The sequence below is a fragment of the Salmo salar genome, chromosome ssa29 (genome assembly GCF_905237065.1).
Source record: "Salmo salar chromosome ssa29, Ssal_v3.1, whole genome shotgun sequence".
NCBI lineage: Eukaryota > Metazoa > Chordata > Actinopteri > Salmoniformes > Salmonidae > Salmo > Salmo salar.
In genome coordinates this window covers 20,305,795-20,366,742 of record NC_059470.1, presented here as the reverse complement: position 1 = coordinate 20,366,742, position 60,948 = coordinate 20,305,795, and the positions used below count along the sequence as shown (strand labels likewise).

The 60,948-nt window shown below is 43.7% G+C and overlaps 1 protein-coding gene across 1 annotated transcript; it reads right to left on the bottom strand.

Annotated features, from left to right (window-relative positions):
* Window positions 1-3,981: 3,981 nt before the first annotated feature.
* LOC123731527 (anti-sigma-I factor RsgI2-like) lies at window positions 3,982-34,494 on the bottom strand. The gene is made up of 2 exons (XM_045710560.1): window positions 34,295-34,494; window positions 3,982-4,519 (listed from the first exon to the last, which is right to left on the bottom strand). Exons 1-2 carry the CDS (start codon window positions 34,492-34,494, stop codon window positions 3,982-3,984), a joined length of 738 nt encoding a protein of 245 aa, XP_045566516.1.
* Window positions 34,495-60,948: the final 26,454 nt, after the last annotated feature.

Genomic DNA, 60,948 nt, shown 5'->3' with positions numbered 1-60,948 from the left:
CTCATTCTCACAGCTACTGTTCTGTTCCGACTACTATCCATTCTCGCTCACTCTCGCATTCTTTTGTTCTCTTGTTCTCTCTCTCACTTTCTCTCTCTCTTTTCTGTGTCACCTAGTCCGCTCCGTTAGTGGTCAAGTACTGTTCTGCATGCTGAAACAATATTTCCTACTACTTCAACAGAGCACCGTCGCAGGCTGCATGTCTTGTATTGTTGTGTAGACAGCGAGTCTGTTCTGACATACTGTAGGTAATGCAGTCCAGAAGAGGCTTGTCAAGCGGGGCTTTCTCTGGAATCACCTGATCTGTGATCTGTTCAAGTTTGATCACAATCATATGCAAAGGTTGGACCATCATCGTACCTGACCAACTCCAATAGGGACGAGGTCAAAATAGTTTTAAGGATAAATACAATGACATGTTCAAAATGTCAGGTTGCACAGAGGACTGAGGAAGACCTATAGCTATGTTTAACTCACCAAATCACTGCTTACAGTGAGAAATATTCCCCGAATAAATTACCAATCTTGACATCCTAAAAGGCTTTGTGGATCCGTCATATGCAAACATTCCGCGGAACAATGCCCCGGTACACGATGACACTGCAAGGGTCAAACCATTCCGGATTGTGTAACACTATCACTCCCAATGGCTCTCCTAACTGGATTTGCTGCAATGTGATCTGGGAGCAGGTATTCAGGAGGGTGTTTGGCTTTGAATGGTTGGTTCGGCCCATCCCGAGCAGGAGAGGACACTGGGATATGGGGTGGGGGAGGGGTGCTTATTCTCCTCCTCGGTGTTCAATGGACCACAGGAATGCCAGGATGGATAAACAACGCTGCTAGCTACGAAACAACTGCTGTACAACTGAAATCAACACTCAGCGTCCCCGACAAAAGAGAAGTCAATCCAACAGAGAGAGAGAGAGAGAGAGAGAGAGAGAGAGAGAGAGAAAACAAACATTCCACAGGGTGCCTTGCGTAGCCCAAAGGGGTTTCTATGTAGTGTCACAGCAATGTTAAATGTGGACTATGGTGTGTAATGAGTTAATGTAATAACACATTGACACCTTTCTTTTCATTATTTAACAAGGACAATTCATAACTCCTACAAATATCAAGTGTGGGTCAGTGTCAGCACACGGGAGAGAAAGTAACCCAGCCAGCCATATAAATGCAGTTTTAAGATCCATTTCTTGTGAGAGGATATTAATGGTGAAGATTTATTTATCGTATCTAATAGGATCTTTACCTTATGGAACGCCATTTCACTGGCTTCGTCTTTCATTTAACGCTGGCAGTGTTGAAGCTTGATGCTTCTAGTGACAGCAGCCATAATGTAATGGTTTATTATTCTATTATACAGCCATCCCTTTTGGCGAGATCTTTCTTAGACAGGAAGGATCTCTGTCAGATTGTGCAGAAAACATTGGTGGTTATATGTCGTGCTGTGCTACAGAGCAGGACCGATGTCACTTCTTTTCTTACTTACCTTAAGATACACTGGGGTGAAACATCCAGTAGGCCTCAAAGGAACCAACCGCTGCCAGGGTGCCTTCTGTAGTCATTGCTCGGTTCTAGCCATTGTAAGGTTCTTTCACATCACGTATATCCCAAGTGTTCCTGCTGTCCCTGGAGCAAATGGGTGAGCAGTGTAATTTGTGTGGATAATGAACTTGTTGCATGCATAGAGAATTAAGTAGGGATAACACTGCATGGGAAAAGGCCATGGTGTTCTGATCCGAAATCATCTCTGAAATATTGTGTTCCCTTCTCTGCTTAGAAAATACACAATTCAATGAGACGCCTAGCTGCTCGGCAAGAGCTTTGCATGTAGACTTACATGAGGGCTTTTCTCCTTCCACTCCTCTCCCCAGATAGCATTACCATACCTCAGTGCATCCGCAACATCCACTGACAATACTTGTGTACTTCTAATAATTGGTGCACGGCTTTGCGGGATATTAAGCGGGGCTTAGGCGTGTGAGACGAAGCGATTTGAACCCGCGTTGGTTGTTAGAAGGCGTACGTTCCTAGTAAACCTAATTGATGTGTTTATTTATGACAAGGATGCATAGCAATTCCTTCAAAAACTGAGATTTGCCACCATAATGCGGCTTCGGATCGGAGGGGGGTTTAGGGGAAATATAGAGCCTCTGCCGAGCTCCACCAAACCTTCCAAGAATGTTGATAAGCAGATCCCCGAAAATGAAATCTCCCAGCCTCCTCGGCTGGATCTGCCCCTAATCGTTTTATTTACAGTTGCAATAAAAGATGATTCTCTTTAATGGTTCGGTGTGAAATAATAGGCAGCCGTGGAACAATCGGAACGAGGCCTAAGCGCATTCCAATTTTCGCATTAAGCTAATCGAGGGAAAAGGAAGGAAATAAAGACATCAGTTGGATGAAATGAGCGTAATTGGAGAATAATGTAGTTAGTTTGCTCTAATCTTCTGCATAATATTAAAATGTTCTCAATGCGCCCCAGCTGCAAGCAATCACCCGCTCCAAGGGGGAAGTAGAGTGGGGTGAAGGAACGAGGAAGCTAGAGAGGGACTCCGACACATGGAGCTCCAGACTGCATCCAGTCGCACTGCAGCCTTGCAGCCTCACACCCCGCTGACGAAGGTCTAATTTGTACACTGGGTTATTGATGCCAGCCCTGGTTATGGTGGGGAGACCTAGTAACAGCGGGACCCAGACGTGTCAGTGTGGGGGGCTTCAATGGTTCATTTCACTGCATGGTGTTCAGGCCTGCTTCACTCACTCAGGTTTGGAATGAGGCTAAAGTCAGGATTCTCTCAAGTCAGGATTCTCTATCCCGATGTGTACCCTTCCTGACATAAAGGGGAAGTTGTCTTTGCAGACAATTTTCAAAGATTGCTCTCCACTGTAGGTATCTTGGTTGTTTGTGGTGTGTGTTAAGGTGGAGCAGCCTTGAGTTTGTAGATTAAGAGCTAATTTTATAAGGGTATTTTTTCAGCGTTTGTCTTTAACAAATGGCCGTGCCCTCAACTGCCTGCCACACAAAGGAAAATGAAGGCTAAATTAAGTTTTGAGCATCCGTCATCCAATTATCCCGGTTAAAGTTGCAGCCAGAGCAGCCAGAGCAGCCACCAGTAGCCTCATAGTGGAATTAAGACAAGGTTATTTGTTCCCCCCTTGGCTTTGACTCGCCTGTGATTTCAAGGCGAAACTCGCTCTGAGGCAGTTTTTTAGTGATGTTATTGTGCAGGAAATTGACATTAGTCAGTGGAACCAATAATGTAGAACCGTCATGGATTGCCTTTGCTCGGCATCGAAACACAACAATGAATTAATCAAATTAAAATGCCTTGTTATGCGATTTTGTTTTAATTTCCACAACCGAGCCCCTATTTAGTGGTTGACAAAACCAGAAAAAGACAAGTCACAGTTTAGGGGCTCAGTAACAGTGTTATATTAGTGAAGAATTATCAATCCTTTAAGCTAATTTGGATAACTTGGGGACCATAAAGTAAGCTATGAGAATGTAGTGTGTTAAGCTCCCACCCCCTCCACAGTCCTTAACAACCACTTTGTTTCCTGTGTTGATCGCCTGCCATTTAAGACACATTAAATCCAGAAAATTAATATAAATCTACAAAAGCTATTACAGATTTCCGGCCGTGTCAGACATGCTTTAAAATCCAGCTATCAGACCTTCAACTAAGGGCCCAGAACTAACGCCACCGCAGTAGCTGCAGTGTTGCTTCTGCTACTGTTGTTGTGTTTCTTAGTGACGGTTTCTCCGCGTGGCCGGGCCTGTGTATGTTGACTTGACTTGGTGGCGGCGGTGTCAACCGGAAGCTACTGTGCCTTTAACTGGAGAGGCTCCTCTCCCTCCGCAGAGGAGCCAGGCAGTTTTGGCAAGTGCCATATGCCCTGACTAAACCTAGCGGAGGCCCCAGAGCATGGGGAGCTGTTTTGTCATTAGCCCCTCGCGCGGCGGAGGTGGAAACTCATTTAGCCCCATGCTGGACCTTCATTATGATAGACTTGTATCAGATGGCATCTCTGGCTGGGCGCTGGCTCCTGGCTAACGGGGGGAAAGCTGTGGCTCTCTGGACCCTCTTCCAGCCCCAGCGTGTGTACCCCAGCACTGGGCCAGCTACAGCTGCTCTTCGCTCCTCGCTCCACTGGCAGATGCTGCTGCAGCATGCTGGATGAAAAGACCACCATGGTGGCCGGGGTAGGGCTGGGGCTGGAGGTGGAGCTGGGGCTAGAGGTGGGGCTGGGGCTGAGGCCGGGGCTGGGGCTAGAGGTGGACCTGGGGCTGAGGCTGAGGCCGGGGCTGGAGGTGGAGCTGGGGCTGGAGGTGGGGCTGGGGCTAGAGGTGGGGCTGGGACTGAGGCCGGGGCTGGGGCTAGAGGTGGAGCTGAGGCCGGGGCTGGGGCTAGAGGTGGAGCTGGGGCTGAGGCCGGGGCTGAGGCCGGGGCTGGAGGTGGAGCTGGGGCTGGAGGTGGGGCTGGGGCTCGAGGTGGGGCTGGGGCTGAGGCCGGGGCTGGGGCTGGAGGTGGAGCTGGGGCTGGGGCTGGAGGTGGAGCTGCATGCTCCTACTGCAGGGTGACTCTGGTAGGCCAGACCTACCACATCGCTCCCACCCTCCTTCCTCTTTTTAATCCACCCCTCCACCACCACCTCTCCTACTGACAACACACACACAGACAGACACACACACACACACACACACACACACACACACACTCCCATATACACACGAACGGAAAACAGAAATGTCCGAGATTCAAATGTTCCAAAGCAAATGGCTGAAACAAATGTCTCCCTGTTTGCTGACAGTCGTTTTACCTCGGGTCTGTAATAAAAACTCAATGAACCAAGGGAGTCAATATATTCCAATAACAAAGGCAGGGGACTTGTCATTTCTCAGCTCTTAGGCTTTTATGAAAACATGCCTTTCTCCTCGAGATTGAGGGGAAGGGGCAAAAAGTTAGTAAAAAAAAAAGACAAATCCGACAAAATGCACACACTCTCGGGAAAAAAAGTAGAGAAGAGAGTCCGACTGTAACAAACCAAATATGTACTGTAATAGAATTCTCTGTCTCCGAACCAATAAGGAAGAAATAACAACAGCCAAAGCCAACGTCGGGGAGAGTACAGTAGTAATCTAAAAGAACAACACAGCCATCTCTTGATGCTTTCCCCTGCTGTAAGATCCCTGAATCTGATATAAATATGGCCTTAACCGGTGTGATGTATTATTAATCCTTTAAAACACGATATAGAGCCAGGAAACTGTTGAAGGAGAGGAGCGTCCTAGCACCCCAGGAGGCTGCCTCAACACCATTATCAGCTTCTGCTATTGGATTTCTGACTTTTAACTGGGTTAGCCTACTTTAGTGTGAATACAAATTCAATTGCCACCACAGCTGTTTTATTTGCCATGTATGCGTGCCTCTCTCTCTCTCTCTCTCTCTCTCTCTCTCTCTCACTCTCTCAATAGACTACTGCACATAACCACATAGAAACAATTTCCCTCCGTGGAGTACACACAAACCATAAAATTAAAATGAAGTGCCATTACACGTACGCAAAAGGCGATGGGGGGATTTAAATTCTCCCACTGCTGAGAAATAATCCCTGTACTTTCTTTTTCTTTCTCTCCCTCTTTCCCTCTCCCTTTACTAGCTCCACCGTTTAATGTTGATATTTTTACACGGCCTACTTCCTGTAGAGGGGCCATTTGTAATGGAGATGACCTCACCTTTAGCTCTAGCCTGTCTTTCAGGGCCTGTGTGCCTGGCTCAATGGGGTAATGGCTTTCTTGGACGAGAGGTAGAAGAGGAGAGGAGAGCAGAGGAGAGGGGCTCCTCCTAAACAAAGCCATATGAGGGACTCAGAAAGCCTTTCAGGACTTCATTAGCCCAACTGGGAGAAGGGAAGGTTAAGGGCCCCGGCAAGCTGGTACTGTTTAGCTGCTTAATGTCAACAGGAACGCTCAGGCAGCTGAAGAGCACACACGCACGGATGCATGCACACACGCACGGATGCATGCACACACACTCACACATACCCATCCCACTCAGCCCCACGCCCCTGTCGGTTTCCCCCCTCCATCCTTGGACTGGAGAGGCCACACGGGGACACTCCCACTCTCCATTCAGCCTCATCATAGCACAGCCGTGGGCATCACACACATACCGACTGGGACACCTCACACACACACACACACACACACACACACACACACACACACACACACACACCCCCTCCAAATACAGTATGCATGGTTTAAACAGAAGGTATTGTGAGGAGAGGAGAGACAATGCTCTCTCCTGCTGAGTCTCTCTGCCAGACAGGTCTGATCCAGGATTGTCTGTCGTTCACATGAGATCATCCTCATTTGGGGTCTGTCCTCTTAGAGCGACAAAGGCTGTGGTGAAATATGGCATGGGATGATATCATTCATGCTGTCGTGGGTTATAACTCACCCAATTGATGTTACCACATATTCATACTTCTCGTTGTGGAGGTGTAGATATGCAATTTCTACAGGATTATTAGTGTTTGGCTACAATACAATCAGGTACACAACTTTGGTTCTAGAAGTGGGGGGGACATAATTATTATTATGCATTTTTTTATCCAATAGGATAAACACTCCAAACAGCCTACCCGACCGCTCGGAGGCGTCCGCATGGTCCTAAAGCACACCGTTGCCTCGTTTTGTATCACAATCCAATGATAAAACTGGGGGGGACAAAAATGTCATGACATGCCCCCCGTCCCCCCCCATCCCAAGTGAAAGTTGCGCCTCTGAATACAATACAACATTCATCTAATCCAAATGTTGGGGTGCGTGCGTGTATGTCTCTGCATTTACATATCTACTGTATGTCACTGTGTACATGTCTATGTGTATGTTGATGGTCAGCTCCACTGAAACCCGGATCTTATCCAAAATCCCCCCCCCCCACCAAAAAAAAGAACATACATTTGCAGTCAAGCACAATAACTTCCTGGAGTAGCTATCATGTCAGATATAGCCGACAGAGAGTCAACTGATACCAAGGAAGCTATTTCATTAGGGGCTGACATTTCAACTATACAGAGACTGGCAGTAGCTACACTCCCACTTGAAATGCCCTATCAAATATCATCTCCATAACATCAGTGTGTGATTCTGTTTTACTCCACTCTGACCCCTTAGGCCTGCTGGTGGTGTGTATTTACCACATACACACACACACACACACACACACACACACACACACACACACACACACACACACACACACACACACACGGACACACACACAGACGGATGGACGGACAGACAGACACAGACGGACAGACTGACCACATGTCGAAGAAGTGCTGTTGCAGAGCATCACCTGTCTCTTCCACAGAGAACTGATCCTACTCTCTCTCTCTCTCTCCGTTTGTATTGTGTTGCAACCCGACCCCCCGTCACCACTCTGGCTCTACTCCCCTGGAACAGAGGAGCATTGGTACAGGCCATACGTGCGGCTGCTCGGCCCTGAAAGAGACACAATAGAAAAGGCGATTGAAATCAGGCTCGGGCCACGTGTATCTGAGATGTTGGGGGGTGTCGGTGGAAGATGGGGGTTAATTTCAAAGCTGATGAATATCAAATGAACAAGAGAAAGGTCGGTAACCTAAAGCCGGCGTCTTTTCTCTCTCCCTCTCCTCTCTCTCTTTCTCTATCTCGCTTTTCTCTCCTCTCCCTCCTCTCTTTCTCTTTTCTCTCTTTCTCTTTTCTCTCTTCTCTATCTCACTCTCTTTCTCTCTCTATCTCTCTTTCCCTCCTCTCCCTCTCGCTCTTTCTCTTTTCTCTCTCTCGCTCTGTCTCTTTTCTGTCCACTTTCTCTCTGTCTCTCTGTCTCTCCTCTATATTTCTCTCTCTCTCTCTGTCTCTTTTCTCTCCTCTATATTTCTCTCTTTCTCTGTCTCTTTTTTCTCCTCTCTCTGTCTCTTTTCTCTCCTCTCTTTCTGTCTCGTTCTCTCCTCTATATTTCTCTCTCTCTCTGTCTCTTTTCTGTCCACTCTCTCTGTATCTCTTTCTCTCCTCTATATTTCTCTCTCTCTCTGTCTCTTTTCTCTCCTCTCTTTCTCTGCTCTTTCTCTTCTCTATATTTCTCTCTCTGTGTCTCTTTTCTGTCCACTCTCTCTCTCTCTCTTTCTCTCCTCTATATTTCTCTCTCTTTCTCTCTCTCCCTCTCTCTCCACTCTCTGTCTCTCTTTCTCTGTTTTTGTGGTGTAAGGTTGGGTTTTTTGTTATCCTTTGAGTGTGAATAGAGTGTGATGGGTGATGGTGAGGCATGAGGAGGAGAGGACTGTGTTGAAGCGCCACCTAGTGTCACGGAGCTGAATGTCACCTGGAACACCGAGGGAGGAGAGAAAGGTGAAAACAAAGGCCTTGACCAGCTCAGTGTTAAGGCCTTTGTTTTTTACTCTACCTGGAGAGAATATCCATGCTATGAAATATTGCTCTATCACTTCTAAATATAGATTTATAAACAAATACAAACTGTTTATGTTAGTAATTAGAGGTACAATGACGTCTTGTGTCAGAACAAGTTTTAGCAGGAACAGTTGTCATGCTGTAGGAAGTGCGTTTCTATTCGTCTTAAGAAAAAGTGTTCCAGTGTTGCTGGAAACATTTTGATAGTGCTCAAATTAAAGTTGTATAAATATCTTCTTGGCTGCCATTATGTGTAGAGTTACAGGTAAAAGAGCTCAGCTTGGTCTGCAGTCATGTGGTAGTCCCCAGCCACCAGCAGCCACCAGTGACAATAGCCTTGGATAATTACTACACGTCAATGAGTAAAGTTTTCAGAATCGTTCAATGTGCCCTTGAATCCAGCACTGTCAACACGGATTCATCGTTGACATTTGCTCCGAGTTATACCCATCGCCATCAAGCCTCGGCTACCAGGAGACTGACAGTGACATGACGCTGTCACAAAGCATAACGGTAATATCCACTGAGCCCCCCCCTGTCACTCTGACCCCTGGCCTCAGGGCTGCTCCCTAGCCCATTTAGGTTTATCACAACAATGAAAATTAGCATTATACAGACGCCTATGCACATCGCCCCTTCTAGGGTATTTGCCCGGGCTGGAGTGACAGTGTCACCTTCTTATCTAAGATGATGTTGTATAGACAGAGACATTTAGCTAAGAGATAGCATGGGGATTTGGGACTACTGTCTGTGGCGCTTTGTCACTTTAGATGAATTGTGGAAGGGATTATTATCATGATCATTTTTATATTATGTTTCCTTTCATGTGGCCAGCGCCCTGTCGCTTGATGTGTTTGTGGATTACGTTTACCGATAGGCCTCGTGATAGTCAATGATTCAACTGCATTTTTCCTGTTATGAATCAAAACCATTTTGGATAATACTGTCCCTTTTCCCTTTATCCTGGGTGTTATGTGCTTACAAATGTTCTGTGTAACTACATGAATTAAGTCTATAGAGACCCATGAATCTTAGTTGGCAGAACTTAAATATGGAATGTTCATGGATGTGTACATTCCTTAATAATGTGCTTTAATGCAATTGGCCCCAATAAAACTCAGGAATGTGTTCAAATGTGTGCTGCATGTTTCAAGTAGGTAATTGTGACTTGAGTTCATCTCCAAACAATGTTTTGACAATTCCATGTTAGCTCAAGAATCTATGTTAGCTTCTGTTGTTGACTGCACAGTCAAAATGAAAAGTCTCTGTCTGTTTCAAAACAGCCACAGGTAGAATATGGAGGACAGTAAAAACACATATTACATAAAGATCAGTGAAGGTAGCGCTAGGGAGAAAATGGAGGATGGACATCTGCAGAACTTTTCTCCAATTATAAAACGTATTTAAAACAACATCCTTGTAAATAAAACTGTACTAAATATATTTGTATTTTTTTGGCACAGCCTTTTTAAAAGGGTTCCATATCTCTTCACTGTACTTCCTGTTGTCAAGCTGCCCCATTGGTCGACTAACCCAATCCCAGAATGCTTAGTGGCATGGCTGGCCTGCTGGAGGCAACGAGAAATGTAACCTAACGTGACACCACTAAAAACATGCAATGATGTTTCTGTTTGTCTGAGTGTGTACAAGAGTGTGTATTTGTGCGTGTGTGTGGGTATCCGTTTGTACGTATGTATGTGTGTACATGTGTATGCATGCAGGCCGTCTTTGTGTGTATTTGTGTGTGTGTGTCAGTACGTGTGTCTGTCTATGTGGCTGCACATGCATGTGTATGTCTGGGTGTGTTTTGCATTGCACTAGTAAACATTTAGCCTTGCCAGAGGAGTCTTCCAGAAGAGCAGGTTTCAGGAGCAGGGGCTTGTGAAGAGTTCTCGTTGCTGACTGGAGCTGGGACAGATGTTCACCGCTCGCCTGCTCACACACTCAGTGAGCAGCATCGGCCCTAGACACACACGCACGTATGCACACATGCATGTACGCATGCATGCGCACAGTTGAGGAATGCCAAACATGTTCTGAGTGGCAGGAGTGATGCAGGCAATGATAAGTGTGATTCATTGGGAGCGTGGTTCACAGTTTGTGTAAATCTACAGAGAGGCTAACCTCGTTATGCAACTGTCTTCTATGGGCATCGCATGTCACTACTCAAACTATTTGTCTAGGTTCTAAGAAAACCTCTGATAGCGTTTGACTGAAACCATGCCTTCCGTTTCATAAGTGGGTTTTGTTGGTTTGTCATTGTGGAAAAATAGGCTTTCGGAATTGACTTTGACAGTAGCGCTTTTGAATGCTGTTGTTTTTCCTAATCCCTTGTACTGGTCATGAGGGAAAATGTACTGTTTCATAGGATGCAGACACCCATATCAACAATTAGTCCAAAACTGATTACACATCTGCTTTGTGTTTAGAGCAACATGGAGGAGAGAAACATGGAGGAGAGAGACATGGAGGAAAGAGACATGGAGGAGAGAGACATGGAGGAGAGAAACATGGAGGAGAGAGACATGGAGGAGAGAGGCATGGAGGAGAGAAGCATGGAGGAGAGAAACATGGAGGAGAGAGACATGGAGGAGAGAGACATGGAGAAGAGAAACATGGAGGAGAGAGACATGGAGGAGAGAGACTTTTAGGAGAGAGACATGGAGGAGAGAAACATGGAGGAGAGAGACATGGAGGAGAGAAACATGGAGGAGAGAAACATGGAGGAGAGAGACATGGAGGAGAGAAACATGGAGGAGAGAGACATGGAGAAAAGAGACATGGAGGAGAGAGACATGGAGGAGAGAAACATGGAGGAGAGAGACATGGAGGAGAGAGGCATGGAGGAGAGAAGCATGGAGGAGAGAAACATGGAGGAGAGAGACATGGAGGAGAGAGATGGAGGAGAGAGACTATTAGGAGAGAGACTATTAGGAGAGAGACATGGAGGAGAGAAACATGGAGGAGAGAAACATGGAGGAGAGAGACATGGAGGAGAGAGACATGGAGGAGAGAAACATGAAGGAGAGAAACATGGAGGAGAGAGACTTTTAGGAGAGAGACATGGAGGAGAGAAACATGGAGGAGAGAGACATGGAGGAGAGAAACATGGAGGAGAGAGACATGGAGATGAGAAACATGGAGGAGAGAAACATGGAGGAGAGAAACATGGAGGAGGGAGACATGGAGGAGAGAAACATGGAGGAGAGAGACATGGAGGAGAGAGACATGGAGGAGAGAAACATGGAGGAGAGAAACATGGAGGAGAGAGACATGGAGGAGAGAGACATGGAGGAGAGTGTCAAAACAAAATATTATCACTTATCTATTTTCTTCCTTTAAAATGTTCAGTATCAAATTCTCTAGGAAGAAAGAAGTTTTGCTCGAGAAAGAAGGGCAACTCAATTCTCTCAATCCCGATTAATCCCAAATGTGTAAATGTAATGTCCTAATTGGAGAGCAGAAAAAACGTCTCATGAAGGGTTCATTTACTTGAAGTGCTTGGCAGCTTGAAAGAATCCTACTTCAGTTTAAAGAGAATCCCTCTCGGTGGACTGGACTTTCTCTCTCTCTCTCTCTCTCTCTCTCTCTCTCTCTCTCTCTCTCTCTCTCTCCTACTGATAGTAATTGCTGTCTGTTTCCAATGCACATGTCAATTTAATTTGCTGTGAACGTAATTATAGTAGATTGAGATAAAAAGGGACTGACTTACCCCATAACATTGTATGTACTAATACAATCCATTTTAGTGGTTTCACATTGATTTGGGCATCAACTCAAGGGGTATCCCAGAGAAACGAAATTCTCTATTCAAACGTGTATAAATACAAAATAGGACACATACATTGTGTGAGTAGTGAACATGTATCCTGTGAGAGTGTGTGTGTGTGTGTGTGTGCGTGTGTGTGTGCCTGAGTGCGTGTGTGCGTGTACGTGCATGCGTGCTTTTTGACATTAGCATTGAGTACGTTCCAATGTGGTAACGAGCAAACCATTCTGGCCTCCCAATGCCCCCTGGGAGTCACCGATATCTTGTAATCAAAGAAATAAATATGGATGGAGAGTCATTGAGTCGGCGGCCACTTTGTTCACCCAGAGGATTCTTTTCTTTTTCTTCTTCTTCTTTCACTTGTTCGTTCTGTTTGTTTCTGTGCGGTGTGGATTTGTTTTTTGTTTCCCCCCCCTCAAAGCTCGAGTCTTTTATTTGACTTGCGGTAAAAACACATCCTGGTGAAATTACATCCGCATGGTTATACACTGGCTGCTCAGAGGAGCTGGCATGGAGCGGCATGTTAGAGTGACACAACAGCGATGTCAACAACAACATCACCTCGGCCTCCAATACAAATCTCTGATGACAAAATAATAGACACTTTGGAATGTGTTCGAGTAAAATCCCTTATCCGCGGTCATTTCAAATGCGTCAGCAGTAACTATTCCTATCACTGTGGAAGTATTGAAGATAGTGGTTGGAATGATGTTAATCATCCCGATGACTGACACCACACCGTAGCCTACCTACCATTGACATTTCTCTTTTATTCCTGTGAAGACATTTTAGCCTACAGGAAAGAGGCCGCTGTATGTTCACGTCTTCTGAAAGCAAGGATTAGTGAGTTGAAAGGTTAGGCCGTAAGTCAATGTTTGCTTTGCAGCTTACCTCCATGATTGAGGTTTGTAATTATCGAACATTACCTCTAACCTCCCTTTCACTGAATGCTTATCTTTTTTCTAGCCCCTTTTGAGAAGAAAATAAACCTCGACCGCAACTTTCTTTTCATAAGTGGACGGACCGTGTTTTCACTCATAATGAAATATGCCTTGGTTAATTTCATTATGTGGTAAATTTGGTTGTTAAATATTTAACTGTGCTAGAGCATCGTGCGCCCTCAGCCCTTCTGTGTTTATTTGTGTTGGGGTGACAAAATAACTGTCCTTAAAACCACCACGTACAGGTCAGAATGGGATGCAGTACATTAAGAAGAGAAGGAGTGGGGTTGTGGTTCTTTACAGTGTGGCATAATAGAAATGTGAGTGGATTTGCCTTATGACAGTGCAGCAGTGAGTCTAACCCTTCTCTGAGCCCCTGTGAGACCATCATCCTTGAAAAAACAGACACAGTGAAAATTGAATCTATTCTATTGTTATGTTTTGCCATTCAATTGGGCCTTACTTTTCCATAACAGTAATCCACAATAAATTGGGGTATTTTTTCCTAATATTTGCTAAAGTCTCAGACGGAATCCGTCGCCGCCCATCTGGAACCAATAGAAGTGGATGGTTGGAGCCCAGGAGCCCAGACCAGGACACACAGTCAGTGGGTTGATGGAAACCAGTCACAGAACTCTTTTCCCAGAGAGTTTGTTTATTGCACTTTGTTTTCACATGATCAAGGGATACAGCGTATCCTCCATTGGGATTGTTTAAAGATGGCTGACTGTCGTTCTTTTACTTTGTGTCTTCGTATTTCCTCCGTTGTTGCTATATGGTTTATATATTTGTGTCACGAAGATGTGTTCAGATGTTAGAGTATGGTTTTCTGTATATACATTGTCTGGTTAGCGTATGGTATGCTGTATATACATTGTCTGGTTAGCATATGGTATGCTGTATATACATTGTCTGGTTAGCGTATGGTATGCTGTATATACATTGTCTGGTTAGCGTATGGTATGCTGTATATACATTGTCTGGTTAGCATATGGTATGCTGTATATACATTGTCTGGTTAGCGTATGGTATGCTGTATATTCATTGTCTGGTTAGCATATGGTATGCTGTATATACATTGTCTGGTTAGCGTATGGTATGCTGTATATACATTGACTGGTTAGCGTATGGTATGCTGTATCTACATTGTCTGGTTAGCGTATGGTATGATGTATGTATATTGTCTGGTTAGCATATGGTATGATGAATGTATATTGTCTGGTCAGCGTATGGTATGATGTATATACATTGTCTGATTAGTGTATGGTATGATATTTGTATATTGTCTGGTTAGCGTATGGTATGATGTATGTACATTGTCTGGTTAGCGTATGGTATGCTGTATGTACATTGTCTGGTTAGCGTATGGTATGCTGTATGTACATTGTCTGGTTAGTGTATGGTTTGCTGTATCTACATTGTCTGGTTAGTGTATGGTATGCTGTATATACACTACCATTTAAAAGTTTTGGGTCACTTAGAAATGTCCTTGTTTTTGAAAGAAAAGCACATTTTGTCCATTTTGTCCATTAAAATAACATCCAATTGATCAGAAATACAGTGTAGACATTGTTAATGTTGTAAATGATTATTGTAGCTGGAAACGGCAGATGTTTATGGAATATCCGCATAGGCGTACAGAGGCCCATTATCAGCAACCATCACTCCTGTGTTCCAATGGCACGTTGTGTTAGCTAATCACAGTTTGGCATTTTAAAAGGCTAATTGATCATTAGAAAACCTTTTTGCAATTATGTTAGCACAGCCGAAAACTGTTCTGATTAAAGAAGCAATAAAACTGGCCTTCTTTAGACTAGTTGGGTATCTGGAGCATCAGCATTTGTGGGTTCGATTACAGGCTCAAAATGGCCAGAAAAAAAGAACTTTCTTCTGAAACTCGTCAGTCTTTACTTGTTCTGAGAAATGAAGGCTATTCCATGCGAGAAATTGCAAATAAACTGAAGATCTCGTACAACACTGTGTACTACTCTCTTCACAGAACTGCGCAAACTGGCGCTAACCAGAATATAAAGAGGAGTGGGAGGCCCCGGTGCACAACTGAGCAAGAGGACAAGTACATTAGAGTGTCTAGTTTGAGAAACAGATGCCTCACAAGTCCTCAACTGGCAGCTTCATAAAATAGTACCCACAAAACACAAGTCTTAACGTCAACAGTGATGAGGCAACCCTGGGATGCTGGCATCCTAGGCAGAGTTGCAAAGAAAAAGCCTTATCTCAAACTGGCCAATAAAAAGAAAAGATTAAGATAGGCAAAAGAACACAGACACTGGACAGAAGAACTTTCCATAGAAGGCCAGCAGGCCAGAGTCGCCTCTTCACTATTAACGTTGAGACTGGTGTTTACACTGTATTTCTGATCAATTTTATGTCATTTTAATGGACAAAAAATGTGCTTTTCTTTCAAAAACAAGGACATTTCTAAGTGACCCCAAACTTTTGAACGGTAGTGTACACTGTCTGGTTAGTGTATGGTATTCTGTATATACATTGTCTGGTTAGCATATGGTATGCTGTATATACATTTCTGGTTAGCGTATGGTATGCTGTATATACATTTTCTCGTATGGAAAGCCTTTTTCGTTATAATATCATACTGGCAGACAACGATTGACCAGCAAGTATGCGCTATCCAAGAGTAGCTTTTGTATAATGAATATATTTGCAGGGTTTACAGGTTATAATGTATTCTCAATATATATATATATCTGTCGTAGCACAACATAATACTCTCCCAGCATTATGATGTATGACCTTCTTACAAATAACACATGCTCAGTCATTACTCCTAAATCCTAAACTGTTTATGAGTGGATAAAAACATATCTCAATAGGTAATTACAATATAGTACCTACCATTGTTTACATATATAACACATACATTGCCTACCTACTCACATTCATTTGTAATTCATCCTTGAGTCCTCACCTCTGCGTACTGTATGTTTCATTTCCCTTCCATTGAACATACCTCATTAAATCTCACTTTTCCATACCCCTTGTCCCAGTAAATAAAGTTGTTGTTGTGGGAGCCATGCTCTGCTCACTGCAGTTTCAGAGGTAATTGAAAATGTGATAAGTCACAAGTGCAATTTAACTTGCATCCTACCCATGTTAGTGTCTCTGTCTGTAACAGGTCAGAAGGAAATTAATTTTTTTAAAAGGGCACCCATGAAATTGCACTCAAAATAGATGGAGTGTAAAAGCAATATTTAAATGCATTTGTGCTCATATTTCTCACTCACTTGACATGACAAAAAAAAATGCATTTCCATTCATTTTTAAAATAAGATTGAGTACGTTGCGGCAATATGGAAGAGTCTATTGCCCATTGGAGTTGCACTGGTGAGGAAAATCAGCAATTCATCATCACTTTCTTTGTTGTTTTGGTTTTGATGTAGGAAATGTATTCAGCTGTTCAAGGGCTAAAATTACATGGTTGTTTATCAGCAATAAAGGGAAAGTAAGCATGCTTTTTAATTATAATTTAAAATGGAGTACTACACTATATGTTATCAGGTAGGGATATAATTATGCTCCTGCATCTCAAATGCTCATGTAAAGATTCAACCGAATGCTCTTGTGCTTCCTTAGTTCATGAAATAATCCAAGTTCCTTGGCCAACTTTTGGCTGACTTGTGCATATCTATAGCGCCACTATGGGACCGGTGTGTAAAGCTACTGCAGTCTGCAGCAGGCCTAGCTCGCCAACGTCCCCGACCAACTGTCACCCCTGCACCACAGAGAGAGTCCTGCGTTCGCTCTGTGTGGGAAGACGCTCTCCTTTGAGGGGGCAGCTGCCTTCGATTCGGTCCGAGGCCTGTGACCCACTTAACCCACCATTTCACCCTCCATCTCAGATGCTGAGAAGTCCCCCTCTGCCACCCTCTCTGCTGTTCTCAGCCATTCAAGATTGATGGTGTGGCCCTAAACCTGCTGGCAAACTGCTTCTTTGAGGCCCTTCTGACAGAGCATGGAAGGTTGGGAGCCAATCGCCAGAGCTGAAAGTGGGTTTGCTTAAAACCACGGCGGGCCCACTGAGACCATCCGTATGATGTGGACGTGTACTAGATATCGTGTAGCTGGATGTGGGGAGAGGAGAGAGAGGCTTTTGCCTCGTATTTCAGTCTTTCAGAGCTGCTGCTGTTCCTGATGAACTCTCTGCCTGGAGGGGATCGGGCACATTCTCCAGGCCCAGAAGTCTTTGAGAAGAAGGGGTTTGGTGAGAGGTTCAAGAGAAGTTGTGTTTCAACACGAACTGTTCTTTGTGCTTATCAGCAAACCTGTCATACAGCATTTGATGTTTTCTATGGATAATGGCCTCGGGCGGCCTGTTTGCTAAGTTAGGATGCTCATAACTTCTTTATTGCCGATGATCATCCATTTAAGAGATTCAGGACAATCCTACACTAAAACGTCACTATTCTAAACTATGGGTAATTCGGAATAGTTCTGAAATCAGACAGAGGGAGAGGTTAACCTCTCAAGTCTGGGAATGAATGGCAGTGTACGAACGCAGTGGAATTCATCACTATAATTACTCCTGGGAAAAGTTTGGGGAGAAAGGAATTTTCCAAATCACTGCTTCCCGGCATAATTGATACAGCCCTCATGATTAAGATGATGAAACTCACCTCTAAGGTCCGAGGACAGCTCCTAATTAGATATATGTAATATCCCTATGGCTTCAATTAGCGTTAGACCAGAAGGTTAGGAATCATCTAGAATTCATGTTGATGGTGAACTTGAAGGTTGTACCGACCGACTGGTCATTTAACCTGTATTGAAAAGTAGTTGTCATCAATTGTCTGTGGTAAGAGCTAACTAAATGGGCCTACACTCGGAATTGCTTTCCCTCTGCTTCAAGCAAGGAGCCAGCTCCCTTTAACAGTATATGTGAGACAACACACTTGATTGTTACAGTAACTCACATAATTCAAACAAGCATTTCAACACGGCAGAATACATTTCCCTGTCAAGGTTTTGATATCAAATGTCAAAAACACTACTACAGTAGGTGTGCTTGTATACGTTTGAAAACAAACTAAATACCCCATTGCTTTTAGACGGGTAATGTCACATCAGAACTCAACAAGTGTGTGGTGACGTAATGGTGGATCGGAGGATGTCAGTGAGTGAGTGCTGCTGGAGGATGATGTACGTATTTTGGTGATTGATGTTCCTCGAGGCGGCAGACTTAATGATGCTTCCTGGGATGGCAGGCTCTCTTCCGACATGTAAGGACTCCACCATTATGTGATGAAGGCCCTCCGAAGGGATCAAGTGGCAAGGTGTGTTAACAGCACACGGGAGGCATGGAAACCTCCACAATATGATGCTTCCTGGAAGAAAGAAGAGCGGAGCCCGAGGTGTGATGATGAACATGAGCTCTGCAAACACCGCTGTGCCTCCCTGCTCTTAAAAACACCCCCGTAATGACACCTGCATGAGACTAAAATGGTGTGCCTGCATGGCGTGCGCGTGTGTGTGTTTGACAGAGAGAGAGAAAAAAAGACAGAGAGAAGAAAGATATATACTGTATTTATACTGAGATAGAGATAGATAGAACAAGATACAGGGAGTAAAAGAGAGGTAGAGTAAAAGAGAAAGGTAGAATAAAAGAGAGGTAGAATAAAAGAGAGGTAGAGTAAAAGAGAAAGGTAGAATTAAAAACAATCCATAGAAAGACAGAGAGTAGAGGAGAATAACTGAAGCAGCTTTCTGATTCTCAGTCTTCTCTGCCTCCTCATCACTCCTGACCTTTGAGGCGGTGCCGAGTTGGCCCTGTGTCAGTGGTGGATGCCGTGGCTGGGGCCTGGGCTGGGGCCGAGCAGTAGGCCTGGAGCCTGAAGCCCAACCAAGCCCAAGCCCAGCACGACCACTCCTGGCCTGGCCTGATCAGCCTGTTCACTCCCTGTGTCCTCCGTGCTCCTGCAGCAGCTGCGCTCTTTTGGCTCCAGCCGCTAGGTGTACGTCTCTCCCTCCCTCCCTCCCTCCTTCCTTCCATCTCTCCCTCCCTCCCTCTCTCCTAGGCTTCGCCAGGCACAGGGGTTGTAATAGTGCCCAGCAATTACTGAGTTGGCATGTGTTGTGTTGTTTACTCACAGTCATATTCCTACTGGACTTTATTAAAACACCATCTGGTGTCAGTTCGGAAATGGTAAAGCAGGAAGGGGAAGAAAAGGAGGAGGAAAGAAGGGTGGGCTGGCTACAGGATGGCAGGAGTGGTAGGCTCGTCTCAGGGCTTCTCTTGGAGAGAGAGAGAGAGAGAGAGAGAGAGACAGACAGACAGACAGACAGACAGACAGACAGACAGACAGACAGACAGACAGACAGACAGACAGACAGACAGACAGACAGACAGACAGACAGACAGACAGACAGACAGACAGACAGACAGACAGACAGACAGACAGACAGACAGACAGACAGACAGACAGACAGAGAGGGCCATCGTGTGTCTCAGAAAGAAAGAAAGAAAGAAAGAAAGAAAGAAAGAAAGAAAGAAAGAAAGAAAGAGAGAGAGAGAGAGAGCGGGCCATCATGTGTGTCTAATGTCGGGAGGACAGCATCTAATGAGATTTCCGTGCTGCACAGTGGCACGATGATCGGCAGCCAGATCACCCGCCAAATATGGATGGCACCCGTTTCAATAATGTGCTCCACTCTATTCCTGGCTCAAGTGGAAGATGATGAGATGAAGGCCTGTCATTAGTTGTTGATGTCGCAGGAGGAAAATATACAACAGTGTCAATGTGATCTTATTATAATCTCCCTGGTCCATTCCATTAGCTGTGTAAGTACAGTGAACAGTTGGTCGTGGTCAGAGCTTGGGCCTTGACCAGGACCACATGGTGAACCTCTTTCATTACTGTCCACACAGTCCTGCCGCGTGGTCCAGGTGCTGAGTGGCATGCTGGGTAATCAAAGTGCGGGCCGACCCATGTAATGACATTCTGATGGTTATTGCATTAGCCCTAATTTGTTAAGGGAGATGTCATTTAGGATGAAAGTCTGGATTGATTGGGTAGTTGCTGAAGGGGGAGGATTGGACTAGCTGCAAAGTGGATGAATTTAGACAGAGGCTTGGACCAGAGTGCTGGCAGTCAGTATGTGTGTGTGTGTGTGTTTTTGTTTGTTTTACTATCCTTGTAGGTACCAGAAGTTCTCATAATGATAGTAAAACAAGGAAAATTCTGACATTTGGGGAAAAAGGCTATTTTAGGGTTAGGTTTATGATTAAGGTTAGGGTAAGGGCTAGGGAAAAGATTTTGAATGGAAATCAATTTTAGGACCCCACAAGGATAAAATAACTGAATGTGTGTGTGTGTGTGTGTGTGTGCGTGTGTGTGCGTGTGTGGTGATTGGGTTTAGGTTTTTAATATTCATGCTCTACACCTCTTTTAGTTTATATCTTTGCTTGAAATAGCAGTTATATTCCCTGGAAGCATCCCATTCAGCCAAGCCTTAACTATTTCTCCACTCCTCTGAATGTGCATGGTAGCCTGTACAGGCATATTCATCGGGAAGAAATGTTTACTTATGTATTCTAATTCTCTCTAATGCACATGTGTAATCATCATCACGGCAATACATTACCATAATCACATGGTGATTTGTTAACAGCCTCTACTTATGCTTCATGTTGTCCAGGGGACGTCAATTGGCTTCAATTGGCTTCCAGTGGGTCTATTTTCTTCTGGAAAAAGCAGCCATGGGAACCGGTGAGGCGGAAGACTTCCACAACACGGCTGTGACTGGACGTAGTCGTCTTCCGGTAGGACTGCTTTGCCTTCTAATTGGACTCATATGTTGGGGAAAATAAAGGCCAGAGTGCAGAGCACATGTTCACTGGGCTAAGCTTTTGCGCTGTGGACTGGGGGGGGGGGGAAGCATGGCGTTGGGGGGGGAAGCTGAAGCCCAACAGATGAAATTCAGAGAGCGGAATTTGAGCCAGTTTGCTACAGCAGGAAAATAATCCTGCAGCAACAGGAAATGTGAATTATTATGTGGATTATAATTACTGAATATTTTTTGTATTTTTCGTAAGGGAAAATCAAGTTTGAAATTTCTAAGTAGAATTTCTAAACGAAAGCCATTGTAAACCTCAAGTACACTAGAAGTTTTACATGTCCTGTATTGCAGCAAAGTTCTCCTGCAACAGAGTGATCGTTAAGGTCCTACATCTGTACAGATAAAGAGAGAGAGGAAGGAGACCCTTTAGTTTGGGATGAGGCTGTAGGAATGGGCCAGCCACACACAACTGTACTGTAACTATGTCTCCATGCATTAGATCTGTCACTGTTCATCACACCACACCAGGCTCACCTCACCCCTGGATGGGCACGTGGCTGGGCGGGAGGGAGGGAGGGAGGGCAAATGGGGTAAATTGGTTCAGAGGAGGTGTGAGGTGAGATGACTAGGAGGAGAGAGAGAGAGAGCTGTACATGGTTGTATAACTGGAGGGTCACTGGCGTGACAGCTTCATTGTGTGGGGGGGGGGGGGAATAGGGAAATGGTTGTTCGTAAAGACAGGAGACCTGAAGGGAAGGATGGGGCTGCCCTCAGCTGGCAATGACGTGAGGGTCAGGGGTCATCTCAGGACTCATTACACTTAGCCATCTTTCAGCGGACCGCTGTCATCAGCTAGCGAGCGTGGAGAAACTGATCAAATGAAGGATAATAGTAATTTAGACACAGGGTTAAATGAATAGGAGTATGCATGTCAAACTAGGCCCTTGACCAGGTCATTACTATTAAAAATGCATGTTTCATTACATTATTGTAATGTCAAACCTACATGGCATTTGGGGACACATGATTAAAGAATTGTATTCACTGGTTTCGCTGAATGAGGAGTTGTCTTTCTTTTTAGCACCACCAGGTCTTTTCAAGGGACCACACTAATGTTAACGTAGCCTGGCTTTTTCTTCATAACTCAGACATGTACTTTTCAGGGTAGGATGGAAGTACGGAAGCATACTCTAACAGTTGGCACGGCAGCTTGGTAGTAGGCTAGTAGTGTGAACTCGACATGAGCACATGGGGCGTTGTTATTTTTAATGAGAGTGAAATTGCCAGTCTTTAACCAATGCACACTGTTTTATAAGTCTCCTTAGTGCGACGTTCAAAGCAAGCATCCGCCTCTACAACAGGATGTGCATTTTGACATTTCCTTTCTGGTTTTATTCTCTTCCTCTATTAATTCATTTATTTACAACGGCTCGCCATGGATACGGCACAAGGCTAGAGCAACTTGTAAAAAAGGTAAAAAACTGTTTGACTGTGCTGGGCCACGACAACAAGACAAGGACCAAAGTCACGACAGCTACTTCTACTACAACAGATGTGACGTAGTAATATGTCAGCCATTTTGACGCGTTTTAATGAGACCATATTGACCGCAAATCCAATGGATGGTAAGCGAACATAAACACAAACAAAAAACAAATACTATCCTTGTGCTCATTGTGGAACATAAAGGTACTCACTCCCTAAAAATCTAAGCTCAGAGAGTGCAAGACGAGAGGGGGGCCTCCTCTTGTGAGAGGAGCAGGTCGGGGTGTCTAGCCCCGTGTCAGTGTGTCTCTATCGCCCCGGTGACGGAGTGGCCAGCTGAGGATGCCGCTTTATCGCCTGTGACATGTTCCCCCACCACAACGGCCCTCCCCTCAGCTCGCCTCCTACAAGCACCTTTTGTGTTGGCTAAATGGAGTTGGATGCACCCCTTTAACCTTGATTTCCATTCCCCATTGTCCGCCCATTGATGGGGAGGCTGACTCCATCTGTGCCTGCCTTGCATGGTGCCACCCTTTCAATAGACATATGCTCCATGTGTAGGCCGTAAACTTTCTGAAGAATGGACGGGGATAATGATATACAAGACTGGGCCCTTCGTCTTAGCAGAGTGGGGGAAAAGAGAGGGGGACAAAATGGACCTACTCCATTCATCATGTTATTGTATGGTCTTACCTACATCTCACGAGCCTGTTTCTGTATATTCCAGAGTGCCGAAGTGTTTAGACAAAAGCTCATGCTGATTGACGGAGGTTTAAATCACAGTCAATCTGCTCCTCTCTTGAACTGCGGTAATGTGCACATGTATTTTACATTACCAACGCACAGCTTGCCCAACACCGTCCACAATAGAGCACAACGACACAATTTATAACTGTTAACTCAACTGCGCCAGGTCCCGTTTTGAAATGGAAATGTGCAATATGCTGTGAAAACAGGCCTTGTGTTCTTTCTTCCTCCAGATCGTATCAGCGCGTGTGATAACAGTAGTAAAGAACACGTACAGTAACAGACATTAAGTCATTTCCTAGGAGAAACACACCCATGGGAAGAGGTTGAATTTCACTATCAATATCCCCAGTATTTTCCTGAGATTTTATCTAAAACCAGAATCAAGATCATTACACAGCTTATCTTAAATCCAACTAAATGAAGTAGGACCACAGTCCAAGAATGAGGGAAAAGGAGTTATGGTTCATTACGGAGTTTGGCTTTCTGCTCGGTTCATTCAGATAGGGATGAACCTGGGGCCAGACTTTTTCTCTTTCTCCCCCTCTCCTAAGCGACGTAAGGAGGCTCTATCGATTACAAGGCCTGGGTACAAAACGACCTAATGAAGGGCCAACAATAAAGGAGGAGCGGGCCACTGACGTTGCGGGGTCCCTTGGCTTAGGGAACCCCCCTGCCGGGCCCCTCCTTGTCCGGCTTAGCCCCTCTCCATTGGAGAGCAGGGGCCATGAAAAATCAACAGAGGCTTACCCCCTCCATCCCCAGTGCCGGCTGCCGAGGGCATGCGGCCCATGTGAGAAGGGTAGTTAGTGGTCTGAAAGGGGGAGCATTAGATCACATGGGAGGGAACAGAAGGAAGTCTCCCGGGAGGAGCAGAAGCCCTGGTCCATTTTATAGACTCCCCTGAAAGAAAGTGATTACAGATCATTATCCAATTGAAGCAGATTGATGGAGCGAGGTCAAAGTAATATAGCTCATAGTAGCTAGGGGAGGGAGGGAGGGTGGTGACGGTGAGAGAGAGAGAGAGAGAGAGGGAGAGTGGTGACGGGAGGGGTAAGATGGTACAATGGCTGGATTGTAACCCAGGGAGAAGAATGGAGATGGGAGGGAGGGTGGAGGGGGGATTCAAACTGGCCAAATGAAAGCTCCGGCTTTTCTCTTTCAGGAGTAGGTTGAAGTGGTACAACAAGTGCTGATGGAGAGCAGAGATGAGATGGGATTGCCTGCCTGCTTGCCCACGCTAACTGGTAGATTGACCTGGTGTTAGCTCCGCCTGCAATTACAGAGCAAAGATAAGGGGATCTTTATGTAGGGGGACTTAGGGAGAATTTGTTGGAGTGGAGGAATGATTTGCCTTGTCTGTGGGCAGACAGGCGGGTGGTCGTTTGGAGGAATTGTTAGCGTTGGCGGAATCATGGAGATTTCTCTTGTGAGGGATTGTGGTTGGACAGGTCTACTGGCATCAAAGAGGTGATGTTTTAACATACAAAGGCAAATGAAAATACATCCACTATAGCCCTGACCCATCCCCCCACCACACACACACACAAACACACACACCTCACTCACACTCCTTTGCCCCCCATCCATCCCTGCCTCCCTCCATCCCACACACACACAAACACACACACACTCCCCCCCCCCCCCCACCCCACCCCACACACTGGACAGTCCTCTGATATTGCTCTATAAGCCCTCGTCACATTCTCTTTGAATAATACAATAATAATCATTACACATCTTATGAATAATATTGAATAATACAATCCATTACAATGTATGATGCTCTTGACCTTAGCTGTAAACTGCCAGGGTATCTCAGATCGATTCCACTGCAGCACTCTGGGTTCAAATGCCAGGAGCATGACTTGATGGTGGCTTGACAGAATAGAGATTTAGAAAACCTCCTCTGCTAGATGAGTAATTTAATGAGTTATATAATCGTGATGGGGATGTTGAGAGGGGTGTTTACTGTAGTATTGGGTGTCGTGAAAATCTGTATGTTGGCTCTGTAGGTCACTATAGGTCAAGGCTGTTGAATTATTCATTGTAGGAGAAAACTAACTATGTATATTGTAGCATTTCAAATTTGACAGTTTCTGCCTCAGTTGTTCATCAGTATTCGAATAACTCACATTCCCCATTGACAATATTTCTAACTTCTTCCAGAACAAATCAGAGAATCTCTTGTACTGTACAACGACATGCCATCCATTGTATGTCATGGTGGTTTTGTGTGATATTAATGAAACTGAACCAGTCGTTAATGGAGTGTAAGCAGGATCTGTGGCTGTCTAGCTGGTGCCATTGGACGCCAGTCTTGTGACAGGAAACGCCTCCACTCACAATGAAAGGCCTTATGAGAAACCAGTGCCCACTCATGTCTCTGTGAATTTCCCCAGCGTACAAGTCTTAGACCAATTAGAGAAACCCCTGGCAGAGAGCATATTCTAGTTATACTTCCAACGACTCTGTGAGATCTTCTTTTGGTACTGGGGTTCTTTTCACAATACATGAGTTTGGGACAGGTAGCGCGGCCTTGACAAGCAAAGAGCATCAAAAACAGAATCCGAATGGCATGCAGCAATTACAGTTGAAGAGTGCATGCGTCAATCAGCTTCAAAGTTCCCAACTGGAAGAGAGAGTCTGTTTGTCTGTGCCGTCTTTGTGTAATTATTGGATTATGAAGGATGTGCTGTTAATCGAAGACCATGACCCATTTATTTCCGACAGTAAAAGGTTAGAGGAAGCTCTTTACACATCTCTATCTCTGGCCTGGTGTCAACACGGCAAAGTAGGAAGTGGGCTTACGTGGCCAGACACACAGACACACACACACACACACACACACACACACACACACACACACACACACACACACACACACACACTGCCCCCCACCCCAACCCCCATCCCCACTCTTGTGATCGCTTGTGCCATCTGTAAGGAATCCCAGTAATGAATGAGTTGTCTATTAAACGCTCTGCTCGGACAGTGGAGCTAAACCAGGGGCTTTGAGAACCACTTCCTGGCCCTGTCTGTGGAACTGTGGAACCCAAACCCCATCCCGCCACCCACCCCACCCCGTCCTGGGAACCCGCCACTCTAGGTGGATCTCATTGAAACTTAATTTTGCCTGCTGCATGGGAAAACAAAACCCAACCTATTAGACTGTCATAGGTGCAGTAGGTATGGGAGGACTGGCTTTGAATGTTGGATTCGGTTGGATATTCAGACATCAGGAAAAGGGTGGAGTGGGGAGAGACTTAAGCATCTAATGTTGGCAGGGCCAGCTTGGAGGGAGCAATAATACTGTAACTCATTCCGACGCTATTTACTTCCTTCTACAAGCAGAGCACTGAAGACAACATGCTCCTGTGATGCTAGCACAACACAGAGGCCTGGAGAGTAAACCATCCCAGCCAGGGATTCCTCACTACCGATTCCCTCCGCGTTACACTTAGTTGGATAATTGGAAATGCGAGGGCATTAACTCCGACGGGATTGAGGAGGGAATTAAATATGTTAATCCCCAAAATAGGTAAATAGCCTTGGCGATACAATAACCAATTTCTAGGGTTTCCCCCCAAGGACACGTTTGTCTTTGAGGCAACACGGTCTCGAGTGTTCCACAGTGTTCCACCAAGTTCCCAAGGTCACCCCCGTGGTGCGGAAACCCGGTGGCTGACTCTTAACCTGTTCTCCCAGGTCCTTTGTTCCACACATCATTCCATTCCACTGTTCCACAATGTTCTCCCCCTGAGACTACGTTGTTGCCATGTGTTCATCTGCCTTGTAATCATAGCATGGGCTTGAATGTCACGGATTGGGGACTCTGTGAGAGAGACCTCCCTCTGCGCAGAGGTGGCAACTCCTACAGTGTGTGTATGTGTGTGAGTGATATATGTACCATAGACACACATAGTCACAATATTGGTGTGCATGTGCATGTGTGTGGCTGTGTGTTCAGACTACAGAGACAAAAGATCACTTGAAGGGGCGTACTAGTATAATGAATATACTGGAATGTAATCATACCTGCATACTGTGTCAGCAGACGCATTGAGCCTTTGGCGACACAGTACTAAAAAGCATTTCCCTAAACTACTTGTGAGGGGACATGAAATAAGTTCATAATAGTGTGTATTCAAAACATTGACGTTAAACACCATCGGACAGAGAGAGAGTGCCAGTGAATCAGTTGAGCACCAGGGCAGAAATCAAGTCAAATTGCCTCATGGAGATCAAAGTTTAAAAAAATGTACGTACAATTAGAGGATTACAATTTCAACTGGAACTGAAGCATTACAATAGACCCCAAGGTCAATTACTAGTCGCCTCTGAGAAACTTATTTGTTTTGTTTTGTGTCAAAAAGATGTAAAATTAAATTAAAATTCAAATAAAAAAAGCACCACAGTCAAATTCAAGAACGTCATTATTCCAGGCTTAGGGTTTTGTAATAGTATTTTTCCTGGATATCCTATACAGCAGATCCTCATCTCTCTCCCCCCAACTGGCAACAGGGCATACAGGATGGCATCGATACTCCCATTCAACATTTTGGAATATGAGCCTCTCGATTTACCAGAAATGTCCACTTCAACATTAGGAGAAAACAATCATCGCTGTCCTCCACATATTACAAGTGACGTTTTCCATCATGCTGATTACACTTAATGATGCTAAACAACTGTTAAATGAAGAACAGCAAGTTAGCTGATGGAGGAGGAAAAAAAGCCAAGTTCCTTATCTCTGAGCCAAAGGAGAGGAACCACACACGCAGTGAACGCTGCACTTATCTGTCATTACACATTTAAAGTAAGAGAACTTACCCCAAGAGAACCCCGATTTTAAAAGGAGTTATAATACCAATAAGCCAGGCAAGCCAGGCAGCCAAAGAGACTACACAGGTCTTGCCAACAAACGCTGGGCACATTGCTGTAATGTTGTATTGCCTATGGGGCTGCCAGCGGAGCAAATTGCAGAGCATTACCAACTTTATTTGTTTTGCAAACAAGACCCCGTGCCCATAGATGTGGCGAGGATATTAATTTAGGGAAATGAGGACAGGTTAAAGAAAGACTGGGCTTAGACTGTTGTGGTTCCGACAGGAAGCATGTTGGGGACCAGCGCACATAAGGGGGGTAAAGAGGAGGGGGGGTGGGGGTGAAAGGAAGAAGCTATTATGACCTCATTTAATAGTCTCTAAAGCTTCTTCCAAAGCAGACCCCAGAATGGCCCGGAATGGAAGCCCTCATGGGGGAAAAACCCACAAGTCACCTCCGAACATGGGAACATTTGGGCTAAATGTTTCCTGTTGCAAGAAAATGTATGTCAAGTATGTGGACTGAGTCCCCCCCCCCCTTAACACACACACACACATTTGTTTTACTATTCTTGTGGGGACCAAACGATTGATTACCATTCAAAATCGTAACCCTTAACCCTAACCTTAACCCAAAAGCCCTAACCCAATCCCTAAACCCAACCCTAACTCCTAACCCTAAACCGTAACCCCTAACCCTAATTCTAACCCTAACCCTAATTCTAACCCTAACCCCTAACCCTAATTCTAACCCTAACCCCTAAGCCTAAAATAGCCTTTTTGTGGGGACCGGCGAAATTCCCTACTTATCCGAATTTTCCTTGTTTTACTATCCTTATGAGGACTTCTGGTCCCCACAAGGAGAGTAAAACCAAAAACACACACCACCCCATCCCCACCAAACAATGTTTTGGTTTGAATCTTCCGCAGCCAAGGTGAGTTACATTATGAGACCATAATCTATCTGTGCACAATCACAATGGCGTGATTAAACCAGCCGTAGACGTGCTCCTTTCAGGGGGAAGGGAAGAAGGAGGAACAGAGGAGATATGAAACGCCGGCTCTGCTTGCCGGGATATGATAAGAGTTTGGGAAGTCATCGCGTGGTGATCGCCACAGGCGGGGAACGTGCGAGGCTGGAAGTGCTAATTTTATTCATTTACCTCCCTCTCCGGATAATTGTTTCTGTCAACCAGCGACAGCTCGATAAAGGATTTCACGGCGTTGAAAACAGTTACACGGCTACTTTGGAAAGGCGATCGGCACCGATGATAATATTTATCACCTGCTTTAATATCCCTCTTGTGTGCAAATTGATTCCTCCTCCTGGTTATCTCCTTCACAAGGAGCCTTCTTTCCAAAGCATTCAAATGATTTGACTTCAGAGGTATCAGAGGTTCATTACTGTTCCTGATCAGAGGCAGGGCAATACATTTAGCAACTGTAGCTCAGACATTTCTGTTCACACCGCTGCGTAAACAAAGAAGACGTCTGAAGCATGAGGGCAGACAAGATACAGGGGAAGGCATTGTAGGAAATACTGTCAGTGACTTCGCATCCAAAAATCTGTGCATGTGATACAGTACTGTACATAAAGTATCTTACTATTGGAAATATTGTTCGTACTGCATTGATGTTAAAGTATGTATAGTACTATGTAACACACTGTAGATACTGTGAAATGCACATATTGTCTAGTGTGAATATATAATCATATAGTCCCGTGATAGCCTATACAACAAAAAGTTATTGGATATTGATGTAGGCAAGCAATTGTTCTTAAGTCATATAGTTGCCCCCAAAACGTTGTGGGTTGCCCCCTAACTTCAATAGAATAAATGCTTTCAATTCCACTGTTCACCTAAAAAATGTGACAGGTTTACCTAATTCAAAAGATTGTCCCGGAAGCCTTTTCCCCGAGTTCAAATGCGTTGAATCACTCCAATGATTCCAGCTTAGGAGCTTACTTATGATCCTTTGTGAATATCCTTTTTCCCTCTCATCAAAAGAAAATGTAAAAGCAAAGTGGCTCCTTTTCCCTTCTTATTATTATAATAATACTTGAGATTTTCTTTCACCTACTTGTCCCCTTCATCTTTTTAATGCACTCATTGAATTTATGTACTTTTTATGCTTAGTGGGCAACAGCACCGTATTGGCCCTGTGTTACAGGCTTCAGTGAACTTAATGTGCTGAAAAGATGCAACTCCACTCAACTCCACTCCACATGCCCTGGCCAATTCTTTCTCTCCCCGTACCTTTCCTGGGTCTCTTAGAGTTTAGTACCCTTGTTCTGACCAGGGTCACTTCAGCTGCTGTGAAAGGGATAAATTGAAAAAAGAGAGAGAGATAGAGAGAAAAACTGGCAAAGATTCCTGAAATAGCAGCTTTCAAAGAAGGGACTGGAGAATGGGGGGGGGGTAGACTTGTTAAAGCCACACAGTAAGGAGGGGGAGCAGTTCCCATCGCTGCTGGAATGAATGGTATGGAGTAGTGACCAGTCATGCATGCACCCATCTCACTCTTTCTTTCTTTCTCTCTCTCTCTCTCTCTCTCTCTCTCTCTCTCTCTCTCTCTCTCTGTCTCTCTCTCTCTCTCTCGCACTCTCTCTCTCTCTCTCGCACTCTCTCTCTCTCCGCTGTGTGCCTCCCCATTCTGTGTGCTCGGTGAGGAGGAGAGGACACTTAGCCGGGCCAGCGGAGTTGGGGGCAGCGCAGCGTGAAATAAGGGAGAGGAACAGCTGAACCAGAAAGAGCAAAGAACCCGGGCTGCTCATTACAGAGCCCAGGCCCTGACTTATCCCCCCTTTAACACTGACGGGACACCTCAGATCCCAATGCAGCAAGGCAAGGTGGGAAAAACCAACAGGGCAGGACGGGGAACAGAACAGAGGCGTCTCACACTCACCTGATGAGGGGAGGTAGGGGGGTTGGGGGCACGTGCCATGCACAGGTACAGTACACCCTACACCCCTTCATTTACCTGACTATGTGACCCCACTGTGACCCAGACTATCAGGAGGGAAGGGGGGGTGCTCAGGCAGAACATTTGCATCAACTTAGGTACCTGTACAAATGCCACCATCTTTGTTGAAGGATGCACTTTATGTCCCTAATACAATTTCCTTGTTGTGGTGAAAATATTATCCTTTGAAGTACCTTCAGTATGACTAGCTACATACTGTGACTGTGACTACAGGATTCACTGCACTGTGTGCATGCTGAAGTTCTAGTCTAGTGAATATGTTTTACTCAGATTTGTGATTCACACACAACCATCTGTCTCGAAGTTAGCCTGGACCCTCTGCTCCCTGTGCAGAGACCACTTTAACTCTTAAAGGCTGGCAACATGGAAAAAAATAAATTATTATTTTTATTGTGTAACCCTCCCTTGCACGACAGCTGAAGAAACATTTGCTGCAATTTGTTTATTTCGTTTTTATGTCCTCTCTTAACATACGAGCAGCTGCCTCTAAAAACACGGTTCACAAACATCCAATTGAAGGGCAGGGATATGTACATGCCAGACGTTATGGCATTATAACCACAAATGATTAAATCAAATCAAATATCACAACTAAATCGTTCCTGTAATTAATGTTGTGTATTTTGTCCTGGTGTTAAGAATCTTCTATCTACAAGCAGTTACGGTTGAACTGAAAATCACAATTGAACAAATCCTAATGAATACTGCACTGCAAAGCGTGGTCTGAATCTTACAGATATGATATATTACATATAAAGTATATTATGATACATTACATCTTGTGATATTATGTCTTGGAAGTCTAACCCCATTCAGTGAATACATTCATTCATCATTTGTAAATAAACCATCTGCAGTCGTCTGATATTCATGGTTGATCACGTCCTTGTCTCATATGGAAAGAGCAATGAACCAATGTCTTTTACTCATTTCTGATGCATGGATCACACATTAAACCAAATTTCACTGACAAGTGTCCCTCTGTTATAACAAATACATATGCTGTGTTACCTACATTTACAAGTCCATCTGAGCAAGCGAACACACACCATAAAAACGGCACTGGCATTCATAGTTCATACATATGTGACATATATATAGATATAATGAAATGTAATGTTTGGAAATAATCTTCCATGATGATCCTTTACAAGCTCCCATCTTTTGATTTAAATATAAGGAGCTGTAAATCTGCTTCAGTGGTGCATGGGCTCATTCCAACCCCCTCTAGTTCCTGTTTCTGTCACATGTTCTGTGAAATACTGCCATCTATTGGTCGGTGAGAATCCAAACTGAGAGCTGTCAGACATTGGGGCCCTAAGCTGACTGAGGAGGTACATAGAGTGCAGGACTCCACCAACCTTGTCTCTTTTACCATGAGCATGTATTCAGGAAGGCATTCCAACCAAGATGAATGTGCTGTTGTAAAACTCAGTAGTGACATGTATGTTAATCTAATCTATGATGTCACACTGGACCTTTAGTGAATTACAACAGATTACAACAGATGAGGATGTTCCCTCTAGAATAGACTTGGTCTGGAATGTCATCATATATAGATCATGTGTAATAGGAGTAAAATCAGCATGTCAAATCATCATATATAGAAAGAAGTACAACAAAAGGAAACGAGACTAAAGCGCACATAGTTTTCTCTCAACGCACATTGTTTTTGTTTGTTGCATGGCTGTCCCAGTTAAGAAGTAGCCAATCAAGGTTGAAAAGTGCAGAGAGGAATGACAACATTTGGCAAATAGGAGAGAGAGAGTCTATTTCACCAGTCCATGTAACTGTTACAACAATATAATCCCTCACTAGTTCCTTAGAGAGGCTCTACAGAAGGCTGTTGTGTTTCACCAAATGTATTCCCCAGCATCGAGCAGGTTGTTCGTCACAGGCTCTGTTGAGCTTAAACACATACACGCTCGCTGGGAAACCTTGAAGTGTAAAAATAAACATCTGCCACCACTAATCTTTTTTTCTCTCCGGTTCTCTAAACCTCAGAACCCGATCTTGCCATTCGGTACCGCGTTTCATTTGTAACTTTCTTTTCAATTTATTTGTCCATCCATTTGTTATTGTTGCGGAACCCATGCCAAGGACCTCTGGTTAGTGAAAATGCCATATTCTTTGATTTGATTTTATATGATTTCATCGGGGACCACTGGCCATCCAGGACTTGGTCTAAGTGCTAGACTACTGTTTGCATTTAAACATCAATTTGGGATATCCCCTGTGGATTAATTTGTTTCACCGAGGTCCAATTACGACTCCCCCATCCCCCCCCCAAAAAACGCTCATTTTTTGTGTTGCAATTAAACAGATTTTTCCTGTTTATGTTCGGTGTCCTTAGGAAGAGAGTTCGTCGTAGGGGTCAGTGTTTTAATTAGCCACTATTTAAGACCAATAACAAACTGATTATTTGCCAAATGGCTCTTGCAAACCAAGTTTTGAAGCTATGCATACATATTAAGTCTCACCATTTCCATTCAAATTGTGCCTAAAGTGTTCTGCTAATATGACATAAATTTGCAAAATCCTGGTTTGATTAAGGTTACTATGGATACCAAATATGTCCCCACTGACATGGCAAAGTGTCTTTTCTTTCTGTCTGTGCAATGTCAAAGCCTAGCACTGAATGCCTGTTCTTATGATATTCCCCCTTTTCAATATTTGGCAGAACATCCACAGGAGATCAAAATGTGTGTGTGTCTGTTAAATGTCAGGACTAAAATGGTGGTTTAGAGCAGCAGCGCACCCAAGAACACCTGCTGTACAGGGAGCAGCAGGAGAATTTGCATGTTGGTTTGATCCAAAATGGAAAACACTATTCAAACGATGTTTACACATAAACATGATTCTCTACCTAAATATAATTTTGGCATTTTTGAACCCGTTAGCTCATGGAATACAGTATTATACTTTGTTTCAAAGTGTTTTGAGGGACACGACATGCCAACGTAAGAAATGTATAGCGCATTATTCCATTAAGCATTTTCTTATTACAGTATGATTGTGATCATTTGCATTAAAGCTGAACATTGACACAACACTGATCATCATTCAGTGAGAGGAACAATAAATACATATGATTAACATTTTCAAAACACACTTTGAACGTCTCTCACAAGCACCTGAGAGCACCCTCTTGTTTTAATCCACTCGAAGAAGGCCATTTCCTGTGTTTATATGGATTCTACCTCTTTCTTCCCTCCATCCCTCCATCCAATTCATTCCACCTGGGTGAAGTGATCTGGATGAGCGTGACCCCTCATGGGAAGTATCCTGCCCTCTGGAGGCTTGGGCAGGCTGGGATGCCTCTGAGAGCCACTGCAGGCCTTCTCCACTCTCCTCCAGTCTCCACACCACCGGGCCTTTTGTCTTCTTCCTTGATGTCTCTTTGGACATGGGGGGAGGTGGGGCGGGCCTGCTTCCCTTCCTGTCCCCGGCCGTCCCAGCCTGCTCCATTGGAAGCAGCTGATGCTATCTCACGGCAGCCATTGTAGCAACCCCTGCCGTGACAAATCAGATGCAGCTGTTTCAGGGAAAATACCAGAAATGCCTATCAAGACATTGATGCACCCCCTCCTGCCCACCCACCCCTCTTAGCGCCCATTTCTGAAATTAAATTGAAATGTGCTGCATCAATATTGACTGCCACGATGAATGGCATCCTCTAGCCTTATGTTAATGTTGGAAAATGAATGTGGCCCCCCTTTTCACATAAATTACGCTTAATAATAATTGTTTTATTACGTTTAATAATAATTTACATGACAGACATATACCTTAGTCTCAGAGGGCAATGTATAAGGGGAAAGGCCTATTATTTGGAGTATTTTGATTGTGACCACGGCGGCTTTGGGTTTGATTGTGTTTTGTTTGAACAAGTTCGCTAATGAACGCCAATCCTAATGCTTAATGCATATCTGTCGATCTGTTAGTCCCCGCAGATCTTAGCCAAACACTGGCATCGCAAAACAAATCTATCTGTCAGAAAAAGGTTACACCTCTAATTAGGGTCCTGACTCTGTGTCCTTAATTCCAAGTCAACCGTCGGATTCCGCTGATTGGTACAAATCATTTTGGGCCAAAAAGGTTACAAGAATGGGTCACAAGTTCACCTCGGTGGTGATTTGCTTGTACATTTAAAATACCATTGATTACGTAATTAGGAAAGGAAAATGTAAGGCGTAGAGTTTGAGTGGCTGTATTCTTTGAAGACTGGTGGGAACTGGAGTGTTGAGGACACTCATGAGACAGGGGAATATTTCACATACAGCCCATTCATTTTCCTGGTACCTCAGAACTTACGTACAGTAATGACCAGGTCAGCCTGTATCCAGTTAGTACCTGTCTTGTTATGTGATCAGCTAGAGTTAGCAACAGATGAACATTGTAACACTTATTTTTGCCTGAGGTCCTATCACCCGGTCGGGTCAAACACGGCCAAAAACTACAGTCAAGTCTGGCAACACGACCCTTTTGTAGGGCAGTTATGGATGGTCTGACCAGTGAATGGTCGATGTGCAGAGGCCACATGCACCAAAGCAAAATAAACTCAAGGGGAAGGAAGTGGTTAACATTAACAAGGGTCCAATAAGAAGATGAAATGTTAAACGCTAGCCTGTAAATTGATGTGTTCCTAAGAAAAATGCCGGCTTGCTGTTAATTTGTGTGCTGTGGACATAATTGCTCCCAGATCTGCAGCATAACTCTATGGGTGATGTTGATTAGTAAACGTCTTTACAGTAAATAGTTGCCACTAATCATGCTACGTAATGGCTATTAGCATAGGAAACCCAAACACAAGCAGAGGCAACAGGAGACCTATGCCTGCATGCTATTTACACTACCTTTGAGGTAACCACAGCTTAGTTTTCCTACAAATATTTTCTCATACTGTATGCAAGTAAGAACACTGCTCAAAGCTACTTTTAAAATGATATGACAGTAAGGTTTCTGAAGAGATTACTCCTTGACATAGAAACATTTTATCCCCACTCTACCCTTGGACACATGCAACATAATAACATCTACTCAGTACAGAATTATTGTTAAGAAAAGCTTTAACCCAGTAAATCAAATCAAATAAAAGTGTATTGGTCGCGTACACAGTTTAGCAGATGTTATTGCGGGTGAAGCGAAATGCTAATGTTACTAGCTCCTTATACTGCAGTATAATGTCAAACAAGTACACGAATAATCAACAATAGAAAAAAAACACAACAAGAAATCAAGAACTGTTGGAACGAATCCAATTAACAACCCAAATAGTACGGTAACAGTAATCCAAAATTCAATCCATATGTATCTACGCCAGATTAATAGACACAAGATATGCTAGGAATGATATGTACAGCAGTAGATTAGAGTGAGCTATGTATGTCAAGAATCCAGTATATAAAGAAATATGCGGTGTGTATAAACGTTGCAACTAAAATGCAATATTCTGTAGTAGAACTATTAGAATCAGCTATGTGGAGAATACAGTATTTAAATACACAGTACAAACCCCATAGCAAAATGGATAGAGTTGCAGGAAGTTAGTGTCCGGACCAGAGTCCGGAATATAAATATTTCTATGTCTGTGAATGGTGTGTAGACTGTATGGACAGTATGTGAATAGAAAAGGTGTGTACAGCAGTAGTTATACTGAGCCACGACTAGAATACAGTATCTACATATAAAGTGGGTAAAACAGTATGTAAACATTATTAAAGTGACCAGTGTTCAATGACTCTCTGTACATAGGGCAGCAGTCTCTAAGGTGCAGGGTAGAGTACCAGGTGGTAGCCGGCTAGTGACAGTGTCTGAGGTTCAGGTCAGTACCAGCATTGTCAAAGGCTAATCAGAATCCAAAAGTAAGGCTACCATTCCCTTCACATTTTAACATAAACGAGAGACACCATTTTGCTAGTGTGCTACAATTATGCCAAAACCTTTCCTTGTGCCAAATACATGAGACAGTGTTTTATGTACTGTATATACCTCCCATTGACAGTAACAGTCTTCTACATTAAACTATACATCTGGGCTTGTTCTCCTCAAAGCCTCTGTCTACAATTAGCGACCAATGCCATTCCCTGTTAATCAACTATAGTACTAGACAGTGTACTGTGCCAGTGCTTTTAATGTGGCGTTTGTAGCTGTTTTCAATACTGTCCTATAGTGAAGGAAGCCCAAGGCAAAGTTAGAAAGCACAAACGCTACACCATTATGGGCCATAAATGAACATAATCAAAGAAGCACTCAGATTATCTATTGAGATGCTGTCAAAGGAGGATAATGGCTGACATCGACAGTCCCATCGACTCTGTGCCACCGTCAGATGCATACACCTCTGTGAAGAAGGAGAGATGGGAAATGGGGATAAAAAATGTTTTTTTAAAAGCAGGACCCGAGGGCAAGGCGATTGCATTTAAGCAAACGTTTATTCTAATCAGTATTTCTCTGCATACTGTACATTTGGAACCCCAAGGTTTGTAACACTACATTATGTAATGTAACGGTGGGGAATGGATAGTGTCAGATTTTTCCCATAATTACCTCTATCTGTGGACCGCAATCATTCATTTGAGTCCGTTTTAAATAAGAAATGTACATCTGTTCATTTTCACTTCGGACAGCTCAGTCTCAGTGCAAATTTGATAGGAGTTTACTGATATTTTTGAAATAAAACTAAGGTAATCTCTCTGACCCTAACCCTTCAACCATGACTGGTGTCCTACGTTGAGGGAACGTCGCTTCGGGACCAGCAGATTATTGGGAATTGTTCTTTCTCCTGCTCTGACTTTGAGAGGTGAGTCGTAACGCTTCATAATGTTTAAGACACATCTGTAGAACAATAGATAACATCGAATCCGCAGTTCCAAAGTGAGCTATTAACAAAAGTTGAAGCCAAAGAACTGTGTAAATATCAAATAGATTCACTTGTTTATGCTTGTGTGTTTCTTGTGTGAATTCCAAAAGGTATGGATGTATGGAAGCTCTATCAGTTGGATAACCAACCCCAGTACCCAGTGATCCCAGACATTCATTTAATTCCTCTGCTGTTGCAGATCCCATGCAGCTACTGATCAACGGGAGAAACTGGAGACGACGTGTTCATATATAAGCTTGTCCTCAACAATTCTCCATACACCCCTTGTCGCCACCCCTAACATGTTTAACCTTTGGGAGAAGATTGCCCATTCAGTTTGGTTTGCTCTGCTCTCAGACCCTATTTTACACTAGTTCTAATGAGGACAGGAAAATCAATAGATTGACACATGAAGGATTAGCCTATAGACAGAAAGGTAATTAGACCTGTTAGGGCAGATGGAAGAGCCAAGGCAAATGGATGGATCCCACTGCAATGATAAGGATATGCTTCGTTTGACACCTCGAGGACCATAATTGAAATAAAGATTTTATTGACTTTTTTGGTAGCTTTTGATGTTTTCAATGATACGTTTTTATTTATTTGTATGATAAAAAAGATATAAAAACTCCACTCGCTACGTTGAATTAGTCTATCGTACAGTAAGCAAAGGACAGTATTACTGTTAACTATAAATCTGATTTCCAAAAACTATAATTATACAGGTGCTAATATTGAGCCTTGCGGACCATTTGTTTTAGCAAAGTATTTGGAAATGCTAATTATATATTTATGCTGGTTATACGTATAAAGACATGTTTTGCTTCTTTCGCGTAACAACCCTGCAATATACTGAATAGATAAGATGATCTAGAAGATAGAAATGTCCAAATAGCTAAACATTACCGCTACAAATCACATCCCACATGCATCTCGTGTTTGACTGCACCCTCTACCATTGCAAATGTACAGTATGACTAACCACACTGAGGTTGATATACTGTAACATACTGTAGCTCGGCTAAGCATGAGTAATTGATTAGGAGAATTATGGTTGTTTTAAGTCCTTCGCCTGTTCATCAATCACAGAGGCATTGTGGAGTGGAACAATATGGTGAGTAATGATATTGATGAAGTCTTGCTGTACACAGTTGTCTGGGGAAATGTATAGTTTAGCATAGCAAGATGTCTCATAATGCGGGAATTATGTGATTAGAGTAGTCACCTTTGTTCAACTAATCTAAATGATGACATCCGCTCAGCCGTATATGACTGTGTACAGTTGTTCAACTGAGAAAACACGGGAAAGTCCCCTTTCATTGTTTCAGCTAATTTCCCATAATCCTCTCTGGTATGACCCCACTGTCCTACCTACGTGGCACAGAGAAGTGATGCACATTAGTCAATTAATGGTGTGGTAAATGACAACCGTTCCAGTCAATTGACTTACTGTTGGGAATAGTGTCGCCACAATTCAAGGCACAGAGACTCCACTGTGGCCTATTCTTAACATAAGCAACATTACAGTATATGTGCGATACACTGTAAATGAGTTAACTGTAAGTATTCACACCACTTGACTTTTTCCACATTTTGTTGTGTTTTGTCACTGGCCTACACACAATACCCCATAATGTCAAAGTGGAATTATGTTTTAAAAAAAGGTTAACAAATGAATACAACATTTTAATCTGAAATGTCTTGAGTCAATAAGTATTCAACCCTTTTGTTATGGCAAACCTAAATAAGTTCAGTAGTAAAACTTTGCTTAACAAGTCATATAATAAGTTAAATAGACTCACTCTGTGTGCAATAATAGTGTTTCATATAATTTTTTAATGACTGCCTCATCTCTGTACTCGACAAACACAATTATCTGTAAGGTCCCTCAGTAGAGCAGTGAATTTCACACACAGATTAGTAACATATACTGTAGGAAGCAGGTCAATATTGAACTTTTCTTACATCTTAGGCTGCGTTTACACAGGCGGCCCAATTCTGATATTTTTCCACTAATTGGTCTTTTGACAAATCAGATCAGCTCATTTGTTAATAATTGTGCAAAATAATCAGAATTGGTCTCCCTGTGTAAACCCAGCCTTATTATCAAGTTTCAATTTAAAAGCACCGTTCAGTGGTAGTATGTTATTCTTCTACGAATAGAATCACTTACTATTATGAAGACTTTCTTCATTGACTATGTAGCGTAGCTGCAAAAGGCATGCGTAGTATTAGTGATTGGGACTAAATATGAACATGAAACATTGAAATGATCCACTTTACATTATCCACTTTATCAAAATGAGCACCATAGTCTTCCACTCAGTGGGAAGGATGGTGAGCTGAGCCACATATCAAATGGTCCTCTTTAGAGCCTAGCATTCCCACTGGGGGTGGGGGAAAATGGCTACCTATTATGCGGCCCTCTACCGAGGTCGTACCTCCTGACAAGGGTATTAAAATGAAATAAATCAGCCATTAAGAGCTAGGCGCTGGCAATTGAAACCCTATTAATGCGCCGCGCGGAGCGAGCCGGCATGATATGACAATCGAGGACCACGGCACCTTTAATTGCATTCGGTCAGTTTTATTTCTGTGACTGTGTGATGAAGGGTGGGCCTGATGATGAGCCCTAACCTCTCCTCCACCTGCCCACATGGCCATTAGTTCATCTCAGTGTAAGTATAGCTGGAACACCCTCTTCGTATCCCTCCCTTCCCTCCCTCTCCAGCCTGGTCCAGCCTCCACTGGTAGCCCCATACACTGAGTCATTAGTAGCATTGGTCATTCACTCAAGTCAGGCATCAATATCAGCGGTCATCCAGCGACAGTCCGGGCACATCAATGTTGCATAGGTTCTATTCTCATTACAGCCCTGGTTCTACAGACAGCCATGTGATGGATCAGGGCTCTAATGACCGGGTGTAATTTGGGTGATGTATCACCATCGTTTTCCCATGAAGTGTTTATGTGATTATACGTACACAGACAAACACAAAGACAAACACACGCGCGTGCACACACACACACACACACGCACGCCAAAGACATCTGTAAAATGAGTCCACTTTCTGAATCAGTTTCAATATAAGATCAGAACTTTGTTTTCGGGCAAATCAAACCAGATACGTCGGCAACGCCGATGAACGTCAAAAATCAAAACAGATTATGGACTTAAAAATCAAAGACGTGGCGAAAGTAAACTCTCTGTGATTGTCTTTGTCCACCAAAGAGAATTAAGTCGGTTCAGTCAGAGCTTCCTTTGGCAGGCTGGAACAAAACAAATGGAGCTACCGCAAGAGGTGTCGGTGCTTGTTTTTTGAATTTGGTGTGGGTACTCTTTCAACTGTCAGTGGTTATTGATATATTCATTAGAGGATAACCTCTCTTATCAGTTTCTTTTGACAGTGGCGTGTTGTCACCATCCGTCAACGAATCAATTTACAATTATGATTCTTGATGGCCCATGACACAAACTTGGAGGGAATGTCATTATAGAAACATTAAAGTGATACACAATGCTGGGAGACAGACTGGGCTTCTGCTCTGTTTCTCCTCCCCCCCACCCCCCCCACCCCTATGGTGACATCTTCATCCATACCAAGGGCCTCCTGAATACTGAGGTGTATGCTTTGCAAAATGGGTCTGGTTTCCTGACGAAATGTATGTACAGTATTTTATACATTATTAGATGTATTTATTGTCTGTGTATATGATGTAAACCTTTACAATCTTCACACTGAATTTCCACCAAAGAAGATATTTTATTTGTTTCATTCCAAAATCTAAGTCTGTCAGACGTCCAGTAGCACTATTCCAGTAGACTATATATACGGACTGAAAAATCGACCACATTTTGTGAGGAGAGTCTTGATGCGGTGTGTGGTGTGTGTATTTGGCCTGTTTACTAGGCTAGCTTTGATGGGTGGCCTCTGAGAGATAGCACTGACTACTCCCCGTGGCTCCATGCATCCTCTCGTTGGATCACTGACCTCGTTGCCATGGCAGACTAACGTGGCAGTGTGGGAGATTTGATTGCCTGCCTCCCGCTGAAGTGAAGAAGAGGAGACAGGACTAAATGAAACTCCATCCATCTTAATGAAACACAATTATTTTCCACTTATTAATCATTGAAAAATCAATATGTCTCTTCTTGGGCGAGTGTCGCTGGGATTTGTCATCCCGCGCCCAGTCTCTATGTATCATCGGCTGCGAGGACAGTCATAGGTTCAGTCACCTGTGTCCTTTAGAGGGGAGGGAGAGCCAGTGAGAGGGCCAGGGGAACCAGACATCACTTGGCCGTGTAGAGAACCAGTAAGAGAGCCAGGGGAACCAGACAGGACTGCTCTCTCTCTCTCTCTCTCTCTCTCTCTCTCTCTCTCTCTCTCACCTCTCTCTCTCTCTCTCTCTCTCTCTCTCTCTCTACCTCTACCTCTCTCTACCCCTCTCTCTCTACCCCTCTCTCTTTCTCTACCTCTACCTCTCTCTACCCCCCCTCTCTCTCTCTACCTCTACCTCTCTCTACCTCTACCTCTCTCTACCCCTCTCTCTCTACCCCTCTCTCTTTCTCTACCTCTACCTCTCTCTACCCCCCCTCTCTCTCTCTCTCTCTCTCTCTCTACCTCTCTCTCTCTCTCTCTCTCTCTCTCTCTCTCTCTCTCTCTCTCCCTACCTCTCTCTGGGCTGTTGATGATTGTCTGTTTCCCACAGATCAATTCACTAAACACATTGTATAATATGTCATTATTAAAGTCTAAGGCATTGTATTGACTTGGAGGAAGCATGTCACTAGGAAAATGTAAGATATAACTGGAACACTTTTCACTCTAGTATGATGTCTTGCACTCCTACAAGGCATGTGTATGTGTACTGTATCTGAGATGGTTAATGTAACGGTCAGAAAATCGCACATCCATGACGAGGTCTTCATGCTTGAAAGTGTCGACATCGCTCACAAGTGCAAAGAAAGCAACTTTCACAAGTGTAGAGGAATGAAATCCGTCAATCTATTCAGCATTTTTCATTGCTGATCCTCTTCTCGTCCACAGCCCCCCAAAAGGAAAACCTTTGGTGGTTTTTGAAAAATTGTCCAAAATAAATAATGATTCCACTGGCTCAACCCTCTGTTTTCCCTTTCAATAAAGAGAGCAACAAGAGCGGCGCATGATGTATGTATGCTGGGCGCCTGCTTGGTACAGCAGCACAGTGCATAAGCAAAGCCATGTTTCACGGCAAAGAGACCATGCCTTACAGCCGCGGCGGTGGCCCTGATGAGAATATAATGTTCTACAGCGAGTAAATGCATCAGGTCAATACTTGATTTGTTCCAGCGTGTTGGCCCACTGAGCAGGGGGTCTGGGGATGCATTAGGAGCCGCTCCGACAGGGCCAGGGCGAGGGGGCCCCGTGTCAGGGACAGGGCCGGCACTCTCCCCAGTGTCCTTAAACAATTTCAGACATGTGGAGGCTGGGGTGAAAGGTGGCTCTCTGTGATGAAGGGCCAGGTAGAGGAGGGTTCCCATGCTACCCACACACATATACACACACATTCCCCGTTTGAAGATGAGTTGATTAGATCCAGGAAATGCAGCAGGTCCCCAAAAGGGACTCTCTGCGCGCAAACATGCTGCCTGTGTGTCTGGGTGTCTGCAGCGAAGACGCGGAGGAGAGTAATGTTCAGGGATGGCGGCGGGACAATGAGCTCTATAGATAGACCAATGTTCATTTCTCTCCTCCCATCCCCACTCACACACACTGTACATCACAATCTATGTCCTAACACAGGCCCCTCTCCACCAGTGCACCAGTCCCATCACTGAGAGAATGTGCAGAGGCACAGGGGAGGCAGAGATACAGTCCCCTCGCTCACCACTGTCTAGTTCTCCATCATGTTCATTTAGATGCAGACTGCATGCCATCCACCCAGAGATAGAAATCTATGTCTGTATCGAGGTGCCAAATAATGGATGAGGTTGGGACCTGCTCCTCTGATTGTTAAATATTCATGTGTAGACTGCAGAGTTTGGGTAAACATCCAACTCAACCCTGCCATTCTGGCAAGGAGTATAAAACCTGACACATTTTGTCACATCTTTGTGGTTTTCTGAGATGCATTTGAACCAAATATTAGATTTTGCTTTGTGATGCTGAGAATTCTAGGTTCTGATAACACTGTGACGTCCATGTTCTTTAATGTCTATTCCATTTTATTGAGGCCACTGGCTTTACTGTAGACACACACCAGCATGTCCTTATAATACTGTACGCCCTACAGAAGAAATATTCAAAACAAAACATTCGGTCTTCACAAATCATCCCTAATCATTAGCCTGGCTGCTAACATCACAGATGTTCAGATGTTCGTTGGTGGCTAAATCAGGCCGCGGGTCAAGGAATCGCCAGCCGCACAAAGAAAGCCGACATAAGCATTACGAGGTCAGATTGTTGGGATGTTTTAATGCAAAATTAATGAGTGGTTCTCCAGAGCTCTAGAGTTTGTCTTCTAACAGGAAACAATTAATTTGGGGCCCGGGCTATAACGGCTTTTAATGCTTGTCACAGAGGCTAGATGAACCGCTTAAAAGGCGCTATATGGGAGCCGTTTTATCATGGCGCTAATCCAGTGGCGAGGCTGTGCTCCAGGTTCCCCCGCTGCCCACCATGGCCAGACGAAAGGGTTCATACAGATGTTTATGGCTTGTGAAAGTTGGCGGGGAGCTGGTGGGGAGGCTGGCAGAGTGCCGCTACAGACACAAATGAGGCCATAAAGTTTCACACTGTTTACACGTTTAAAAAAAGAAAGGAGAAGCGAGGGGAGGGTGTCGAAGTGGAAACCCAGATTGGCTTTTCGGATGCAGTGGTCTATTTACAGATGCTGATGGTGTTTCAGGGAGCGCTAGAGAGGAAGAGAAGATGGTTGTTGATGTTTAGCTTGTAGGCGAGCGCAGTACAGAACAGTACATACAGTATGTAGAGATGGAAAGATGTTTCCCCAGTGTTCAATGATTGAATGATCAGTACAGATATAGGATCTTCATTTGAGCCAGTTCGCTATAGATGGAAAATAATTATTATGTGTGAATTATTATGTGGATTCTAATTAATGGACATTTTTTGTAGGGCTTGACATATTTTCCCAAAATTTCAGAAGACTTTATAAACCTCAAAAACACTACATTCCCTGCATTGCAGGAAAGTTATCCTGCAACAAAGGGATCAAGTTAAGATCCTACATCTGTACATAGGCCTGCAGTAGATGTCAAAAGTTGCTGAAGTGCAGGGCGGACAATAACATCAAGTTCTGTACTGCAGTAAATCTGCCAACTTAGTCTGCGCTGTTGGCACGGGCTAGAGCTTCTTCCAGTAACCTTGACCTCGGTTGGCAGATGGCACAGTGGCACCTCCTTGGTTTGCACAGTGACCTGTGTGATCCCTAGGAATGAGCTCGCGCTTATGCCAGTCTGTGGTGGATACCATCTGGTGCCCTCTTACAGCACATTCATTTAGGTCTCCACACACATTCTCGAAGAGATACAGGAAGCATAGATGAGGAGGTCATTCTAGGAAAAGTAATATGACTTCAAAGGTACTTACCAGGTCTTTTGTTTGGACAGTAAAGTGGATAATGTGGTGTGCTTTATGTACACTCACAGTGCCCTACACACTCACGCACACTGTCACTCCAACACACACATACATTTATATTGACTCCACACACCCGCACACACACTCATCATATTCGCTGCTGCTACTCTGTTTATTATATATCCTGGTGCCTAGTCCCCTTACCCCTTTACATATCTACCTCTATCACTCCAGAATCTCTGCACATTGTAAATATGGTATTGGAACTGACTGACCCTGTATATACACTGGGTGCACAAACACCTTCCTAATATTGAGTTGCACCCCCCGCACCACCTTTTTGCCCTCAGCACAGCCTCAATTCGTCGGGGCATGGACTCTACAAGGTGTCAAAAGCGTTCCACGGGGATGCTGGCCCATTTTGACTCCAGTGCTTCCAACAGTTGTGTCAAGTTGGCTGGATGTCCTTTGGGTGGTGGACTATTCTTAATATCCATGGGAAACGGTTGAGTGTGTAAAACCCAGCAGCGTTGCAGTTCTAGACACAAACCGGTGTGCCTGGAACCTACTACCATACCCAGTTCAAAGGCACTTAAATCTTCTGTCTCGCCCATTCACCATCTGAATTGTACACATACACAATCCATGTCTCAATTGTCTCAAGGCTTAAAAATCCTTATTTAACCCGTCTCCTCCCCTTCATCTACACTGATTGAAGTGGATTTAACAGGTGACATCAATAAGGGATCATAGCTTTTCACCTGGTCAGTCTGTCAAGAGCAGGTGTTCTTAATGTTTTGTATACTCTGTAGTATGCTTACTTACTTTCTTGTGTTCTTCTTATTTCTTATTTTTATTTCTCGTGTGTTTTTGTTCTACCTTATGTTATTTTTTGTATTACACTGTTATTGATTACTGCATTGTTGGGTTTAGAGCTTGCATGAAAGGCATTTCACTGTACTTAAAAAACTTAAAACGTATTTACTGGAATGAAAACAAACACTATTTGAACCCAGGTCTGATGCCTTCAGATTCCTCTTTTGAGTGTGACCCTTCATAAATATTATTTTGGTACGAACACATGCATTGTCTTTCAGGGATTCCCGCAATTAAGATAAAGATACATTCTAAGCTCCCTGGCCAATTAGAAACCTGCACTAAATGAATGGGCTCTGGTGGTGCGAGCCTGTTGGTGATGACCTAATCCGAATTGAGTCAACAAGCCTCTTATTGGGTTAACCACGGCCGCAATGTGTCTTGTCACTTTGCGGAGACAAGGCCAATCCCATCTTGTGAATGGAATTAGATTGTCATTGATGTGTCAAGGCAGAGTGGGAACAACAGATCGATGGCAAATTACCTCACGATATGTGGAGATCTGAGGAGAGGAGAGGTGCAGACAGGATCAGAACAGTAGTGTGTTATTGTGGGTAAAGTTGTGGGAGTCCTACACAGTCCACCAAGGCCCTCGCTTAGCTTGGAGCTATCTCACAAAACTGAGGAGAGAGGGAGAAAAAAACACACAAACCAATTCCAATACAGCACTAATGGGCCACATCATGCCAATACAATAAAAAATGGGCCTTTCAGCTCTAGTCAATAGTGAGTTAATGAAAATTTAACCTTTCATTAAATGTGGTCGTGTTATTTCCTTCGACTTGTATGCCAGGTCTTTTTTCAGTTTGCCACTTTCTTTCAATTTACTGACAAATTTACTGTGAGGTCTGTATGGAAATGGTATGATAGAGCAATATGTTGAGTTAAGTGGTGTAGACTACTGATGTGCTGCCGCTGCTGCTGTTGTTGTAGGATACATACATAGAAGGCATTGCCGTGTTAGGGGACAACGAAACAGACTTTTATAATGTATCAAACACAAATTTGAATGCGCAAGTTGCATTGAAACAAAAGGCAAACATTCTCAAATGAAACATTCATGTGAGGTGAAATATCGAGTCAAAGAGGAAGGGGTGAAACACACAGCACACAATCGAGATCTAAAGGAAATAAGGAATAGTTGTGTGCTGAACCACATTGCTGTACAACAAAGCAAGAAAGCAGCCTACCTGTAGGTAGCTTCATTGACTCCTGTGCTTTGAACAGTGGAATGGCATTGGAGTGAGGTGATAAATCTCTAGGCATCCTGTCTGCACTAGATGAAAAGGCTCAGGGCCCACTTTCCACTGTGGGCAACCTGCCCTTTTAATTAATTAGCACTAGCAGGAAGTGCCTGCCCACAGGGAGAGGCGGCCCGGCCCCTCTGTGTACTGCCAAGGTGATAATGTCCGTAAGGTGAAAGGAGTGCTCGATGCCTCACTAGATATACACTAAATGTATGCAAGCGACTAAGCGAGCCCCTCTGAGCTGATGCAATACCAAGAACAATACCAAGATCAGTCGGTTCCTGTGTGATATCTGGGCTTCGCTCACTGTGCACTGGAAGCTAATGGGGGTCCCTAATAAATACAAATACTGTATCTTCAACATGAAAGCCAACCCTTTTGTACAACATTTTTGGACTAGAAACGTGTCACGATAACCCATGACCACTATTTACTCTCATAACAGTCATATCTGGGTCTATTTTCTCACGTTGTTGCTTTAGGATCAAACATCCTCATGATTTGCACTGTAAGTCAAACACTTTGGACATCACCTTTTTATGGGCGCCTTGGTGACCCTCTCTCTTTGCATGTGTGTGCATGTGACAGGGCTCTTTGCGTATGTGTGCATGTGTGCATGTGACCAGGCTCTTTGCGTATGTGCGCATGTGTGGGGCTGAAAATGGCCCTTGTTGTGTGTGCAAACTTCTCTCTCTGTCTCAAGTAATGAGCATGTGCACCTTTCCGCCTGAGGCCTTCATACACAATTTAGCCAGAAAGCCACGGCTGATCATGATTTAGCTTTTGACACCGTTCGCCCCCAGGCGTGGGGAGACTAATACAGATATCTGACTTCCAGTGCGCAGCAGAGGGAAAGGAGAGAAAAAGTGAGAGGCCTTTTATTGACTAAATGATAAAGAGGTTTGTAATGATAAATAACAGTCATTTTATTGTGGAATTCCCAGAAAATACACATTCTACACAATATATAAAAGAGAACTATTAGGGGGTTGCTGGCCTCGCTCTCCCCAAAGAACGGCATCTGGTAGACTCCAATATCCTCGTGCTCGAGTAGAGGTCACAAATTGTGTTAAGACCTTAGCTATTAATACTGCATAAACATGATGCCTAATGGCACTGGTGTCCTCTTTGGCTCAGGGAGGAGGCTGAGCCAGTGAGTGGTGATCATGGTGTCACTGGTGTCCTCTTTGGCTCAGGGAGGAGGCTGAGCCAGTGAGTGGTGATCATGGGCGTTTCCCTGCCTCTCTCTCACAGCAGGCTCTACACATTGTTTCACCAACACACAAGGGTGGCTGAGGAGAGAGTATTTGCCTGGTGCGCATACTACTACCTCTGCCACTAGAGATTTTAGCTATCACTTAAGCTATGGGATGGCTGACCCTTTCACGATATTCCCCTTTAAAGGTGCAATATGCAGAAATCGTGCAGCCATTTCCTGGTTGACATTTTTTGTTAATAGTTTGCCTAATTTCAGTTTATGTGATAAAACAAGCAGTCAATGGAGGGAGAATCATTGTACGATCTAAATTTCTGTGAAATATATTTTCAATAACCAAAAATATTGTATTTTCAGCTGTTTGGAGCTGGTGTAAAAGAACGAAAGTAAAAGACGCAAAAATGAAACTTAAGAACGGGAAGCATAGAAATAGTGCACATAGAACCGATCTACCGCTTCAAAGACTTGCATTCAATGAGAATGACAGATCTATAATTCACATTTCTATGTGAATTTGGTCAGGTTGCCCAAAAAGTGACATGTTGCAGCTTTAATATTTACTGCTCTGCACAAAGATATAAACCAACCAGATGCTACAGTAAGACTTGTGCTGTGAATAAGTCACGGTGGAGAAGGATAGCGTGCAGACCATCTAGTTTCAGGTGCTGTGGTACATAAACCATGTGATCTACTATAGTTCAGGTTAGAGGTTCTGAAAGTATGTTGACAGGAGAGAGTGGAAGTATGTGTGCAGTATGTGTCCCTGCAGTGACTGTTAAGAGCCGGTTGTTGAATACTGAATGGAGAATGGCCCAGAAATGAACAGTCAAATCCAATTAAATTACTCAAATTAAATTGTACAATGGTTATGGAACACCTGATCAAATTACTCACATTCAGGGGAATTCGACAGCAACCAATTAGTTCAAAGTATAAAGTTCACACATCAAATTAACACCAAGAGGACGGGGCCTTGATTTGAGCAAAATGATACATCATAATTACATCATGTAAGAAAAATCACAAATTACGGAGCTTTTAATAAGAAAATGGAAATGGCTAATAGGTCTTGATATGACAAATGTACCCCTGTCTACAGTATGCTTGCACACATAGCAATCATTATTTTAGCAATGGGTGATTGTTATGAGGTACATGGGGCTATGGCCCATCGTCATTAGATCCAAATTGGTTAACATGTATTTTGCTGCTGGAAAATAGGGATGTTTATACAATACACGTTGGATGCTCTTGTCTGATTGGCTTGTGCTGAAGATGGTATGTTGGTCAGAAAGTTAACACCATTTCATTTTGAAGTCTCTTCAATACATTTACTGAAATAGACCATTTTCTCGATAATGATGTCATTCTTTACCAACTCCTGGATTAATTGTGCGAAGGACTTTCTGACCTTTTTTTACATTTTAAATTTAGCTTCTCAAGGTGCTTTTCCAAGGTGAGATACATGAGTAATGAGATATAAAATAAGCCTTTTAATTGACTTTCCGTAAATTTGACTTCACTAGTCCAACATATACATTTCCTTCTTTAAAAGTGAACCATTTTCACTAATAAAGTTATTAATCTTGGCCATACAGTAATTATCTGTGTAATTATAGTGTAATTGCACATAGATCAAGGACAACTCATATAGCGTGCGATAGGTTGGTCTTGATTATCCCCACGTCATGTTAAGACATTACTCCTCCTGTATTATCTTACTTATTCTACAGTGGAGAGTGTGTCTGCATGGGCCGTATATCCTGCGAATAACCATAAATGCTGTAACATGATAATACTGGTTTAATTACCCTTGGTCAGCCCACTTACAAACCTATTGCTGCTGCAGTCAATATCCCCCAAGATCCATTCATGCTTCAGCTGATGGTTAACTTGGGAGCTTTTGCCGAGTGCTTTACCCTAATTGATATCCTTATTTAGCTAGAGAGAGAGAGCCAGTGGGAGACAAATGGAGTTAAATTGAGCAGTTTACAGTACTGTAAACCAGATCGCATACCACTATGGCTGACTGCGGTTGGACATGATTTATCCTGCTAATTTGCTGTTTTAAAGTATTACGGCTGTTTGGCCTTCTTTCATATTTAGCCAGCAAGAACAGGTTTCGCTGGGTTTCTACGGAAGCTCTTGTTGGGATATTGTTTTACAGTGAATTAAACCTGATTATGGTTTCAGTATTCCCCAGCCGCTCAGTCTGGCCTTGGTCAAAGAGGCGAGGGAGCCTTTACCATGTACCTGAGGGCATGCGGTGCGGCCAATACACACTTAACACTTACTACCCTCTCAGAGCGAAGCATGGAACGTACCCCTTAGAGCCTGGTAGTCCTGCCGTATATTTACAATAATATTTTCCCACCACTGTATCGCTGCCATGCAGCATGCTAACCCAAAGCACACTTGTCAGTCTCTCCAAGATTTCGCAGGGATTTTTTGTGATTCTTTTTTTTTTTTTTGCTGCAGCAATTCTGACATTTGTCTGGAGAAGTGGGTATACTCTAATTTTCCCCAACATTTTCCAAACAGCCCGCCTGACGAAGGAAAGGGGCAGAAAATTCTATGAGAAACAGTGGCATACACTCTGAATGACCTAAAATGATAAGCCCCATATTGTTCCTTAACTGTCAGGCCTAGCCAAGCTGTACTGTGCAAGCATGCTAATAGTAGGCCTACTACTGAAATAGAAAAATTAGGCTGTCAACTGAGTATGACATTTTTAGATGATTTTCATTTTTTTCAGGTTTTCAGTCACACTGGATTGATGCAAATAATCATGATATTATTCTGCCAGGTACTACTACTTTGTAGCTAGTTAACATTTAATTGAGCAGGTGTTTTGGCGAAGCCTTTCCATCTACGGTTAAGCCTATCATTAGCATAGCTATATATTTCCTGTTCCTTAATTGTTTGAAATCTGTACATTTTACTTCATATTATGAGGCATGTTGCTATAAAGTAGCCTAGCCAAAATCCCACCATAGAAACGTGGAGACAATTATTTTATAAACTCTTCCTTATATGCGGTCTCCTGTCTATTGGTTTTCAAATTAACATTCTTTCATTGTCTAGCAGCCAAAAGCATTGTCCTGGTCATATTAGTAACCCATGATAGTTGTTGCATCTTTAGATCTCCCTCGTTCACATGTGCATTTTAGAATGGTGTTTTCCACAAATTGCATTTTTTAACATTTGCGCGTAGGCCTACTGCCGTGTGCACATTGATGGGCTTAAAAATTTGAAGGAATAATAGTTTATCAACATTTTAAGCTAAACATTCCAATCTGTTCCATTAGCCTTATTAATTGATACGGTGTATACCTCCACTACACTACTTTGATATGCATCATAGGGATTAAGGTGTGAGTATACGCAATGACCACAGAAAATAAAGTAGGTAGGCCTATACGACATATACCTGCCTATACCCTCCACTACACCACTGGCAATATGCAATGATTTTGTCCAATTTGTAGCGAAAATGTGCTGACGAGGGAAAACGTTTGTTGAGGTATGGCTTGATTTAATTTAACCATATTATGTAGTAAATATGCGAAGATTGGTTGATATTGCCAGCTGTCTTTTTGTACTGCGGTGATGGGTCAGTTATATGTGATAATAGTGTGATGATTGGGCTGTTTTATGGGGAAATAGTGCAGTGATTGGTCAAATTTGAAAGCCCTCGCACAGGGATGTAGTGGTGCTGGATCGCAAGGGAGCAGCGCTCCCTCACTTTTTTTCCGTTTGAGAATACACAGAGCTGGTAAATATATTTCTGGGGAATCATTTCTGAAGATGAATCAATGTCCCGCAAGATCACATAATAATGAATGAGTATTTTACATAACAGAACTGAATAACATAGCATAGCATAGTAGGCCTATAACGTTACTGCTACACCAAAAACACCTTCATTCTAGTGGGATTTTAGGAGCTGACGCTGAATAGTTGCATTTCAGTCAAAACTCAACAGCGTCACTAGTCAGGATATACGCTTTGATTGAAACAAAATACAAGAAAGGCTAATAGTTTAACAGCATCTGCTGTAATTCACTCACCAAACAGTCATTCAAGAAGATATACGCGCATATTCTATTCTCATTAAACTGATTGAGATCCATCAAATGACTGGCGTGCAGATGCAGTTTGGACATTTCACCAGTATAACGTGAAAAATTATCATTCACGATTGACAGTGATGACGGCCTATTTTGAAATGAGGTATGCCTAACTTGGTGTTTAAGGGTATTAAAAATATAGCCTTTTCTTGAGAGAATAATGTGGGGATAGGCAGACATTGCAATTGGAGGATACATTTCATGCATATTCTATAATAATATTCAATAGGCTACATCCGTCGATACAAACTTTGATTGAGAAACAATGATTAGACAATTAGACAAAACATTTGCTCCGGCACCTAAAACAAAATCACTACACCACTGCCATCGCATAGTATGCAGGGCGTTGTTGATTTAGCCAAAAATATGCAATCGAAGAATCGCCGAGTCCTGGGAGGACTGACCTATACCTGCGACTCCAACTCAGAAGCCCTCACAGCTTTAAAGAGAGGAAGCTAGCTGACGTCTTCAAACTGTCCATGACACTTGACCTGCAGCACTTGTTGAGAAACCCAAACTGTATCCCACCCAATGGTTCCCAATTAGAACCCATGGTACTGTGACACTTTACAATACACACTACACCATGTCCCCATATTAATAACGTCTTAATACCAATGTAAGTACATTGTAATACAAAGGTATTACCAAAGGAATGACTACAGTATAAGGTCTATGCATTATAAGTGGGATTGAAACAATGGCATAGCCAACAGGTCAGATAAGATGTAGCTATCGAGAACAATTTGAAAATAGGATTATGCTTTAAGTGGGTTTGTAGGTCTTTCTCTCTTGTCTAGTTCCCCAGATATGTTTCCCTTAACAGCTCAAAGTAATTAGCGAAGACTACATGCCAAAAGTAAAGTAGCTACAGAGTAGGCAGCTCTCATCTTTAATTTGAAGAGATGAGACACTCTGTGGGGGCTTGCTGAGAGCTTCAAGCGACTACGTTGGGTCCTTCCACCAAGGTCGCCTTGGCAAGATGAACAAGTCTGAAACTCTGCCATATATACTGTATGTGAACCAGACTAACAAAATAACTGTTTAGGCAGTGTTGAAATAGTTTGTGTTTCAAATAACCCTGTTAAAATATCCAGAACCCAATATTGCAAGTGAAAAATCTTCATTTTGGTAATTATTTTAAACACATATCTCTGTTCCATTTTTTATGATATGATCCAACAGAGTCGTAGTGATTTTTTACCTCTATCCAGAAAAGTTTCTTTTTGAGTGATACCTCAGAAAGTCCTCTAGGGTTTGCCATTAGTCACATGCTTGAGCACGGAGTCAGCCACAAATGGCCTCCAATTTCCAAAAGGCACGGTCAGCTCATTCTTTACTGTCAAGATGAAGAAGAGCATAAAAGTTGAGTCAATAAAGTAATATGAAATGGTTGGTATCGAAATGTGCCGCAGTGACTGATTAAGTGCTCAGGTCCCTGTTGTGATGTTCTCTGGATTCTGGAGGGGAAGGAGGGAGGGATGGAGGGAGGGAGGGGGAGGAAGTAGGGAGAGGGGGATGAAGTAGGGAGAGGGGGAGGGAGGAGGGAGAGGGGAGGAAGGAAAGAGGGGGTGGAAGGAGGGAGGGAGGGAGACAGAGGGGAGGGAGAGGGGGAGGAAGGAGGGAGAGGGGGATGGAAGGAGGGAGGGAGAGGGGAGGAAGGAGGGAGAGGGTGATGGAAGGAGGCAGAGGGGAGGAAGAAGAGAGAGGGGGATGGAAGGAGAGAGGGAGAGGGGGAGAGGGGGAGGAAGGAGGGAGAGGAAGGAGGGAGATGGGATGGAAGGAGGAGGGAGAGGGGAGGAAGGAGAGAGAGAGAGAGGTGGATGGAAGGAGGGAGAGGGGAGGGGAGGAAGGAGGGAGAGGGGGATGGAAGGAGGGAGGGAGACGAAGGAGGGAAAGGGAGATGGAAGGAGGGCGAGGGAAGGAGGGAGGGAGGAGAAGGAGGGAGGGAGGGAGGGAGGGAGGGAGGGAGGGAGGGAGGGAGGGAGGGAGGGAGGAGGGAGGGAGGGAGGGAGGGAGGGGTGGAAGGAGGGAGAGGGGAGGGGAGGAAGGAGGGAAGGAGGGAAAGATGATGGAAGGAGGGAGAGGGGAGGAAGGAGGGAGTGGGGAGGAAGGAGGGAGAGGGGGATAGGAGGAGGGAGGGAGATGGGGAGGGAGGAGAGAGAGGGGGATGGAAGGAGGGTGAGGGGGATGGAAGGAGGGAGAGGGGAGGAAGGAGGGAAAGGGGGATGGAAGGAGGGATGGAGGGATGGAGGGAGGGAGGGAGGGAGGGAGGGAGGGAGGGAGGGAGGGAGGGAGGGAGGGAGGGAGGGAGGAAGGAGGGAGAGGGGGATGGAAGGAGGGAGGGAGGAGAGGGGGAGGAATGAGGGGGAGGGGAATGGAAGGAGGGAGAGGGGAGGAAGGAGGGAGGGAGAGGGGGATAGAAGGAGGGAGGGAGAGGGGAGGAAGGAGAGAGAAGTGGATGGAATGAGGGAGAGGGGAGGAAGGAGGGAGAGGGGGATGGAAGGAGGGAGGGAGGGAGAGGGGAGGAAGGAGGGAGGGAGAGGAGGATGGAAGGAGGGCAAGGGGGAGGGAGGGAGGGAGGGAGGGAGGGAGGGAGGGAGGGAGGGAGGGAGGGAGGGAGGGAGGGAGGGAGGGAGGGAGGGGGATGGAAGGAGGAGCGATGAGGGTAGAGAGCATGCCCCTGGTGTTTCGCTTGTGTTGTTTATGTTTCTCAGTCTGAAAGGTAACATGTTTAGATTATTATTTCAAGGGGGAAGAAGCCACAGGTCATAACTTCCACAGACTACAGGATGCGTTACAATTATGATACAGTATATCTAACACAAACTATTCAATATAACTGGACTATAAAATCAAATACTTAGAGAATCTGGGTGGCTCTAAACCTTTAAAAGAAGCATCAAAGTGCATACAACAGTTCTACCTTCCTTCACAGTCTGTCAGACAGTGAATGTCCCTCCTGCATACAAAAGTCTACCAGCCAAGTCAATATCGACTCTTCACACAGGTGAAGAAATAAGAGAAAGGGAATAACACAGATAAAGAAGTACTTTTCTAGCTCTCTCACTCTCTCTTTCTCCATCTCTTCAGAAAGTGGATCCCCTGCAGCAGAGCGCAGGTCTTCCCCCACTGTTCTCCTAATTCAAAGTGGTGATAAGGATGGTCACCTCTGTCTCTTGATTATGACTCAAATAATACATAAGCAGAGCATTAAGCTGGGAACATGCTTCCTGGGCCCTGGGGGAGGGGCCAACGGGGTCAAGGTGTACTAATGAGCGTAACAGGTTTGGTGACCAGTCAGGAGACGGGGAGAGTGGGTTTAAAGTATGGAGCTCTACGCAAAACTCACACTCCGCCAAAACACAGAACATAGACACACACTACCTGTCCTGGGGGTGTAAAAATGTCAATGTTTCTTATTCATTTGGACTTTCGTATATTGTTGAAACTTTGGGTGGTGTATAGTAATATAGTGACATTGTTATATATAGATCATACTGTAGGCTACAAGACATTTTGTAAACGCAGAAAGTGTAACTTTATCTGTAGAGTGAGCGTTGCACGTGGTATATTTGTGATTTAAAGAGTAGAGTTTCATTAGAATTTGTGCAGAAAAGTGCAACTATATCTATTACACAGTCTATAAATATGAAGCAGATAACCCACATGCTTGTATGAATTCCATATAACTAACCCATGCAGCAGTATTAGAGTTGCAGTGCCAGAGGTCCCTTTCTGTATATCACATTCCTACAGTAGGGAAGATTAAATACATTTAGTAATTTTCTGCATACTTAGTAAACACTATCTGTCAACCTGCAACTCCCACTTGCCACTCAACCTCCCCATCTCAGTTAACCACCAGCAAACTTCAGAGACATGTACGGGTGGAAACCGATGTGGTTTGCACCGTGTTAAGATCATGGCTCTGGGCTACGCACGGAGCAGGTTGCTATGCGCTGCAATGCTAATAGGTTCCACTTCTCAGCGCGGTCCGTTAGCCTGTGCTGACACGTCTTGACAGTTCATACACCATCTTCCACCCTTTTTAATCATTTCTGATAGGCTCTCTCCGGGACGCCATCTATTTAATTTGAAAGGGTGAGCCACTAAACATTTTTGTGTCTCTAAATAGATGTCTGTCTCAACACGTTTGAGTACTTCAGCTCTGTTGTGAACCATTGATGGAAGCTCAGTAAATCATAATTTGGGCTGAAGACGTGAAGAAGTGATCATGAGTCTAAGATGGCAGTACATCCTGGAAGAGACATCAATCAGGCTGGCAAAGAATATACTGTAAATGACTAGATCAAAGAGATTGAGAAATTAAGAAAAACAAATACAGACAAATACAAGTCCGCTCTTCACATGTAAGCTAAGAAATGTTGGTTACATTTTAAGGGCAATAGTTTTGTTCAGAGACATAGACATCTCTTGGTACCAGTTCAGAGTTCACTTGTGTTTTTTTTTTCAATACAAAAATAAAAGATTCAACTAAAGGTAAAGCATGAAACTATATTCATATTTATCTCAAGGTCATAGCTCTTAGTTCTCTTAATCTTTCTTTTACATTTGTGTTCAACTTTTATCTGTGATTTATCTTCTGCTTTTGCAATTTAACCAGTAGGCCTACTCAGCAGTGTGATCTGATATTTGATATGATTTACAATTCTTACAATTCACCACGTCACATTTGATCTATCTCAACTGAAAATATAAACACCACTTTCGATCTCAAGCAAATGAAAGTCACTGTCCTCTATGTTTCCCGCAATGTTCAACGTCTCGGACGTCTGATACAGTTTATGGAATAAATGTAGTCAGTAGAGTTACTGTGGGCCTGTGTGATTCATAGTGGAGGACAAAGGCCTTTCTATTGGAGTCAGAAAGATTTATATTCTAACACTGGGTGGATGTAAGGACAATGTCACCAGGGATTATCACATGCAATTTCTGTATAGTTCTACAAACATCCGTCAATATAAATGGGACAATTCAATGAAATATTCATATACAAACCATGACATTGTTTGGTAACTGTCATGAGATCCTATCAACTACAATCTATTTGGAAGCAAAAGACCAAAAAGGCCAAAAGGCAGGAGCTTTCTGTGTGGTATATGACTGGATCTTTTCAGATCGGGATATCATACATTATTGGTTTAGACTGAAAAGAACTGTTTGTATAAAATATGTTGGGCTTCAGCAGGGCAGGCATAGATAGCTGCGAGCTTCTTGTTGTCCTTCACTGAGATCCTTTGGGAATTCGCCCTGAGAGAAGGAAGACTGTTTTGTCTTTAGCACGGAGAGAGTATTGCCATCGTATCCATCCATGTTCTATAGCATGCCATTTAACACGCGCATTTTGAACATAATGTCTTATGTGGTTGCTTGGATTAACTTCATTTAGTCTTGATTTGTAGCGCTGTTTTGGTCATGGTTGACCAGTTTTTATATTAGAAATCGTGGGCAAAGGTAATGACATAAAACCAGCGTGTAACCAAAACTGAAAAGGGGATTGACATAACTATTAATCACTCAATATTACTGAATGGAACAAGTTTATCTTTAGTTTCCTCCCTCCAGCTTGAACTGGAAACAGGCAAATCGGGCGAAGCTAAACAACAACAGACATAAATGTGGTTCACTATGGACTTTAGATGCTGATCATAGTCATGGATCTTAGCAGAACAAGCAGGACATGTTTTTTGCATTTAGTTGTTTGCTGTTATTCACTAACTGTAAGTGGTATTATATTAAAGCCAGGCAGTCTTGACAGATCCTAAGACATTTTATCATCCAAATGGCAATGATGGCCTGAAAACATATGAATTTTACTCGTATTTTCTTTAAGCCTAAAATGGGGACAAAGTATCTCGCAACTTTTAGAATATACAAAGTAACTTCCCTTTAACACTGTTGAGACGTGAGTACTGCATGTGTTATGCCACACGTAGTTAACTTTAAGAAGTAATGGCAGTGTATGTGATCAGTCAGCTCATCAGACAAACTAAAACATAAAGCAGCCAATCCTTCATTAAAACGAATAACGTTTCTCGCTTAAACGGTACCACTCTCCTAGGACTTCACAGCAGACTGTTGTCAAAAACAAATACGTAATGTACTGAACACTTGTTAGATGAGAATGAAGTTTGGATCCGCTGTAATGCAATGTCGCTCTAGCAGCCAGTATATTAGTGTGTAGGTGGCTGTAGGCTGAGGACTGACCCACCGTCTAATGCGTTTCACTGTAAAATGTCAGTATTACTGCTCTTACCCTGCCATCTGCTGGTCCACCTTGTTCACAGGGCCTGCCTCTCATTTCCTCCTCTCCTCTAACTAGCTCTCCCATCCCTCCATCTGTCTTTCTGAGGGAGCATCATCTGCCCTGCACGTCCCAAAATGTCATCATCTCTCCTCTAAGAGAGAGGGAAAGAAAGAGAGAAATAGAGAGAGAGAGAGGGAGACAGCGAGAGAGGAATACAGGGAGGTCGATTGTTATCGAAAAATAAGCCTGGTGTTTGAAAGGGATTTTAATTGAGGCATTCGTTATATTTGAAAAGGTGAAGTCCTCGGGGCGGTCGCGGGAAACTAACTCAACCCATTTCATATCCTCAGACATTAATAAAGAATGGCATCTTTTGACTTTCCCTTTTAAACCACAACCTAATGGTCTAAATATAGTGAAAGTCAGACACGATAATTCCCTGTACCTCTGGGGGATACACCGCACTCGCAGTACGGGACAGACAGAGGAGCAGCGGATAGGCCTCCAATTAACAGCCCAGGAGGGCCCAGTTCCCGAAATAAGGGTCCAACGTCCCCTCCGCCCTCCACCCCAAAGGGGATGTTTCCCTCTCTCTTTCTCCCTTTCTCTCTTAGTAATCAGGCCATTAATAATACTAGGGCCTCTGATCGTCAACCTAATACGAGTCATCCGGTCTGCGTTTTCAGAGGCTTATACCAAAGAGGAAGTGGACATTGTTTTTGTCTCGTCGTGGCATGAGAGCAGCTTAGAAGGACAGATTTCATTAACTAAAGGATGCTGTTTAACTATTTAATAGCTCCTTTGCTATTGTTTTCAGCCTTTTTCCATTAGAGTGATTGACATGAGGATTTAGATTGGTAACTGCAGTCAGCTTGGTAGTGCTCGCAGAAATGTGTGTGACGTCCATCTTGTGATTGAGCAATATAGTCTTAGGTATACAGTAGGTCTAGATGACTTCTTCCTGAAGTTAGGGGAATCCCTACTGATGACGCCTTGCTGTTAGAGTCTCGGGTGATTTACAATAAGTGTATGTTCACGTACTGTACATAAGCAGTGGGTTGAATGCATAGAACATGTATACATGCATATGTCTCTGCAGCCTCACATTACATGACACCTGCCCTATTATCTGTAGTTCTCTCTATGAAATAATACAGTGAAACAAATTAGACATATTTTAAAGCGGAGACAGGCACTTATTGTTAATATTTGTGGTTGTTTTGTCCAGTCTTGTTCTGTAAATGAATATAATCCTACAGGGTGATGGGTGATTCCAGAGACATGAAAGTGCTTGATTGCTTGATAATTGTTGGGCCCAAGTTTCGGTTTTCTGCTCTCTTCTCCCTGATTGACTGAATGTACACGTTCCCAACGCAATTCATGTGCACGGTAATCTTGAACAACATAGTTTTTCATCAAAAATTCTACTTGAAATACCATCCCGGATAAGATGTGGCATGTTCCGCTCAGCATGTTGAAATGGAAACGTTTTGATGGCTGGAAGTTGGTTGGGAAGGTAATGTCAGACTAAGGTTAAATGGTATAAGGAGCACTTCCATCTTAAAGGTGCTCATCTAAGAGGTTCAGTCAGAGGATTCAAACGGCGATGACAAAATTACTTCATTAATGAATTGGGAAAACACTGGTAAAACAAAACCAACATGTAAAAGTACACACACAATTTATCATTGTAACATAATCCACAATAAATCCTTCAGTTCCGTTAAACCTTTA

What these genes read in the sequence shown, in the direction of transcription:
- LOC123731527 (XM_045710560.1), bottom strand. Translation starts at nt 34,494, where the DNA reads ATGGAGCAGGCTGGGACGGCCGGGGACAGGAAGGGAAGCAGGCCCGCC. An exon ending in CAGGATACTTCCCATGAGGG is followed by an intron (nt 4,520 to 34,294) that starts GTCACGCTCATC and finishes CTCCAGCCCCAG; the next exon opens with CCCCGGCCTCAGCCCCAGCC.